The 72,089-nt window shown below is 35.9% G+C and overlaps 2 protein-coding genes and 3 long non-coding RNA genes across 5 annotated transcripts in view; 3 read left to right on the top strand and 2 right to left on the bottom strand.

Annotated features, from left to right (window-relative positions):
- The window catches only part of LOC137388330 (uncharacterized), a 5,228-nt gene extending 3,711 nt beyond the window's left edge, over window positions 1-1,517 (bottom strand). Inside the window, exons 1-2 of the mRNA XM_068074816.1 lie at window positions 1,445-1,517; window positions 838-968 (exon numbers count right to left, since the gene is read on the bottom strand). Coding sequence (XP_067930917.1) covers window positions 838-968; window positions 1,445-1,517 — 204 coding nt within the window. The remainder of the gene's footprint in view (window positions 1-837; window positions 969-1,444) is intronic.
- A 6,304-nt stretch (window positions 1,518-7,821) lies between these two features.
- Window positions 7,822-10,378, top strand: LOC137388329 (uncharacterized). Its single transcript, XM_068074814.1, has 6 exons — window positions 7,822-7,869; window positions 8,000-8,085; window positions 8,576-8,765; window positions 9,016-9,124; window positions 9,208-10,020; window positions 10,134-10,378. Exons 1-6 carry the CDS (start codon window positions 7,822-7,824, stop codon window positions 10,376-10,378), a joined length of 1,491 nt encoding a protein of 496 aa, XP_067930915.1.
- A 3,354-nt stretch (window positions 10,379-13,732) lies between these two features.
- Window positions 13,733-16,686, bottom strand: LOC137387284 (uncharacterized). Its single transcript, XR_010977889.1, has 3 exons — window positions 16,532-16,686; window positions 15,498-15,632; window positions 13,733-14,085 (listed from the first exon to the last, which is right to left on the bottom strand). It is a non-coding gene; the product is annotated as an uncharacterized lncRNA (long non-coding RNA).
- A 7,031-nt stretch (window positions 16,687-23,717) lies between these two features.
- LOC137388655 (uncharacterized) lies at window positions 23,718-24,841 on the top strand. The gene is made up of 2 exons (XR_010977984.1): window positions 23,718-23,854; window positions 24,152-24,841. It is a non-coding gene; the product is annotated as an uncharacterized lncRNA (long non-coding RNA).
- A 31,846-nt stretch (window positions 24,842-56,687) lies between these two features.
- Window positions 56,688-57,811, top strand: LOC137388668 (uncharacterized). The gene is made up of 2 exons (XR_010977989.1): window positions 56,688-56,824; window positions 57,122-57,811. It is a non-coding gene; the product is annotated as an uncharacterized lncRNA (long non-coding RNA).
- Window positions 57,812-72,089: the final 14,278 nt, after the last annotated feature.

Raw genomic sequence — 72,089 nt, 5'->3', positions numbered from 1 at the left:
TATATGCACATTATATATACATGCATATATATACATGTATATATATTCATATTTATAATTCATATACATAAAGTAGATGCCGCACAATTCGTTACAGAGTGCTCAATGATAAATCAGAGCTAAATATTAAAATATGTTTAAGTGGAACTTCACTCTATAAGTTAAGCATTTTATTACTAATAGTTTTATGTGGTACAATTAAGTATTACACTCTTTAGATAAAATGTCTAAAAGTCTTAGACAATATAATAATACACTTTTTAGGATACCTTGCTCTAGGTTAATGTATAAGCTCCCATTGTTTACGATATTCCCACAATTTTTAGTACAAGTTTATTTAAACGGCTGCAAAACAACTTCCTTTATAGGATAACTGCTCCGAATTTAAATAATGAAATAATAAAGCATTTTGGGGCAGAAAATAAATTTTTTAAATGTGTTTTTTAAGTGGGGGAGTTGTATTACGGATCAATTATTGTCGGGAAAAAGTTTACTAAGGGCAATTGTGCGGTTGTTACCCATCTAAACCATAGCAATCATTTTAGGATAGCTTTTAAACTTTACCAAATTCCCCTGCACAGCATCCATAGTTGAGTTTGAAGTTACCAAACTCTTTCTATGTTTGGTAAATCTTATGCAAACCTAATTTTTGCTCAACTATGATTCACTGATCTATATGGCTCACACACTCCATATATTACAGTTACTAAGGTTTACATATTTCTGGTTTATCTTCTGATAACTTCGATTAAAACTGAATATAAGTAAAGCAGGACAATTCAAAGAGAATATAAAATAAAAACAAATTGCTTTAAGCAATGATAAGGGGTGACTTACAGAGTATTGAAAAAGAGAGGAGAGTATGATAGAGAGCTGAAGAGAATCGCTGTGATCAAGATCAGTCATTCCGAAGCTGTCCAGCTTCTTTTGGGTAGATGATGCCATGGTGTAAGACATTGGTTTTGTACCTGTTAATTACAACGAAGGAAACAAGGTCATTTTTTACAAATTATCATATTTATTTAGCAATAACATTTAAAAACTTGAAAGTTTGACCTGAGCTTGCTAGCATAGCAGTCAACGTTATATCTATAACAATTTGCAAATTGTATCATGAATTCAAGTCTTTCCAGAGATATCAACTTGAAAAACCATTTGAAATTAATATCAAAACTGTTTAATTAAAATTAATTAGTATTTATAAATTTTTAATTACATGAATATAAAAGTTATAATGAAATTATTTTATTAGCTACAATTCCATTAATAATTATGTAAAATAAAGTAAGTACTAAGTAGTGTAATTTGGAGTTAATAGCTATACTAAAGAATTGCTGGAGTCGAGTGGGTTATCTTGTTTTTCCTAGTTTTGCATAGACTATAGACTTACTGTTTACTATTCTTGATTGTTCTATAATCAACTTAATCGATCTCAATGACTCACCTGAACCAGAGCTTGAATCAGAGGAGGTTGAGTAGAGCTTACTGGCGTGTGCTGATCTGAAATGCGATATCATGTTGCTGGTAGATCCTCTGGTCTGTTTCAACTCTTTGTCACACAACAAGCATGTCACAAGGGCGTCGTTAGAGTCTTTTTACATCCTCCTATCTTTGAAGAAGAACTCCCAAACCTTCGAGGCTGGTGGCATTACCAATTTAACGTAATATAACAGTAGATACGGTAAGCGTAGAAAAGTCCGTTGAATTCATTCGCCAATGCGCGCTGAGGTTACCATGCTCGTCAAAGAGGTGTTTTTGCAATTAACCAATAACAATCGAAGAATTTCCAAAGCAACAAAAATCCATCTGGATAACCATTTACCGATAGGCTTTTACGGATAGATACTGATCATATCAAGCTGGCCGCGAATAACTAGCTGTCACTAAAAGTGATTAGTTTCCTCGGATAGCGAGAATCCCTCGGTGTCGGTAAGAGCGGATAACCAAATACCGGCCCAACACTAATACACACACATACATGCTCACACACAGACACATACACAATGCACACATGTACATAAACGCAAATTCTACCATACACACATACACACGCACGCACGCACACACACAGATGCACACATACTCTACACACGCTACACATACGCACACACTAAATCTTGTGAGTCTGCAACAATTGGAAAACAAGTTTGCCAGTACTAACGGTAATTTTAATAATAGTCACACAGACACTCGCACAACACAATCATGAACATAAACACAGACTCTAACAGACCCGCGCACACATACACGAACACACACACAACAATGCACGCGCGCATACACAGAGGAATAGACATGCACTCGCACCCACAATCCCAGATATATCAACAGCTATGTAACAATAACAGCAATGTATTTGATCCGTTCGTCTATCACAAAATGTTCTACTGAAAGTTCACAGCAGCAGCTTGATAGCAGTCCTACATAGTAGCAGTTTGATAGTTTTAAATTTACTTTTAACTTTCAGGTTAAAAACTTGTTCTTGAAGATTATGGTAGCCACTTGACAGACTTGAGAATCTTGTGGTGATTGTACAAAGTTCCCCCATTGAATTTCGTGCATCTGCAACATTTAAAAATTTATTTTGCAGGCGGTGTCAGTAATTCTAACAATCTTCGCAAAGACCGACAGAGAGTCATAAACTTGCTCACAACAACGCAGACACATACATTTGAACACAGACGGACACACATGCACAAATGCGCGCAGTCGTGCGCCCACACACGCTTGCACACAAACTCCCACAAATACCCACCAAAACGTATGCGCACACGTGCATACACACACACACAGACACACACACGCATACACACACACACACGCAAACACACACATTAAATCGTTAAAATTGTACCTTTTACTTTCTTTACTAGTAAATTTACTTTTACTTTTTGACGGATTAAAACAGCTTAGTGTGATTGAACCAAGGTTCCCCCCATTGAGTCTCGCTATATCACCTATTCGAAAATTTTTTGCAGAGCATTGATGGTAATTCTAATAATATTCAAGCAGACACAGAAAGAAACAAATACATTCATATACTTGCTCATAACAGAACAGGCACATATATATATAAATGCACCCGGACATACACACAGACACGGACAGCGACACACACTCACACATGCACACAGTACACATATGCATGCACACCACACACAGTACACATACACCACACACATGCACATATGTAAAAACCCAGTACAAACCAAGCCCACACAGTACGCATACACCACATACCATACCTGCGCGCACACACACAAACAGACATACAGAAATGTACAGACACAAACACCATACAGTACACATACACAACACCCACCACACACAAATACACGTACAAAAATGTACAGACAAAAACGCACATACATGCAGAGACTCAGATAGACACACGCATACCTGCTTGTATTGTTGACACACACAAACAAACCCCATGCACACATACAGGCACACAAGACACACACAAGCACACACAGAAACACGCATGGAAAGACAATCGTGTATGCATTTTCCTGTGTGCTAACACGCGCAAGCAAGCACACAAAGACAAAATCAAAAACACCAGCACAAAGCGACACAAACAATCACACACAGTTACACAAACTCGCACACAGCAACAAACAATGACAAAAACCAACGCACCAAAGATACAAAAGTAAACAGAGAAACACGTCTGAACACACACTGAGCACATATACACAAAGAAACACGCTTGGCCTCACAAATTGCACCTTGCACCCATACATACATGAAGGTTGCTAGATCAATCTTTCAACAAGATTCATGATTAAGAAACCTATACTTTTAAAAAGGGTCTAACGCACAAATGCGTGCATGGACAGATACTTGTACACCAACCCAGATACACAAACGGATAGATATACAAACACACACAGATGTACAGACACAAATGTGCACAGAAATACACAAACTCACATACAGAGACACACACAGAAACACACTCAGGCGATTAATCAGACACACAATTGCATGCACACATAGTCGCACACACATACAGTCACGCAAACGCAGTCGTGTGCAAACACACGCTTGCACAGACACATGCTCACACAAACTCCCACCAACATGCAAGCATATACACACGCACACACACGCATGCATACACACACAAACCCCACACATTTAATAGTTTAAATCTACCTTTTATTTTAGGTAAAAAACTGCACAGTAACTGCACAGTAACCTCTTGAGGGATTAAAACAGCTTAGTGTGATTGAATAAAGTTCCTCACATTAAATCTCACGATATTGCCCAATTTGGAAAAATGTTTGCAGAGCATCGATGGTAATTCTAATAATAATCACGCATACACAGAGACAAACAAATACATCCATATACTTGCTCACAACAGAACAGGAACAGACATAAACGTACACAGACATACACACTCTACACATACAGTACACATACACCACACACACACACCCTCACGCACACACGCATGCACGTACACATGTGCACATCTACCCGTGCACATGAAAACACACACACACATCCACGCACATACACACGCGACTACGTAACAAGATACACGTATGTACTAGTAAATGCAATGGATTTGATTCGTCCTTCAATCGCCAAATGTTCTATTGAGAGTTCACAGTAGCAGCTTGATAGTGATATTAAATAGTGAAAGTTTAATAATTTTAAATGTACCTTCAACTTTCAGGGAAAAACCTGTCCTCGAAGATTATGGTAACCCCTTGGCCGACTTGAAAATATTGTTATGGAACAAAATTCATCCTGGCGTATCTGCAACATCTGGAACAAGGTTTCCAGAAAAATGATGGTAATTCTAATCATAGTCATGCAGACACAGACAGACACACATTCATAAACACACTAACAACTGCAAAAACACAGACACATAACACGGGGACAGATGCGCGTGCGCACACACACGCAAAAGTCCCCACCAACACGCATGAACCCAGATGCACTTATGTACCCAGATATGTACCAGTAGGTGCAATGGATTTGATTCGTCCATCAATCACAAAATGCTATATTGAAAGTACACAGTAGCAGCTTGATAGCGGTCTTAGATGGTAGCAGTTCGATAGTCTTAAAGGTTGACTTGCAACAAAATTCACATTACAGTTATTTGGTATCAAAAGATTCGCCATGTCTTACTCTGTTGTGTGGTAGATGCCAAATATGTGGAAATGTGATTAAAAGCTCTTAAAAGCTCAAAAACAAAAAGCCGCCGTAGATTGGAATCTCTTGATTTCGATGACGTATCCGCGCCGTTTGGTTATTGTCTTGTCACGTGATGTTCTCGCGTGAATTGAAAGGCCAATAATAAGCTCAATATCAAACTTATAGTAGCAATAGTTTATGACAAACACTTCGGGTTTTACCTAAGACCCCGTATCAAATATAGATGCTCGCTACTTTACAGTTTCGGCTTGGCCATTCCGTTCGACAATGCATGTCTGAGTTGCGATCATAAAAAATGTCAAATTCTGAAGAGTTAAAGATGTAGTTGCGTCAAAATTTAGGTTGATCTTAAAAGAAAGCATTTTTTTTTCTCTATCAGTTGATATGTTGTTTGTTGTGTTACGCAATCGCATTGCCAAGATATTTGAAGATTAAAACCGAAAAAATCTGATCGCCGTAAAAACGCTCAGGCCACAAAAACGTGCCCAGCCTCGCCAAAAATGATGTCACGCGTTTGGCAACCTGTCTCTATCTCTCGTATTCACATCGGCTATTTGCGATAAAAGTCTAGCCTTACGTGGCTCAATTGGCATATATCTTATTTTGTATTTGCTCATGTTGGCTAGAATAATATTTTAAATCCTGCTACAGATGCATTATTATGAATGTTTAAAAGGCCTCAAATAAAGAAAATTGAAAATTTGTTCTACTCGCTTTCTCCAAATGTTGTGTAAACATTTGGGTACCGACTACCAATTCTACCGGTCTACAGTAATTAGGTCAAGCGAACTAAGTTGATTACGGTCTCTGTGTCAGCGCAGTTCTCAATTGCTACTCGAACGTGAAACTACTAGCTGATCAAGCTACTACCGATGTACCGGTATTGCGAAAATACGAATAACTTTTGCTCATAAATTCCAACTTTCGTTGTGTTTGACAGAGACTAAAGTGAAAAGGCAAATCATTATTTAGTAAGTCAATAGTATTTTCATTTGTTTTGATTTGTTGCTCTATAAATTAAAACAACATTAGCCATACTATTTTAGTTCATAGTTGCAGAACGCTGTTGTAGTTAGTTCGACTGGTTTACTAGTCAATCTGTCATTTCAACTGACAAAAATACTTTAAGTATGAAATATTAATCGTGGTTATACTGTAGTTATTCAACTTCGTTCACTTTTACGTATCTTTAAACGTTGTCGTTTTAAGATAAGATAGACACACCTTCGTATTTATATGAATAACTTTTTCTCACAATTTCCAACTTTCGTTGTGTGTGACAAAAACTAAAATGAAAAGGCAAATCATTATTTGCTTAGTAAGTCAATTAGTATTTTCATTTGTTTTGATCTGTTGCTCTATAAATTAAAACAACATTAGCCATACCATTTTAGTTCATAATTGCAGAACGCTGTTGTAGTTCATTCGACTGGTTTACTAGTCGATCTGCCATTTCAATTGACGAAAATACTTCAAGTATAAAATATTAATCATGGTTATACAGCTGTAGTTATTCAACTTACTTCACTTTTTCGTATCTTTAAACTTTTTAGTTTTAAGATAAGGTAGACACACCACGTATTTGTACGAACATAAATCTCGGCCATATTATGGATATTAAGCATTTTCTTCAAAGTCACATTAGGTTACACACTTGAATATTGTGATATTTTTCTATTTGTTAAGAATAGTCTGCATAACCACTTCAATGTTTCGTTGTAGCAGTGAAATGTCTTCAAGTCGACATTGGGCTCTCTCCTGTGCCGCAGCTAATTGTGAAGAGACCAAACATCTATTTGCTTGGCCTCGGGGAAGGACATCAACAGATGTACAGCGAGCCAAATGGACAGCATTTGTGAAGAAACATGTAGCAAATTTTCGATATAAAACCATATCTAGAATTTGCTTCCGGCATTTTACTGAGGAATGCTTCAGCAACTACCACCAATACAGGTACCAACAAGGAGAAGATATCCGGCTCATGTTAAAGAAGCACTCGGATATAATTCCCACACGAAACCTGCACATTAAAGCTGATTCTGCTGCTACCCCAAGGAAGCAGAAGCCAATTACCCTTTTGCCTACAAGAGAGCGCAGAGCAGTGGTGCGAGGCTTACTTGCTGATGTGTAAGTGGTGTAAGATGTGATAATGCACAGTACTAGGAATCTTTGAATTTCACAAGTTATGTTATGAGCTTCCAATTTGAAAATATAAAACAACTCGTGTTTTACGGAAAAAAAATTCTTGTCTATATATTACAGTGTTCCTGCAGTGCCTAGGACAGCAACCTTTTTTTCTCATTCACGATCGAAAATACCAGTTCGTAATCCTCAGCCTGCCGAGTCCTTTGGACCTGGAAAGTCCTCTAAGGTTGACAAAGGGGTACAGCTACGGAAATGTCTTCACCGTCCTAAGTATCGGTCGATTTCAACCCAGACCGATGCTAAACAGTGAGTACAGTTAACTTGTTTCATATGGTTGGACGGGATTCTTTTTTACAATATATATTGAGTCTATAAACATTTATTCACAGGCCTGATCTTCCAGCCTCACCTCCATCTAAAAGAAAAATGCCAGTAGTCGATGAAGCAAGCTCCATTCCTTCTACATCTAAGCAGTTACAACGTTTTTCTCTAATTATGGAGAGTGATACTAGTGATGAGATGCAGGAACGAGAGGAAGATCTGGTAAGTTACAAATACTTTGATAAAATGTCATAGCAATTTTTCCTTTTCTCATGCTTCTTTTACGTTAAAGACTTAGATGAGTTTCCTAAAATGCCATAGCACTTTTCTTCATTTTCTATGCTTCTTTTAGGGTAAAGCCTTGGATGAAGAAGAATGGGTGCCAGATTCAGATAACAGTGAGACGGAAGACGAGGTTTCAGAAGAAAGCTTTGAGGGGTAAGAAATATAGTAACTGCTAGTTCGTATTTGATAATGCGTATTATTTCATCGATTATATGTACTCACTGTCTTTACAACAATATTTATTTTAGCCTGCTTGCAGTAAGTATGTGTGTGCTTCCTGAAGAAGCTAAACATAGGCTTGCCTTGTCATACGCTTGCTGCTTTCTCATGCCTGCCTAACAATGCTATTTTACATTCAAGTGTTTCACTTAATTGCCGCAAATCAAACTGTAGAACTCTGCTAGATATTTTGTAGTTGCTAGCTGCTGTTAAATTTTTTACTATTTATTAACTGTAAAAATGATTGATTTTTTAAATATTTCTAAATTTTAAATATTTACAATATTTCAATCTTACAATATAAATATTGTAAGGTTTCAATTTTTCTTCCTTATACACTAATGAAGGCTTAATCCAGTGCTTGATTTTATATTACTAAAGTATTGTCTGATCTTCACTAAAAATGTTTTGTTGGCGTTCACAGGGAGCGACCTTGGCAGAAACAGCCAAAATATATTGTGGAGCATAGCCAGCTTCAAAAACTCCTTGAAGTATGCCCTATGTGTGCGGGTCCCAGTGCTGTGGAATTGGTGGATAGACGTGGGGCGTATATTCGCTACATTACTCGTTGCTCCACCTGTAACCACACGAGAACTTGGTCAAACTCTGACAAGGTTTCCAGATTTCCAGTCATCAACATTCTTATTTGTGCCGCCATATGCTTCACAGCATCACTGCCAAAAAAAGTATTTGACTTTTTCTCTGCGATAAACATCGCAATGCCGACGTTAAATACTTACCACAGGCATCAAAAGGCATATCTACATGGGGTAAGCTTTATCTTAAATCTAGTTCAAAATTGTATCAACTTTATTGTATTCTATGATGTGAGGTTTACATGTTTTGGGATGCGATTTACAACAGGCTGTTAGAAGTGTGACAGCTGAAATGCTGGAAGAGGTTCATCAAGAGCACAGGGAAAAATCCATCGGAGTGAGTGGCGATGCCTGTTTTCACAGCATTGGACATTCAGGTACCGTATTTGTTGTGTAACTTTTTATGCTTTGCAAACTTGATCTGTGGACCGCATGTTTCAATATTGGGGTCTCCTTGTAGCTACATACAGTTTTTACACTTTGATGAATAACTCTTCCAGCAAGATTGTGGCATGTGAGCTCCTAAAATGTACAGAAACATCATCGTCACCTGCTATGGAACTTGAGGGGCTAAAAAGGTGTCGAGCTTACCTAGAGGAGAAAAATCTACACGTAGCCGAGTTGACGACTGACAGACACTCCTCTCTCATGAAGTACATGTCCACTCAGTGGAGCACCGTTTCTCACACTTTTGACTCATGGCACTTGACCAAAAATTTGAGGAAGCGATTAACAACTCTTGCCAACTCCAAGGTTGCTTACAGAATTCTTCTTGACTGGATACCCGCCGTTATAAATCACATGTACCATGTGATTTCACATACTCAAAGTGGCCAGCTCAGGAAAGAATGGTGGTGCTCCACTGTCAATCACATTTGTGATATACATGTTCACACCTATGAAACTTTTCCAGAGTGCCAACACGAACAAGCAGAAGACGTGTTTGATGAAGAAGGCAACAAGCTTGAGGTTGCCTATCTAGATCGCCAGCTTCATGCCGACCTTATCCAGCTGTTTTCGGATACCATCTTCAATTTTAGCTCAGCTATAAACCGAGCAAGCACCGTCTCTACTAGTGAACTGGAAAGTTTCCACAGCTCTTTAAACCGAAATGCTCCAAAGAGGGAAGGCTTCTCCTTTGCTGGAATGCTCAGCCGAGGACAGCTAACTCTCCTCCATCACAACGAAAACTGCCAAAGACCAGTCATGCTAGATAAGACCAGCAACCCTGTCAAGGTTGTCGCTAGGTCTAAAGCAACCAAGCTCCGTCCCAGTATGCGGTATATAAGATCCAGGCCTACATATGGTAAGTTGCCATTACATTACCACATGCTGCTCAAACTTCTGATGTTTAGGTTTGAAATTTTTTGTTTTTATTCACAACAGATTATCTCAACAAGCTATTCCATCAGCTGAGACTTTCTATTGTGGATGCCGAAGGTATACCGCATGATGTAGAACCTCCAAGTCTAGCGTCAACTGGTCCTAGCTACAGGTCCATTGATGAAGTAGAGGAAGCAGCCAGACAGAGGAAACGAGGAGTGTATGTCAAGCCACATTACCTTTCGTTGGCAGAGTTGGAGCTAGCCAAGCGGAGAGCTATTCGTGGCAAGAAGAAGGCAACTACGTAGAGCCCCATGTAGGTAGGTGCTTGGCTGTTTGTTATGTGATATGTTCATACTGCATAATTATTGGTGTGATTTAGTCTGTGCATTGCAGGCTGCAGCATGTGTTTGTAATAACATGGCTGGTTCAGGCCAAGGATCTGTATCCCATTTAATTCCTGTGATTTTTCGCTGTTCCTATTGCCACTCTGTTTGTTACATTTCTTTTATTTTGTTATTTGCTGAAGATATACCATGAGATGTACAATCTCTAAGTGGTCCTAGCTACAGATCCATTTATGAAGTAGAGGAAGCAGCCAGACAGGAGTTTGTCAAGCCTCGTTCCCTCCAATGTCTGTCTGTATCCCATTTACTTTCGGTGATCTTTCTCTATTCGTATTGTAACTGCTACATTTATTTTGTTGTTCGCCGTTTGCATTCATTTTCTTTTGTTTTGTAGGCTATATATATTATGCCTACAAAATTAGAATATATAAATATATTATAATATGTATAGTATATATAGTATATAAATTATGTATATTATAATTATATATTTATATATATTATTTATATCATATAATATTTATAAAAAGACCGACGTAGTGCCGAGCGCTGGGATTTGCCAAGGTAGATGCCAGCCGCGGTACTAAGTTGGACGCCTTCTGATGTGCCTTGTGTGTTTCGTTGAGCCTCAAATATAGTAGGATACCTCAGTCAACGGCTCAAGGCACTGATGGAGGAACCTTAGCAAGATGCAGACAATGACATCGTGCTAAGGCTGAGTAGCCGCATGTTCAAAAAGAACTATTCGAATGTGGTGAAACTAACTGCATCGTGTATTCATCATAATCTAGACATTGTTAGTGTGAATTTGTAGAAATTTTTCTGCTGATCATTTATATGATTAGTTGATAATAGACAAGCAATTGTTTTGTGAGTTGACCAAATTAGTGAACGTAAGACGTAATAAAAAATTTTGTTGAAGTCAATTCACCCGCATTAGAAACTAAAATTTAATTTGACCTGGCAAGGGGTTTCCCTTTTTTCCATTCGCGGGAAAGCAACCTTTCCACTCTGCGATTGATGGTGTGGCTCAAAATGGTTTGGTTATGCAGGCTTGTACGAGAGTGCATATAACAATGGCTTTGTTCATGGGGAGCCAGCAAGACAAGATTTCATGACCATGGTGATTCTAACTTTGTGCGATGAATAGAGCTTTCCACGAATCTCTCAGTAATAGCTAATCATACTGCTGATTATAATTCATAAGCCAGTCTGCCAGACAATACTTTGGCAGATGTGGCAAGACAATGAAGTGTTTAATTTTTTTTGTCATTTATCTTTTGTTGATGATTATAGCTGCAGGTTCGTTGATGAGGAAGAGGAAGCAGCCAGACAGGAGACGAGAAGTTTGTCAAGCCACATTTTTTCCATTGTCTGACTGTATTCCTGTGAATTTTCTCTGTTCGTTGTTCAACTCTATTTGCTACATTTATTTTGCTGTTCGCCGTTTGCATTCATTGTCTTTTACTTTTTTATTTTTGTATATATTATACATTGCCTACAAAGTTTAAGTGTATAAATATATTGATTTATATTAAATAGAAATTATATCTTTATAGTATATTTGTAAAATAAAGTATATAAAAATCACATCACTGCAGTAAATTTAAATTCTGTATGCGCCATATCTGCGTATTCATCCTCATCTTCAGTGCCAGGGTATGCAGCTCGCACCATCCCAACTAACAATTTTACGTTCCCAGAACGTTCCAGGGAGGTTCCGAAAAGTCCCAGAAACGTTACATCGTAACGTTGTCACAAGATTATTTGTAGACACATTTTCAACGTTCCAGCAACGTTGTGGGAAAAACATTGCTGGAACGTAACTCTCAAAACGTTCCATCAATGTTGTGGGAATTACTTTGCTGGAACATATTTCCCATAATGTCCCTACAACGTTGTGGGAAATACGTTGCTGGGACGTATTTCCCACAACGTCCCAGCAACGTTGTGGGAATTACGTTGCTGGAATGTTAGCAAATGATCCTGCATAACATTCCCACAATATTGGGAGAACATTGCGTAATATTCCACGAACATTTCTTACATAATATTGTCTCAAGGCTATTAGCTAACATCCCAGGAAGGTTACGCATAGAACATTGGTGGGACATTGATGCGTAGGGATTTCCATCTTTATTATACAATATTCCTAGCTACTGAGCATGGCTTTCAATGCCGCGGTAATCTCGTTGAGCTAAAACGAAATATAATTATAAGGGCATGCATGTTAATGGGCAATGGCTTCGCTCTACTAACGAATTGATTCACATACGCGTCGGCTTGTCAGACGACACGTAGCGTTAATCAATCGGTACATAGACTATCACCAAATATCTGACACAACATGTATATGTGGCGACTTGGTCAGTTGCGAAGAGTTCACTTTCTTGCGTTTTACATTGACCCGTATAGCGGATGGACAGAGCTAATGGACCCTAGTCATTTTTGCGATATGTCTAATGAAGTGCGAAAATAGAAATTTGTAGTGACTTTTTATTTCATTTACATAAATCATTCAAATTTATCATTATTTTCTTTTCATTGTTTTGTTTGTTTTTATATCTGTAATGAAAAATCTATAACATTTTTAATTTGTTTCATTTTAAATAATTTTTTGTTATGAAAGGGGGACAACTTCTAAAAAATGAATCATGCATTATTCTAGCTAGAACATTCTAGCTAGAACGTTAGAACGAGGAAAAGGTTTGCTAACGTTATTATAACGTTGTTACAAAACATTGTTATCGAATGTCCCAGCAATGTTACAGGATTGCTACTTTGAAATGTCTGGGTATAAGCATTCACATAATATTGTCTTCTAATATATTCGGAACAGTATGGCATTTCACCATTATGGAACATTCAGCAGATGATCTGGTGCAAAATTCCTGCGACATGGGGAGAATGTTACAGAACATTCCACAAGCATGCCTTTCATGATGTTGCCTCAAAGATATTAGCTAACATTCCAGGAACGTTTCCGTGCAGAACATTAGTGGGGTGTAACTGTGTAGACAATTTCTAACATTTTGATGTTTCACAGAATGTTCCTCTAATGAATTGCGTACAATGTTACTATAATGTACCGAGCATAACCGTCGACAATATTCTTTCCTTAAGCTATACAACATTCCACCAACATTACGTCTCCGAAGCAACCTAATTTTTCTATAATGTGCCATGCTTAACCTTCACACAACATCTCTTCTCAAGGCTGACGGACATTCAACAAATATTGCACCTTAGATATATACGAAGACTTTTACTAGATTATTCTTAAAATAATCTTTGTGAGCATCTCAATAGTTAGGGCATGGTTCCGAAGCTGTATATTTTGGTACAAACAGTTGCATGATATAATAACAAAAAATAATATGAAACACAATAAAAATATAGCTATAAAATGACTAAACTCTATATATATATTGTCATCATCAAAACATGGCAGAAAAATACCACAACCTTTACACCAGAATAAATTATATATCAATGATACACAGAGACAAACAAGCAAAGCTATGATCATATTTGTGAATAACGCTACAGTCCATCAAATGCTTTACCACATTAGACTAAAGTTTTTCCAGCTCGTCCGTCCTTGGATTGTGGTGGCGAAGGCTGTTCTTTCATCCAACAATTCAGATTACAGTACAATCCTTTAAGCCCTGAAATGTGAAGAAGCATTTATATTAGCAGATGAGAACTGCTAAAAAGTACAGAATACAAACAAAGCAAATATGAGTATAAACTAAATATGGCAACAACCTGTTAACAAAGTAATTATGAACATCGAGGTTGATCTGCCACATCACAGTGTCACTTGCTAGATACATGAAATAGTACCAGCAATACTTTTCTTTTCACTATTTGTGGGCACTCTATAATAAGGTAATATTGTCCACTCATTCAAGTTTTTGGAATCGCGATTCCTCATAATAGGCACAGGTGGATACAAGAGTGCACAACCACCATATTTTCAAAATCATCCTAATCAGCTTTTTATTTAATGGCTTCATAACTGAGCTTCCTATAAGGCTGCAACTTCATATTGGCATATTATGAAAAATGCACAAGCATATCATATTTAGGGTTGCGCTAATAGTAAGTTTCTTCAGAAGCAACGAATGTCCTAGTCGCATTGTTCTTATGCTGAATTATCATTTTAATAATTTGAAATTTAAAAAAGAGTTGTTGTAGAATAGCAATGCGGTAAATTAATTAGTAAATCTCATGTAGCAAAAAACACGAACTTGGACATATCCATTAAAAAATAATAACAAACTGTAAGCTAACAACTCCGCATTAGTCGAGTTATTTACTTGGAGGTTAACCTTTCTGATGAGACGCTATATGTGCAAACAGCTATATACGCAGGTAAATGAGAAGCACTGCTAATGCTATTGCAGATTGTTCCAAAGCTTTAAGAAACGCCGTGCCGATATTTAATGAAAAATTAAACGATAAGATTTTGTAAGTTTTAGTTGATCTAGAAGTATGCGAGCAGCCTGCCTTTTCAATTTCCTTTATAAGCTTGTTTGAATTAGCGCGTACACTCTTTTAAAAATACATAGTCAATCGGCTATTGTTGCCTCTTACATATTGTCAAATTCTTCAATCATACGTATCTTATATCACAATCAAATAGCTGAAAATCATGTCATAAAAAGAGAAAAAGAAATTACATCGCACTACTCGCTCTAAGTTGACATTTTGGTAAAAGGCAGCACGATTCTCAACCTAACATGCTTATCACAAGTTATACATAATCTAACACAATGCAAACTTTCAAGAGTTGCTTTCTTAATTATGTACATGTGCACACAACTCTTAGATTTCCATATTTTCTCTGCTTAAAATTCTGATGTGCTAGGTAGTTAGTGTTGAAATGTGCTTCCAATCTGCCAAAAAAATCTACGTTTTGTACTACAGCATTTCTAAATTTGAAACTAATTTTTCCAACTTTCAATAACAAAAATCACAGTTAAAGGGAGAGTAACTATAGATCTATCGTAAATTCAAGAGTACAAGTCGAGATCTGAAGTTTGGTTCGAAAATCCTGGTTTTGACATGTACATACCGTGACCTCTTCCATGGCCCAAATCTTTTATTCGCTAATAGTTCAATCGGGATCAGAGGCGGGCAATGCGTAGCTGAAGAAATGGCATTCAAAACACCATCAGTAAGGACGCCTTTTTTGGCGCCGTCGGGAATACTACAATTAACAAAAGCCTGAGAGTAGCATGTTATAGTGAAGATCACAGAGAACAAAAAACAAGCACTTAACCAACGTACTGGTTCACCTCAATACAAGAACAAAACCGCTACCTCGGATAATAGGTATTCAACAGAGTAGCAATGCCGCAAGACAGATTTCTGTCAGAAATCGTGATTCATGTACAAGAAAAAGGTGTGAATGCCCAATAGTGGATGTGTCAAATGGATTACTGAGGTGTGGCCTTGTAGGCAGATACTACAAAAACCAACATCAAATTCAAAACATATCACGTAATTCCAGAAGAGAATCCTAGTGATGACATTTCGAATTGTGAATAATGGGGACCTGGTGTTCCAATCAGCTCACATTGAGTAGGATTACTGGTATTTCACTATTTTATAAATAAATTCCTATATGTGATATCATGTAATTTTGATTTGCAACGGTTTTTTGAAGTTGAATTTTACTAGAAATCGTGCCATGAATTACGTTACCGTCATATTTTTGTGCAGATACCGCAGCAATACTATTTAAATTCATGAAAGAAACGAAGTCACTGTTGGGATTCAAACACAAATGCTCTATGGTAACATCTTCCAGCGCAGCGAGCTGGAAGCTTGTAGGTGTAGCATAAATACACACTGGTCAGTGCGCGAGGCGACATTGCAATAGAAGGACTGGTCTTATGTACTGAATACTATATGGTATGTTTATCGAATTTGATTAGGTTGTCACGACGTTAAGGGCTTAGCGCACAAATCAACAAACTTTCCATGTAGCTGACTTAAAGCATATTGATAACATATTAGTAAGCCTACAACATGTATAATAAAAACACAGACATGGAAAATTTGCAATGGTGATGGAAAAATGCAAGAAATATGTCTAGATCTCACCTGTCCCACATTTATTGATACCGATTCAATTGGTTATGGAGAATTTACTGTTGAGCCGAACCGGTGTATGGTTGGCAAATTGACCATAGTAGTGGTGATTGACTAGATAGCGATTAGACGATTAGTTGCAAGGATATTGGCCAGATCTTGTGAGATTCATTCTAAAAAATCGCAAACAAACCACATTAGAGATCTTGCAAACAACAAATCGATAAACTATCTATATGGTAAGAATCTAATGATTATGGACTTGGACTGAGATTGAACCGATAACCTTGTAGTTGCAAACCCTAAATCTGGCCACTAAAAACTGCTGGTTGGTCACTACTAATATTGCTCAACATTTTCCAACTGAATAACAAGTTTAGTAGCTCAGTGACTAACAAACATGTCTTTACTCATTTGATATATGCGTATAGATCTTCATCTTTATGAAATTTTGGAGACAAAAATAATGGCAAAGAAAGAATTCTTCAAATTAAGTTTAGGAAATGGCGTTCAAACTTGTATCAGAGTTTGTCACATCAGAGTTGTCTTCTCTATTTTATGGCAGTCAAAAACTATTAATGATTCACCATTACTCCGTTTGTACACAACACACAGTCACTCGCAATGAGATTTATTATCAACAATGCCTCTGAAGTAGGTAATGAAATCAAAAGATATATGCTACTACTCAGTAACATGCTTTACCCATTTTTCTACGCATATATGGCTTCAAAGCCATTTCAATTCTATTAGCAAAAGCTCGCTCAACCAGCAAAAGTGTTTTTATCAGTTATTAAGACATTCGATAACATCGCTGTGATACGTGAAAAAAATCATATTAAAAGTTGTACTTCTCTTAAAGCACAGAGGTACAGTTAAAGAACGAAAGCAATATGTAACCCTTTTAGTGCCATAGGCCTACTCTTTTTAATGAATTCCTGTTTACAGAAGCGTGACATTTTAAAGACAAATTATATCCATTCTATGACTCGCAAATGCTTTTCAAGCTGTTTTCCAACGTCAAACACATCCAAGAACGATAATCCACTGCAGTTTACCACCATGGAGTGCAATTATTTAGAAACACAGTCTTTAACACTCGGTTTTATTTACGGAGAAAAACTTGAATTTGTACCAATGCAAAAAACTTTACTCACCAGCAATAACGATCGCAAAGAGCGTCAATATCATTTATTACTATATTGTGAATTTTATTGCAAGTATTGCAGATGAGTTAAGCATCGTTAACTCATTAATTAAACTACAACAACAGGAAAAATAAATCAGTATGGCGGATATTTCCTCCTCCTAGTTTTGCCTTGTCCGATATTTTCAGGCATAATACGATGTAAATGCATACCTTCGAAATCTTTCGAAGGAGTACGATGCGGATTTTTAGCTTTCCTACGCATCGAACTTCATAAATTCCGAAAAGTTTTAACTAAATTCTACGTATATGCCCACAAACAATCTCGGTTGATATTTTGGTTCATTATACAGTAATACAAAAACGCGTTTAATCTCTTTGTAAAGATTTAATAGACGTAAACTGAAAAAACGTCGTAAAACCACGGTTATGGAAGACCAAGCGAGTCATACTTAACGCCGAATACCTGCTAGTTCCCATCAGAAAAGTCGTGCGCCCTAGGCATGCGGTATATACGGTAGAAATATCCCATCAGAAAAGTCTTCGGTCCGCTCTAACTTTTCTGATGGGATATTTCTACCGTATATACCGCATGCCTAGGGCGCACGACTTTTCTGATGGGAACTAGCTTTTACCTTGGAGATTCAGACAAGTTGGTGATTTTTTTCTGAAACTACCGATGTGGTTACCGCTGCCTATACTCATGATTTTGTGTTAAAACTGCTAAAAGAGTTCTGAATAAATATTGCCGAGTGATTTATTCACTACTAATGGACGTGATTTGACGCTATTTGGTAAGAAACCTCAAATTGTTGATCAGTTACAAAACTGCCTTACACAAAGCCACTGCACACTCGCAGACCTGCAAAAATGGTGCCCGAAGGGTTGAAATCAACTTGATCTCTGGATCTGGATCTGGATAAATTAGGTCCCAAGACCTCTTGAGCCGAGTAAAATGGATATTGATTGGATATTGATATTGAATAATGAATACCATATTTGCCTTGTGGTGACCGATTTAACTCATGCACTACTATAAGCCCCTCTGTGGGGCTTACAGACAATTTAAATCAGACGGAAGCCCCTCACTGGAGCTTTTTTATATTATGTGGTTTGGTTCTCTTTTTGTAGCTACAAGTGAATGGATTCAAATTTTCTTGGTTCAAATGCTTAGTATGGAGACTATTGTAGTGTGTGCTCATGTGAAACTGACAGTAAAGGATTCTTATAAGTATTATATATATAGCATTTGTATTCATTTCATGTGAAACGTTAGTTGCGGATGATTCCCAACATCTATAAGCACAAAAGCTCTGAAACGCGCGCGTAGAGAGCATACGAATTTCATCGCATCTGACGAAGACTTGCCTTGTTTGGTCTGACCCATTTTGTGAGCAGCTGTTTGAATGGCTTTTGTTGATACAAATTAATTATGTTCAACCTAAAATGAATTACATAGTAAATAAGTTGAAGACTCTTTTATGAGAAAGAGATTTTGAGGTGATTTTTTTGTGAGCAGTACATCATGTTTATGTTACATAACTATTTATTGTACTGACTGAAAAGAAAAACGAAGTTGCAAGTTGTCAGTCAAGACTCAATAAACATTTTTTATTTACAGCATGAAACTTTGTTGAGTCCAAAAATAATCCATCAGACAACAAGCAAAGCAACCTTTTCACTTCTAACATTCCTTGCAAAAAAACATAATTTTCAGTGATTTGTCTGCTAATATGTTACACAATTCTAAGAAAATTTACCTTTGCCAAAATTATTTAAGCATTGCCAAGGGGAAGTAACTTTATGCGGATCCATGGTCTATTCTAGCAGATACATGTAGACTAATTATTATGACATGACCATGTAGTAACTTTAATTTTTAATTTCTGTAATTTATCTAATTGTGATTTTTACAATTTGATATAAATGAGATAATCTCTCTTCGAGTTAAATTCAACAACAAGATTGCATAAAGGTTTGGAAATTTTTTTGAAGGTGCATCCCCCTTTTTCTTATTTTGTAAAGAGCAAATCTGACAATACAACAATCATTTCAACGGGTATGTGAACTAACTGTTTGATATAGCCGTGTAATTGCCTTCAAGCTGTATAAATCATCTATGTGAGAATTTTCTGCAAGTTGACAGGCTCGGTTACGATGGTTGTTTCTTGTGTCATTACTGACCAATGCCCCAGATGGGCGCAAACTATTTTGTAATTGCAAAAGGAAGATTTGTTTAGTAAATTGACAATGTCATATAAGCAAGCTAATAACAATAACTGAACACTTCATTGTTTTGTTAATTATTTGTAATATCTACTGTGACAAGCAACGACAAAAACTGAGCCAAAGGTTTCAAAAGAACAGTGAATATCACACTGTATTATTTAACACTGTTTACGAAAACCTACAATAGGTGTTCTCATCATTTCATGAACAAAAAATAAGATTGTTATATATGACCTATTGTTAAAGGTTGACTTGCAACGAAATCCACATTACAGTTATTCGATATCAAAAGATTCACCATGTCTTATTCTGTTGTGTTGTAGGTGCAAATTATATGGGAATGTGATTAAAAGCTTTTAAAAGCTAAAAAACCAACAGTTAATCGCAGCCACATGAGACCACCGTAGTTTGAATTCTCTTTCCAAAGCGGCTCAAATGGGACGTAGTTGTTACAGGATGGTTTCTGTTTACACTTTCATGCAACCTCATTCGTCGAAATATTTTCACAAATATATTTCATACATTCAATAAAACTAGGTCTATTGTTCTTACGCGTCTATTTTATCGTCATTGTAATGCAGTCACTTTTAGCTCTGATATATTATAACTTACCGTAAAAAGTCGTTAAACTTTCTATCCTTAGTTCGAAGGCGTACATATCATGGTCTGATAATCATGACGAGCCTGTTGGTCACATGTGATATTCGAAAATTGCTGCAAAAATTATTTGCGAAGTATTGGGTCACATGATCAGATTACGACTTGACGATTAGATCTAGCCAAAACAAAATTGAAAGTAGCGAGCATCTATATTTGATATGGGGTCTTCGGTAAAACCCGAAGTGTTTGTCATAAACTAGTGCTACGATAAGTTTTATATGGAGCTTTTTATTGGCCTTTCAATTCACATGAGAACATCACGTAACAAGACAATAACCAAACTGTCAGAACTACGTCAGAGAAATAAACAGATTCCAATTTACGGCGGCTTTTCGTTTTTGAGCTTTCAAGAGCTTGTAATCACAATTTATTGCAGCTTCAGTGGTAGTGTCTGCCTTTGAATTTTGAGCTAATATAATCGTGCATTGTGGTGCCATTTTGTGAAGCGACCAGCATTTGTAATCTCTAGTTACACACCCCATGAATACTTGTCATTGTGAAACAAAGGAACTCATCATGTTATTCAACTTCTATATTAGTATTTATGCATCCTGTCTTAAGAGTATTATACACCTTTTACATAACCACTCATCCCCTTTTATTTACCCATTTCTGATGTGATTAGGAAACAGCTTTCTGGACTCTTGCTAGCTAGCCGGGGCATGGCTCTCGTGGTGGGTATGGAGAGAGAGCCTGGGACACATAGCGAAAAAAAGGTAAGATAACTTCTGCAAAACGAGCGACATATGTTACATATGACGCTCAGACTGATACTAATGGAAGCGTGTCGTTAGATTCGTATCTCACGATGTATTAGATGTGGCGCGTTTAAAAGCCTATTGTCACGGTAACGTGACTTGATCTAGTAAGAAGCGCTATTTTTTTGATAGGCTGGGTGGTTACGAAATACCTCGTTTGATAATAAAACGATAGGAACCATAGGCCACTATTTTCTTGCGTTTTCACGTTAGCAGTTTCATTTCCTATACTGATAAAAATGAAGCGATTCAAAAGTTACTATCAAAGCTAGGCATAGTCACACTGAGACCAAAACAGTCTCAAGCTTTACAACATATTATCGCAGGTCTTGACCAATTTGTAGTTCTTCCTACTGGCTTCGGAAAGAGTATTTGCTTTCAGATGGCACCGTTTTGCAGTGGTAGATCCGAGTTGTTCATAATAACTGTCGCGAATAATAATACTCGTGAGTAAAATAAAACTGAGATTACTTTTTACTAGATAAACTTTTCTTTACTAGCAGCGTGCAATTCATTTTTGTTGTTCTATTGCTATTCGTTTGCTATGTTTGTATTGTTATTGTGAATTTTTTTATTCAATTGATTCAATTTTTTATTATAATTAAATCAAAACATAATGAATTGAACATATGAAATAATATAACTGTCGTTATTGATTTATTATGCAACCAACATTTCATACTTACTAACCAGCATTTGTTTGCTGCCAATTCAGATTAAAAATAATACATATTACTCGCGTAGATCATAAATAAGACCGTCACATGATACTCCTTCGGAAATAACGATTGTGATATTAGCGACTTCAGAAGTCGGCTTTTAGAGTTGTCTTCTCCGCGTGTTGCGATGTGTCCCAGGCTCTCTCTCCCAATCCCCACGAGAGCCATGCCCAGGCTACTTGCTAGCCTTACTGCCTAGGAAGCTTTGCAGCGCCCAATCGTCTGTGATCTACGGATGTGACGATTGCCTGACTGATTAGGCAAACATATATAAGCCTGTGTAGATCAGAAACAATTCGAACTCCATATTTTACTCACGCTCTACGTATCACTCTGCTCTTGTATCACTCTTTATATTTTTAGACTTGCGCAATGAGCATCGGCCATTGACTTGATTAGCCTTCATATATTTTATGTTTTTGCAATTGAAAGTTTGAATTTTTAATAAATATATTCTGTTTTAAAGTTTTTTAACTAAAACAAACCAGTCTAATTCTTGACATTAAATCTACACCTAAAATACAGTCCTTTATAAATTCGCAAATCAAAAACCAACTACTTGAACCACCAATCCAGCACTTATAGTTAATAATCCTTTAAACAGAGGGTCATTACAATTTTTATGTCATCAGTCAACTATTCAATTGACAAGTTCATTACTGAAGCAGCATGTTTGTGGTGGTTGTAGATAGTAGTTTGTGATTTTGCTGCCAGCAACTTTCTAACAGCAAATTGTTTCCAGCAAAACTGTTGAAAATCTGAGTGTATTGATTTTAACTATATACATTGTATAATAACCGCAAGTACATCACTAACTTCCATACTATACTCCACACAAGTTGCTTGTAAAACTGTGTATCTCATAACTGAATATTGTAAGATGGCAGATCTCTTCATGAGTGTTTCTATTGTATTCTCAAAAATCTGGTTAATCATTGATTGGCTTGGTTTGCTGAGCATTAGTATATTTGTCAGACTTATTATTGTTGGCATAGGCCTGAAATCCTCAATTGCTTTATTTGTTTTCTCTATAAAACATGTTATAATGGAACTCTATACATAACAACCCAAAGGTAGACAAATGTGTTTTATTTTATAATTTTAAAAGTATAGCACTATGATTCTTCGTCTTAACTTATTAGTATGCTGGACTTGGTAGATGGCATCGAAATCTGCAAGCAAACACATTAACAATCAAATATTTTACAGAATAGGAGAATGTGTTCTAAAAATGGTAACTACCCTTGTTGCTAAGCTCGCACCTATTTTTTGGATCAGCTTTAAAATGGCTTTTTTGCTAGAAAAACAGCAATACTGTTTCTAGTACTTTTTGATTCAACTTAACTAGCCCATGTTAATTACATTTACTGTGACTAGCATGCTCACTTATCACCACTTGCGACTCTACTACATGCCATTCAGCCACCTAAATGCTGAGTATTATTTAATGTCATACGGCAACCAGCTTTATGGATGCAAAGCTTTTATGTGAATTTAATAATATTTTTAAAATTAATTGCTATTAAATCTAAGTGGTAGGTACAATGGCTGGTTTGGAAAATTTTGGCACAGTATTCCGATGTCACTCATGAAAAGATCCTGAGACCTACCAAAATTTATTAAAAATAGCATTCTTTGCAATTGTGTTATGCAATTAAAACTTGATTTTAATGACACAGATGGCTCCTGCCTCTACTTCTCTCATCTAAACCAAGAAAGAGTCATGTAGAAGGTGACGATGACTTCCATGATGATTTGGAATCAAGCGAACAGCTGGAAATCGAACTGTCAAGGTCTGGCTCGAACATAGTGGAGTGCATCGGTAGGTAAATATGACCAATATATCCAGGTTTTCTACAAAACAAAATATCTGGCACACATTGCAGCCTTGCTGCATATGCTAAACTGCATGGCTGCTCATATTGTGGCGCATAATTTGGGTATATAAATGTCTTTTGGTATTAGCTACTTTCACTTATTGTTAGTGTATAAAGCAGATATACAGAAAGCAGAGTGTTTTGAAATAATACTGCAGCAGATCAGCGATATGTAGTTAAATTTATTTTATGGTTGATACATATGCTTTTTATAATAATATTAGCATATGATATTTATTTAGCAGGTTATGAGGTACAGAGCTTAAAACTCAACTGCAATGACTGCACCAGCTTTATAGCCTCCTGTCCAGGTTTACGCATCAGGGGATGATGCGATACTAATCAGTGTAAAAGATAGAGGTGGTCTGTTTACACCTCATCCTGTCATCACAAAGATATGTCTAGGCTCAGAACTGAGCATACGGCAGGGTGTCGACTTACAAGGAATCACTGCAGACATACACAAGCTGGTGGTCACTAAAACTCTTTCATCGGTTTTACAAAGCAATTTGCATCAGGGATTTCCATGCTCGTTCCACTGCACAGCGCAACGTTAGTTAAAATATCACCTCCAGATATTTCAGGATTATAATTCATCAGGAGGCTACAAAGGTAGCAGCTAACAAGGGAATCTCAGATCAAGGCTCAGCCGACTGGTCGTCTTTAGTCATGTGTAGCCTTTCACGGTATGTCTAGAAAAGTGTACCATTTGTCGTTTGTTTTCTACGAGTTTGCTGATGCTGTTTGCATAACACCCAAGACCCAACATTTATATTCATGGCAGACTGCAATCAGCGTACGATGTACCAGTGTGTATGCATTTGAAATCAGTTTGTACACCTAGCTATCTGACATGTTAGCCCATAGCATATGGCAACATTGATAATTTTGCAATATCTTTTGGAATACATGTGCATCAATATACACTTTGACTCGCACTTTTTATATGAAATATTCAACTTTATGTTTATAAATTTGCAGGGTAGGAAATACATAGTGTATAAGCGTTGTATCTAAAATTTGAAACAAATATTTTGTGTGCTTTAGTAGTTATATCGAATCACATGTAGCAACAAAAATGTCTCTTGATTCTTTCAGTGTAAACAATGATGACTCACTTGCCTGACCAGCTGCAAGTGAACAAAGCATTGCCCTTCTGTCACAAAGCATGCGGTTATTTATGTAGGACATCACGGCTTTGCATTGCCCAGTCTCCTATAGCTAATAGGCTCGTAAATGTCACCTTCAAGAAAGGGTAGTGAGCTTCAGCCAGCGCATTGGCATTTAAAATACACCAAAGGTCAAGCTGAGAATTAAACATGAGTAGCAGTACGCAGACCAACACACACAGGCACACATACATATTGAGCTATCCCTGCTACTTCACTCTGTATGGGGTATAAGTGGTAACATCACTTATGAGTTCAATATAGTGTCAGGGTCAGTCATGTAGTAGGACACTCCCCTGGTCATGAATATAATCTCCAACATATCTATGGCAAAACAGTCTTCAGCCATTTTGCAGCTGTTTAACTATGTGAATACAATTGTGAGAACTTTGCAAATTTTATGCAATTCAAGTTAGTTTATTTTTATCCTACAAAGTTCTGATCAGACATCAGCTGTAATCAGCAATTTGGATTTAAATGCTCTCTGTTGTGTCCTTATGAGGCTTACAGCGTACCCGTGGTTTTATAGGACTATTTTGACTATTAGGACTAAAAATGGCTTGAGACAGCTGGAACAAACATTAACTGAACCAAAATGAATCGAACAATATTGGAGCATGAGCGTTTAATTAATCTAGCAAAAGGGCTACCCAAATATTGCAGCAGTAATATTAGGTGCTCAAAATTAGCCAGTTCAACCTTCTTAGGAGGGTTTTTGACATACACTATTTTCCCATGATGGGCAGTGCTTCGGAGTTGCGCCCTTTCCGAATCATGGAAACGGCGTCTTCGCACTGAAATCACTGCGCACTGATCAGTGCGAAGTCTGTGCAAATTTGCAACAAGGAAACAGCAACTGCGCAGTGGCTGCACATATCTCCAATGCCATGAAAACGGATTCTTCGAGGGCCATGAAATAGTACAAAAGCTATCCTGCTAATCTTGTTTTTTTCTAATCTGATTTTCTTTCACCTATATTTAATTATGGTCTGCGCTCACAAGGATGAGGTGATTACTTTCCCAGACTTTGTTATCGATGCCAACACCTTTCGAGAAACAGGAGGCACGTCCTAAATAACGTTTAAATAATATATTGCTTAAAAAATTCTTATTAAAAATATATTACTTTGCAAAAATTGTGTTAAGTTTTGTAAAACATTGTGATTGTGTATTGTAAATAAAAGTATAATGATGACAGAAGCATAAAAAGACCTTTTTCTGATGTTCGGTATCCATGATCGATTCAATTTCTCCATCAGGCGATTCGATTTATACAATGTCTCTCCTCTGGCTAATTTGCTGAAAACCGCTGCGCAGCATGGTAACGTGTCAATCCCTTCGACTTCGGAGGGGGCTGCATCGCAGTACTGCGCACCATGGAAACATAGTTATAGTCCTTTTAACATTGCCCTAACAATAGACCGATCTTTAAACAGAGCAGCTCGTTTATTGTGAACGATATTTGCAATAAGGTTTCCTTTTATACATTTGGAAAATTTGCAGGTATTTTATAACCATGAAACAGCTAAAGATTTTTGCTTAGATTTTAAAATAACCTATCTAAAGTTTTTTTTTAATTCTGCAACTGAATAAAGCATTGTTGCAGAAAACAGTGATATCTTGTAGAGAAGTTGTTTTCATTGCATGAAGCAAGACTAAAGCTGAATAAGGATACTTCATTAATAATAATTTTGTTTGTGTTTTAAAGAGCATTGTTAAATATTAAAATGGTTTTCTATTCTGTGCTAAAGTTTTGCATGCAAACAATAAAATAGAAAGAACTTAAATGACAACATAGGTGAAACAAATGCAGGCCTCGATTGAGTAAAATGTTGGTGTATTGTACCTAAGTTCACTTGAAATGTAGAAAAGAGTAAATTGAATGTAATAAAATCCTGCAAAAGTGCTCTCAACTTCAATGAGGAATTAGTACGAGTGACTGCGCGTTACAATCAGAGAATATGAATAATTAAGCATTGTGCTATGTACACACTGTACTCTGCAATCGAGCGTTTCAATAAACACTTGCTGATGTGGATTTAACACCAGGCTTGACCTCATAGGTCAAATACTAGCCTAATTAATGACTCAATAAATAGCCAAGCAGTCTTGTCCCAGCTAACTTAGCAGCAATGATTCGGAAGGTTGGCACATTGAGACTGCTGAAATGGAAATAAAAACGACTGAATCGTGAAAATGTTTTTAATGTGATTGTCATCGATATTCTAATGCACATTAATAACACTAGTGCTGTTTCCATAATTGGCAAGAACAATGGATTCGATAATGTTTTGTAGATCGCAAAACTCGCTTAGCTTGCGGATTTATGCCGTTTCTATGACGCAGATAACTTGTGGATTGGCTCAGTTTGCAAATTATGAGCGTCATGGAAACGCAGCTATTGTCTGTTAATTCTCTAGCATGTTGAACTCTTCTCTAGTTGAGCTCTAAGAGATGAGGGAATTAATCACATCCTTCAAATAGCACTACAGTAGACGGTCTCACTGTCAAGGACTGTTACACAGGCTGAGGATGTCTGACTGCTAACACGAGCTCAGTCCGTTGACTATCTTTGCGTTGACTATCTATGCCATCTCACCGTGCGGCGCATGGGCCATCATCCTAACCATAATGTTTTGGAATGTTGCATATATGTTACAGCCATTCTGAAAATAGAAATACACACAAATTTTTATTAATCATTTTGATACTTATTGTGGCTACAACATATAATGGCACTGTTTTGAAGCTGTCTTCCATTATAGTTGCAGCTGTGTCAAAGGTTGGCTTGCAATAAAATTCACATTACAGTTATTTGGTATTAAAAGATTCACCTTGTCTTACTCTGTTATGTTGTAGGTGCAAAATATGTGAAAAGGGATTACAAGCTCTTAAAAGCTCAAAAACGAAAAGCCGCCATAGCTTAGAATCACTTTATTTCGATGACGTAACCACGAAGTTTGGTTATTGTCTTGTCACGAATGTTCTCACGCGAATTGAAAGGCCAATACAAAGCTCAATATAAAACTTATCGTAGTATTAGTTTATGACAAACACTTTGGGTTTTACCAAAGACCGCATATCAAATATAGATGCTCACTACTTTACAGTTTTGCTTCGGCCTGGTCTAATTGGCAAGTCATAATCTGATAATGTGACCCAACACTTCGCAAATAAATTTTGCAGCGCTTTTCGATCATCAAAGGTGACCAACAGGCTCGTCATGATTATCAGACAATGATATGTACTCCTTCGGGGTAAGGTTAAAATATTTAATGAACTTTTGCGATAAGTTATAAGATATCAGTGCTAAAAGTGACAGCATTACAATGACAATAAAACTGACGCGTAAGAACAATAGACATAGTTTGATTGAATGCGTGAAGTATATTTGTGAAAACATTTTGACAAATAAGATTGCATGAAAGTGTAAACAAAATCCATCTCTCACAACTACATCACGTTTGAGCCGTTTTGGAAAGGGAATCCAAACTACGGCGGTCTCGTGGGGCTGCGATTTTATGTTCGTTTTTGAGCTTTTAAGAGCTTGTAATCACTTTTCCACATCTTTTGCACCTACAACACAACAGAGTAAGACATAGTGAATATTTTCATATCAAATAACGGTAATGTGAATTTTGTTGCAAGTCAACATTTAACAACTAAACACCTGGCCAGACATTTAGTTGTGCTGCCAAAATAGATGACTATGGTATATTTAAACCCACCAGTCTCATGTGCATCGCATCTCCATCATTCGCTCATTGAGCAATGCTATGGCTGTCCCAAAGTAGGTATTATTCATGGAGTAAGCTCTATGACTGCATGAACAGTAATCAATCAAAAGTTTACTATTTTAGTCATGTTTACCAGTTTGCCTCTTCGCTATGACATCACTCAATAGGCTTACAGTGGAAATGTCTTACAGTGTGTTTACACTGCAGCAACTACTATCAATTTTAGTTGCACATGAAATTGGCTGCAATCACATAGCTGCAACTTCCTACAACTCCACCGATGATTGCACAGTAAAATTTTAGATTTACCAGACTTATTTGTTTTTTGAAACATGTAAACAGTTAGAATTTATATTTTCGAAGCTTGATGCAGTTGCACGAGTGCATTGGGCGGACTCATTGACAATCTTTGACATCAAACATCTTTGTAAGCTTTTGCCCTTACAGATGTTGTTACCCGCAGCTAAAGCTTGGAACATCAGCAGAATTTATAACAGAATCTTTGTGATTGCTTTTGTCATGTTATGGAGGATTTTGTTCACCCAACCTCAGACAAGCTGACTATTTTACAGCGCTTACTGCTTGCTGTTTGAATTTTTCACCTTTATTGCTCTTCTATATGAATAAACATGTTTCACCAATCATTGCAAATGCTAGTTGATTTTGATCATGTCTCATCGCTTTTCTTCTTCTCAGTGTATGACTTAGTATGAGGCTTCCTAGTTCATCTACTAGCAAAGTTATGGTAGGGATACTTAACAATCACTTTCAATACGTCTACTTCATTTAAAAGCTACAGAGTGACAAATCTAAACATCTGAGGTATGCATGAGTTGACATTAACTGACTTGCCCTTAATTCGATTATGGAGCAAACTTTGAAGGCATGGTATCAAATGAAACCATATACATGTACCTCTGAAAGGTGTTATGAGGTCACTTAAGTTAAAGTTAAACTAAGCCAAAATAAATTTGGGCCTACAAAAACAACACTTGAGCTAAGGTTAAAATGGTCCGCTGCTTCTGTAAAAAGTATTCACAAAATTAGCCATTATTCTTCTTTGAGGTGGGTTTTCAGATAATATGTCACATATTTCAAACATTCATCTTGTTCATTGCTAATAAGACTAATATGCTCATTGCTAATATGAATAATTTATCTCTGCAAAACATTCCAGTTCATTAGAACATTGTCAAGACATGCACAACGCTTCATTTATTACGAGGTGAATGCCCTGCGTTGCAAGGGTAATAGAACTGCTTATAAACACTACATTACCTACTACATTACAATTACAGTACATTATCTGCAACTGTTTATAAGTTGTTTTATTACCCCTGCAATGCCAGGCATTCAGCTAGTGAGGCTATGAGCCCTGAAGCTAGATGGTAATTATTATCATTGCTATAACAGGACTACACTTAGACACAGATTAATATATATATATATATATATATATAAATATATATATATATATATATACATATACATATATATATATATATATATATATATATATACATATATATATATATATATATATATATTGTAATGGCTTGGCCGGTAGCTGAGCCAGCCTTACTATCCTAACAAGCCGGTGCAGCCTGAACTCTGGGCCTTCCCCTCGTCGGCCTGCCTGACACACCTAGTGGTCTGATCAGGCCACGGCTGGTTTCCCCAATCTCAGGCTCACTTGGAACGCTAACACAGCCTGCTCTCTGAGACCCTATCTAGGCTAGTCTAGGTTCCGGGCTAGCTTACTGTAGGGCCTGATCTCTAATGCTATGGCATTTCTGATCAGGTCCTGTTGTAGCGTAGCCAACCCTTAGCCTTCCTTAGGTATCTCCCAAGCAGTCCTTACTTGAAGCTAGATCAGTTTTGGTAGAATGGTCCTGACTAAGCCACCCAGGCAGGCATAAACGTGATCAGTCGGTGTGAGTGAATTTAGCCTATTTATTATATATAATCATGAATACATGTTGCACAGCGTCGCCCACTTACATAATGATTACATAACACCTAATTACGTTGCGGCAAGCCTGTGAGGCAGGCCTAGATATGCAGTGTTACATAATAGGGTATAATAGAAAAGCACACATAAGGTTGTAATACAGAACATTGATATCTAAGGATAAGAGCATAGTTAATACATTTGTCTAGTCCTCCACAATATATATATATATATATATAAAAAATTGTTTCCTCACCCCCGAATACCCGTATGGGTGGTAAATTCTGCTCTAACTCGGGTCTCCTACCAGAGACCTGGGAGTTTGAGCACTCGCCTCAAGATCTTAGCTGTTCCCAATAGCGCACTTTTCTGCAACTCACCTGAGTTGATTGCTGTTGGTATTTGGGCAAGCCACATTTTATGCGCCGGTGTTATTGCGCCCAGTGCCCCAATGACTACTGGGATTACAGTTGTTCTTACATTCCAGCATTTTTCAATTTCTTCTCCAGAAAGGGAGATATTTATATATCTATGTATGTATCTATTTATATATCTATTTATGTATGTATATATATATACATATATATATATACATACATATATACATATATATATATATATATATATATATATATATATAAAGTTTATTAAAAACTACAGGTTAAAATCATTACTACTATTAGTTTCATGCAATCGTGTTGCAATCTTCAGGTAGAATGACTAAAATGTATAATGTACAAGCTATAAAATTACTTAATAAAGCTGAGGGCTTAATACTATTGTGTGATATATATATATTATAGTATACAGCAAATTATGTAGTCAAATTATGTTATTGAGCTAATTAGATGTTTTCTGGCATGCCGGCATGTGGATATTAGCTCACTTCTAGTGTTAAGGCTGGCTAACTTCGGTTCGAATATGATGAAGTACTTTTCCCATAGACATAACTGGCAAGATTTTGTTGATGTGTTGTAAGATCGCGCTCTTTTGATGATCTTCCAGGTTATATTATAGCGAATGTTCTTGTCTTTTAAGTCCCATATGTATTTACTCAATTCTGTTTGTAGCCTTTTAGTAGGATATTTAAAGGATGTATTGTGGTTGGCTAGTCTTGTTTTAAAAGTTGTTTCGGTTAGGCCTACATACGTTTGTTTCTCTTGCCCATCGCGTTCTTCAGACTCTACGGTTGCCTGATATACTATGCATTTTGAAAGGCATTCTCCATTTAGAGGGCAATTTTCCCGATTTTTGCAATTGCATTTTCTGTCGGTGTTGGTTGGTTGTGATAGTGCTTGTTTATTGTGCCCGCTAATTATGTGGTTGATATTAGAAGCACAGCTATAACTTAGTTTTACGGAGTTTTTGTTGAAGATTTTGTGTAATTTGTGTTCTGGTGGAAATTCTCTCTCCAGGATCTGGAAAAATTGTTTACCGATCATGGTGTTAACAGCTTTGTTGTTGTGTAATTTGTGTTCGGGTGGAAATTCACTCTCCATTTGTGGTTGCATCATCATCATGCTCTAATTGACTCAATTATTGAGCACTTTACTTTACAGTGTAAACCACATATACTATATATATATATATATAAAAAATATATATATATATATATATATAAAAATAATATATATATATATAGACTATATATAATATATTATATATATAGAATATATATAATATATATATATATATATATATATAGACTGTTGTTTATTCATTAGGCTCAGCTTACTTTTGTAGTCTATCAAGAATCACATGTAAGCCCATGTCTATTATTTTAGTGACATCTGTGATTGACTGGTTTAGAACATCAACTAGCCAGATATGCAAAAAAAACAGAAAATAAACGCTCCATTTGCAGATTATGGTTATGTACATAGTGTTGACACAAAATTTTGCATAAAACACGCAAATAAAATCACATGGAAAATGATAGCAAGTAGGCAAGCAAAAACCAAATGTGTCGACAAGCCTGAACAATGATGTTGTGTCTTCTAATATACAACCCTGATTCCTAAAGCTAAGAGCTGTCTGAAGTGGACTACTGAGCCGTAGCGATACTAACTGGTAGTCTAAACATTTTACTTGAACATTATCTTTATGGTAAATGGATTATGATATACCTTAAATGCACAAACCCTATTACCCAAACAAACAATAGAAAAACCATTTGTGGTTGCATTGTACTATAGCCATTTTTCTTAGTATCAAATCTACATATGATGTATTTTAACAATTCTAAAGCCAATTTAATCTATCTTATCCTTCAGTGTCCTATTTGGATCTGAACTGCAACATGATAAAAATGAATTTTTTTAAACTAATTTAATGTGAACTTGTTAAAGATTTTCATAAACATGACTTGACTTGGAGCTCTCTACATGCACATGTATTTTTCTATGTAATGCAAAAACACTGATTCAGTTCAAGCATGTACTCAGCTGCAATCTATTTCAATAACAGATTACCCAGTTTTTTCCAGTTAGAGTTTTCCCTCCTTGGAAGGTTGCATCTATGAGGTGTTAATCATGCCTCATAGCATTTCTCTAGAATTACTAGCAATTATCTGATACAACCTCCGGTAACTTCTCTTACTGCACCCTAAAACTTATGCTTAGTACCATGTGATTCTGCAAAAGAGTTGAAACCTGACAACAACAGAAGCTATGAAACATCCTGATAAAATACACCACAGTATAACAACTCCTTACCAGGTCTTTAGTATAACTACTAAATTGATGAAAACTGCCATATTTGGTAAAATCATCATTTATTAATATTCTAACATTATGACCGAACTAAATTATTTAGCGGAATGAAAGGTATATACTTTTGGTACTATGTTATGCAAATAAAATGTATGAATAAATCGAGTATTGAATAGTAATTTGAAAGTATTCAAACAATGTTGTTTTGGTATAATAAATCAAAACTCAAACCAAAAATGTTTAAAAATATTACACAGGCTCACAACAGCAGACTCATGTCTTTTGAAATAATTTCAACAAAATACATTTTTAATTAATTGGTTGAAAACATTTAACTCACAAAACAAAATGTAAACATGAAAAATTTGTTTAAAATGTACTAATACACATATTAAACTTACTTGTATTTCGTCTATATAATTTGTAAAAGCTTTTAATGATAAAAAAAACAAATATCTGGCAAGCCAATTGAATTATCGTTTTTGGAATTTCAGTACTTAATGCTACAATTTTTAAAACCTTGCCGTAGTATTATTAAACATATCAGTTGATGTTACACACATAGAATCAAAGTACTTGTTAATAAAATGTCGTTTGTCAATTTATATAAAGACTGTTTTTTGCATCATCATTACTTCTAAGAATTACAATTGTAGCTGAATGCTTTATGCCTATTTACCAAATGTATATGTAGAACAGTCTAAACAGATGCAACTACTGTGAACTAGTAAGTGCTGCAGCTTTATAACCTCGTTACATTTATATTACTGCTACACTTTCCTCTTTAGAAACTCTTTGTTTGCATTCAAACTTCTTTGCATTGGCCTGTTATCAAATTAGCTAATGTTTTACTTTTTCAGCGCTCTCTGAAGTTAGTACCAGTATCAGTTGGTATTATTTTTGAAATTTGCTCTTTTCAACTATATTTGCATTTATCTCAAATTTTTAACAAGTTACTAATGAGGTTTTAACTACATTACTAATGAGTTTATGGTCAAAACGCATACAGCGGTAGTCTGTCATTCTTGCTATAAACTTTGTAGTATTATTTTACATACCTAGTATTTAGGATCTTCAGTTAATAGCATCTATAAACTGTATGCAAAGTGAATACAGTGTCTTTCTTTTCGTGAATTTTAGCAAGTCAATAATCTTAACTTTCCATTTTATTGACTACTGCAGTTTAACTATGTTAGTTTCAAAAAACTGCAAGCATCAACTACTATAGCAATTTAATAAAAACGAGTTAATGTGAAACTAAAAGTTGTCCTTTTGTTAAAGCGTAGTGGTACAACTCCCAAATTATTAAAACATCACTTGAAGTTACTGTATCTTGCTGCAAAATGAGAAGGTAACTTATATGTAATTTTGTATGCAAAATATAAATATTGTGTGGCGTGCTCCAAGCAAATATGTCAACAGCATTGTTGCTTTTAGATGCAAGCTCATAATTTGTTTAAATAGGTTTCTTTCTAAATATTATTGCATATCTCCCAGCTGAAAATTTGGGATCTAGAAGCGACCACTAGCGGTGGAAACCGTCATGGTCAGGATACACTTGCCTGACCATAATGTTCCTGATTGCAACTCATAATTAATCACATTTGGCTAATGTCTAAAACTCTCTGTACCATTGTGCTCGATTTCTCAAAATAATGAATATCGATAGAGCTATTAATAATTCCCATACAAAAATGAGAAAAGTAAAATGATTGCAGACAGCTGTTATGATGAAAAAGACAAATGATTGCTATCAATTGGTTTTAGTCAAAACAATATTTGCATAGGAGGATGGCAAAATGGGTAAAACTAAAATTAATCTTTTTTTTAATAGTTTGTTGTTCGCCTATTTATTAAACTACCAACAAAAGCTCTAATAGAACCAGTTATACAACTATGTACATATGTTACACCATAATGTTATAGCAACATAGCAAGCCAATGTTATACGCATGTTTACACTCCAACATCCCAAAGTAATGTTTTTGTAACATTGCTGGGACATTTATTTGAAAGTAAAAACAATATAACACCATAATGTTTTAACTACATTGCAAGGCAACGTTATATAAATGTTTACGCTGGAACATTCAAAGGTAATATTTTGGGAATATTCCTGGGACATTCATTTGAATGTAAATATGATGTCACACCATAATATTCCAACTACATAGCAAGCCAATGTTATATGAATGTTAACACTCGAACATTCCAGAGTAACGTTCCTGTGACATTTCTGGGACATTCATTTGAAGTTAATGATGATGTCACACCATAATATTCTAGCTACATTGCTAGCCAATGTTATATGAATGTTTTCACTCGAACATTCCAGAGTAACGTTCCTGGGACGTTCCTAAGACATTCATTTGAAGTTAAATGTGCCGTCACACCATAATATTCTAGTTACAATGCCAGCCAACGTTATGTGAATGTTTTCAATTGAACATTCCAAAGTAACGTTCCTGGGACATTTCTAAGACATTCATTTGAAGTTAAATATGATGTAACACCATAATATTCTAACTACATTACAAGCCAATGTTATATGAACATTAACTCTCGAACATTCAAAAGTAACATTCTTGAAACATTGTTGGGACAATTATTTGAATGTAAATATGATGTCACCCCATAATATTCCAGTTACATTTCAAGCCAATGTTATATGAATGTTTTCACTTGAACATTCCAGAGTAACGTTGCTGGGACATTCCTGGGACATTCATTAATAATGTTCGCTAACGACGTTATGATAACGTTTCCAAAGTATATTCCTGTAACATTCTGCTGAACGTTATGATAATATTATTGCACAACATTCTATGCAACGTTCCTGTGACATTGTTGGAACATAATTCCACAATGATCATCAAATAACGTTTGTAGAACGTTATCACAATGTTTTTTTGGAACGTTATTTCAGCGTAACGTTACGGAACATCCCAGGAATGTTGTTGTTAGTTGGATATCCTGGTGAATGACAGGAGTTGCCCATTGTATTAGCAATTGCGAATGCAGTATAGAGTAGATATGCTGCTTTTACAATTATATTATATTCATGAATAAACTAACTTCTATTCATGAATAAAATATCAAATATATCCTGGGACATTCCTATGAAATTCATTTAAAGTTAAATATGATGTTACACCATAATATTCTAGTTACATTGCAAGCTAATGTTATATGAATGTTAACACTCGAACATTCCAAATTAACATTTTTGTAACACTGCTAGGACATTCATTTGAAAGTAAAATTGAGGTAACACCATAATATTCCAACTACATTGCTAACCAATGTTATAATAATGTTTGCACTCGAACATTCAAAAGTAACATTCCTGAAACATTGCTAGAAAATTCATTTGAAGTTAAATATGATGTCACACCATAATATTCTAGCTACATTGCTAGCCAATGTTATATGAATGTTTTCACTCGAACATTCAAAAGTAACATTTCTGTAACATTGCTAGGACAATCATTTGAAAGTAAAATTGATGTAACACCATAATGTTCTAACTACATTACAAGCCAATGTTATATGAACATTAACTCTCGAACATTCAAAAGTAACATTCCTGAAACATTGTTGGGACAATTATTTGAATGTAAATATGATGTCACCCCATAATATTCCAGCTACATTTCAAGCCAATGTTATATGAATGTTTTCACTCGAACATTCCAGAGTAACGTTGCTGGGACATTCCTGGAACATTCATTTGAAGGTAAATATGACGTCACACCATAATATTCTAGCTACATTGCCAGCCAACGTCATGTGAATGTTTTCACTTGAACATTTCAGAGTAACGTTCCTGGGACATTTCTAAGACATTCGTTTGAAGTTAATTATGATGTCACACCATAATATTCTAGTTACATTGCAAGCCAATGTTATGTGAATGTTAACACTCAAACTTTCAAAAGTAACATTCCTGAAAAATTGCTAGAAAATTCATTTGAAGTTAAATATGATGTCGCGCCATAATATTCTAGTTACATTGCAAGCCAATGTTATATGAATGTTAACCCTCGAACATTCAAAAGTAACATTTCTGTAACATTGCTAGGACATTCATTTGAAAGTAAAATTGATGTAACACCATAATGTTCTAACTACATTACAAGCCAATGTTATATAAACATCAACTCTCGAACATTCAAAAGTAACATTCCTGAAACATTGTTGGGACAATTATTTGAATGTAAATATGATGTCACCCCATAATATTCCAGTTACATTTCAAGCTAATGTTATATGAATGTTTTCACTCGAACATTCCAGAGTAACGTTGCTGGGACATTCCTGGGACATTCATTAATAATGTTCGCTAACGACGTTATGATAACGTTTCCAAAGTATATTCCTGTAACATTCTGCTGAACGTTATGATAATATTATTGCACAACATTCTATGCAACGTTCCTGCGAGATTGTTGGAACATAATTCTACAATGATCATCAAATAACGTTTGTAGAACGTTAAGACAATGTTTTTTTGGAACGTTATTTCAGCGTAACGTTACGGAACATCCCAGGAATGTCGTTGTTAGTTGGGATGTTATACACGCAGGCTGGTAGTGGTCGTCGCTCTCCCCTTCTAAGTCCTGTTGGATATGTCCAGAATACCATAGATCTATACGCGCATAATCTCCTCTGCCTACAAACCATGTTGTAGATGTCGCAGTCTTTCAGTCTTTCAGATGGTACCAGGCTCTCCGCATCTGGATACTTGGGCACTAACAAAATATCATACTTTTACAGTATCTTGATAACTTACTTGAAGTAAGCAGTAAAATTAGCAGCTACAAACCTCATAAGCTTACCATGGTAGTGGCAGTAGTTATAATAAGCCACTCTCAATGGACCTGGCTTTATTAGATCTTTTATTTCGTCAGCTTCGGTAACGCATTTGATACCAGTTTGCGGAATGGAATGCCACATGTCGTGATTTGTGCAGCATATGTTCATTTCTTTTTTACTCCACGCATGGCAATTCTCACACTTGCACCACTGCTGAACTGGTGGTGCCATGTAAACATCCTGTAATCAATAAAACAAACGTAATGATTACACGCATTCATTGATGTCGTTCTAAGGTGTATTTACGGTAAGGTTTCAATTTGGGAGTCAATTAGATTGCTAATCTAAAATCACGATATGAGTAAACGTTTAACAAAAATATAGGTATGTAAAATATATAAATACAAAACCAGCAATTCGAAGCATTGCTTTTGGTAGTTAATGATGAGCAATGATCAACCGATTTTACCCACTTCCTACGAGTGAAAATAATTTGTAATCATGACTCTAATTTACCAATGATTCAAAAAAAAATATTAAAGCTAGGTAAAACGGCAGATGAGCTATGAAACGATGATTGGAGATAGCAAAGAATTATCATTTTATTAATTAGTATATGTATTTATGACTATAAAAATTACATTTACTTAGGTATAGAAGACTCTAAGTTAATTTACCTCCATTCTGTCTTTCTCTACAGCAAAACGCTGCTGACGCCTGTCAGCTTTCACCATAGGCTGCCTGCTCCAATCTTTGACTAAAGGTTGCTCAGATAACTCTGAGTCGCAGTCGCTCGAACATGAAGCCATTTTAAAACTATAACTTGTATGTAGTAATTGGTGAAAAGCGCTGAACCAGTAACGGTGAGAATTCTCAATCGAATGAGAATCTTCGAGATCACAGACAACCCGTTTTACGAGTGATAACATTTATTACGGCCTATATAAAAATTTCGCGCTCGTGATTGGCTAACGAAGCGACCTCATATTTATCGCTCGTGGTTTCGTTTCAGAAAACAAACTTGTTACGTCACGAAATTGGCACCCGCTGGAACATGAGCTTTTTAAAAGAGGGCCTCATTCGAACGCATATATCTCTGGACAGGGTTGGTCTACAAAGACAAAAATGGCATCAAATTGTAGCTGATGTTTTAGCCTTTTATGGGTCCTAATTTCATTTTTTGACGCAACTACATCTTTAAGACCCTGGCGTTTCGAGCCTGACACTCCATCTGAAGAAGATCCTCAACAGAATCAAACCTCCCAGCAAGTAAGCACTGCCACTAGCCAGCTCTTATGTGCCAAGCTAGCTAGTAGTAAAAGTTTTAGCTTGAGAGTGATAGAACGAATATTATTATGTATGATTTTAATGATGATAATTATCGCCTCAATATTGCGAAAAAAATATTTACAGATTTTTCTCGAATGACAACATTAACAATTTTAATATTTAAATCTAGTGCTGCACTGATATACTGTTGGATAACATCGACCTGATGTATTAGCTTAGAATGAACTACGAACTACTATAGGATTAAATATATTAAAATTAGAAGTTAATGAATAGAAAACTTTAAAAGTCAAGCGGACGTTTACCAATCTATCAGAGATCACTATAATTCCTTGCACCAATTTCCTAATCAAAAATTAGCCTATAGTATAATAGTTTACAACCCCTTTTAAGCTGAGGGTAAGGAAAGTCTGCTTGCACCCCCTTACTTTGAAAGTGGGACCGAACATTTCGATCCGTGTTAGTACCTGATTAAAAAAAATTTGAAACTCCATTGCCGATACAATAAGGGAGACCTTGTGCCAATCAAATTATCATTAGTCAAATAGTCCGATAGAACAAACAATCAATAGCTCACCAATAACCATCAAACGACCGGAAGAATATAAACTGATGAAACAATTGGCGTGTCATAGCGATAATGAGCTTCATGTATGACGCATCTATAAATTGTCATGTCTAAACCAAAACAAACCAACACAAGAACAAAAACCAACAGCACCAATGGGATGAACAACTAACTGGGTCTATCACCCATTAAACACACCTTGCGACACTTTGTGGTTAGCCACAATCAGCACTGGCAGAGGCAACTTTCTCCCTGGTGGAGGAATTGACTGGCATGGTTGGACAGCAGTAGCCGCAGCAGTAGGTCTGCAACTACACAAATAACATACCGGTAAGTGAAGGAGCTCTGCAAATGTCTCATGTAATATATTGTAAATGACGGAATTAAATGGTTCGAAAAGATTAAACATGTATGACGAAAAGATCGGATTCACTACAAACTGACAACTGAGGAATATCTTAGCAAAAGCTCGTCTCAGGGATATGAATATTTGAATAAGTCAATAGTGAACTTGCATTGTTAATAACATATAAACATACGTATCATCGTACTCCCTGTACTCGGTCAATGCCTGGCGCAGCACAGTGCGGTGGTCCCTCTTAGTCATTGCAGCATCCTCCAACTTTCTCTTCCGAGGTGTCAGGACCACACGTCATCTTTCCTCACTCCGGAAACGAATGGATGGAACTGCCTTAGTTTGATCGAGCTTCAAACTAAATAAATGTAGGTGACAACCACTGTAAGATGTGTGAATGATAATAATATTAAGATGCTATTAACGATGATGCCAGAAAATGACAATAAGTATTTTATATAACATATCTATAAGTGAGTGGGGTTAAGAAATTCGGCGAAATTAATCGTGAAACTTATAACATTATTTTATCAATTGTAGATTAATATTTTACGTTTTACAGATAGATATGCAGTATGAATTATTTTTGTTATTATAATAAGAATAATATGCGTAATTAAAATGATAAAATACTAATAATATCATATTACAATTAAATGACATTAATATTGTAATATTAAATATGGATTAATACAGTAGTATTAGGAGAATACTAGAAAATATCCTGAGTTACTACTACTAATACAAGTAGTTCATAAAATAAATTACTCACATGCTTTGGTGACATGTGGAGTATGCAAACAGGTTAGAAAACATGTCGTCTTTGAAATGGCGGAAACTAAGGCAAGAGTGAGCAGGCGAATAAATAAAGTTTGTAACATCCAGCTTCACCCAGTTGCACCACGCCCGGTGAAGGTCTGATCTATTCTCTGCTCTTGGCCAAGAAAAAAGGTGCTTCTCAGCTTGGCAGTTGGCAGCTGCACAAACACGACGTGGCGCGTTAGACATTATGACGAATTGAAGTTTAATACGAGAAAGCGTGTCTGCTATTTGCGACAGATCAAACTTGAACTGAAACTAACATTATCTGATCACGCGACTTACAATTCTCGCCATATGGCGCGAACAATTTCTACAGCATTTTTCGACCATCATAGCGGACCAAAAGGCTCATCATTTTTATTAGAGGATGATATGCAATCGTTCAAGCTAAGTTTAAAAAATTAAACATATTTTTATGCTACGTTTTGAGATATCAGTGCTCAAAGTTGCAGCATTACGATGCCAATGAAATAGACGCGTAAGAACAATAGACATGGTTTTTATTGCAAGCGTGAAGTATATTTGTGAAAATATTTCGACGAATAAGGATGCATGAAAGTGTAAACATAAACTATCTCGCACAAATTTTAGCCGTTTTAGCACATATACGTCACATTTTAGCCGTTTTGGAAAACGAATCCAAACTAGGGCGGTCTCGTGAGGCTGCGATTTTTTGTTCGTTTTTGAGCTTTTACGAGCTTTTAATCACATTCCCACATATTTGGCACCTACAACACAATAGAGTAAGACATGGCGAATCTTTTGACACCAAATAACTGTAATGTGAATTTTGATGCAAGTCAACCTTTAACCCTTTCACTGCCATCCAGGAAAACATTTAGCTATCGGCCTATTGCCAGCAAATTTACCGAAAATTGTGGATATTGCTTCATGATATGTATACAATATTTTTCCAATTTCAAACTCTATCTAAAACATTTTTGTAACATATTTAATTTCGCCAACATTTCAACTAACACTGCTAAGCAAAAAAATCATTGTATATATACATGTACTTCGTGAGATGATAAAGCTATGTGAAGCGATCACTACGAAGCTAAGACGATCCACGACAATTTTTTTTTACTCTTACAAGACTATTAATTTCACCACTACCAGTCACTGTTGCTACTTTAATTATTGGTATAATCACGAAAACCTAAATCTAAATTTGGCTATGATATCATAAACATAAGCAATTACCTGTTTTCTAACTCGTGCGGTAATTTACAAAACTTAACAAAAATTGTTTGTTTTTAAGTTCGTAAATCTCAAAACAAAAGTTTAAATTGCTTTGTTATTTTAGGCTAAGTTTATAGAGATATCTTCGGACAACGTATTCAATATAAGGAAAGTCCTAAAGACCGTGGGTTATGTTGTCAACGAATAATGAAATGAAGTTACTACGCAATTGCTGGGGAAGTCTCAATGATGCGTCTACGGCACTGGACCATATAAAACGCATTTATGCGTTTACCGGACAAGTTCAAAACTTGTCCAGTAGGATTCATAAGGTCAAGAAGTTACCATAATCTTCAAGGACAAGTTAAAACCTTGTCTTTGAAGATTATGGTAACCTCTTGACTGACTTGAAAACCTTGTTGTGATTGAACAAAGTTTACCCAATTAAATCTGGCATATCTGCAACATTTGGAACAAGGTTTGAAGAAAAATGATGACAATTCTAGTGATAGTCACGCAGACACAGACAGAAACACATTAATAAACGTGATAATAGCAGCGGAGACCCACACCCATAAACACAGAGACACATTCAGATGAACACAACTTGCACAGACACACACACATATACATGCTCAAACAAACAAATGTATACACATACAGGCACACAAAAAAGACAGAAATACACTGCCAGACACCAACAAGCGTGCGTGCGGCAACACACTCACACAGCCAGACATCAACAATTGCACACAACTACAGCCAGACACTAACAAGTGCACACAACTACAGCCAGACATCAACAAGCACACACACATACAGCCAGGCACCAACATGCACACACACAGGCAGACACCAACAAGCACACACATAGTTTTTGCAGAGCTATCATGATAATTCAAATTATAGCCACACACACACACGCACGCTCACACACACACACACACCACGCACGCACACACACACACCAGCAACAACATGAACAGACCCAAACAAATGAAATCACACACAAATATATTTCAACAGGTCTGGAACAAAAACAACAACGTATTTGATTCATTCATATATCGCAAAACTGTTCATTCAAGTTTGCAGTAGCAGCTTGATATTGGTCCTACATGGTAGTAGTTTAATAGTCTTAAAAGTAGTTTCTAAAACCAAGTTCACTCCATTGAATCTCGCGTAACTGCAACATTTGGAACAATTTTTTCAGAGCTTTTATGACAATTCAAATTATGGCCACACAGACATACACACACACAACGAACACGTGTACATAAACACAGAATCTAACATACACACAACAAACGCATACAACAAGATATGCACACACAGTCACGCACAAGCGCACATATATACACCCGTTATTTTCAACAAGAATCAAAATATTGATACCTCAACTTTTAAAGAATGTCTAACGCACCAACACACGGAAAAACACGCACAGAGACACACACACAAACATAGACATGTCAGCAGATATGTAAGAATAACGGCAATGTGGTGGAACCAATCATCTATTGCAAACTGTTCTATCAAAGTTCACCGCAGCAGCATTATAACGGTCTTGCATAGTACCAGCTTAATAGTTTAAAATGTACCTTTAACTTTCAAGTTGAAAAATTGCCCTTGAAAGTTATGGTTACCTCTTGACAGACTTGAAAATCTCGTTGTGATTGAGCAAAGTTAACCCCAATGACTACAAGTTAACCCAAAATAAATCTCGCGTATTTGAAACTTTTGAAAAAATGTTTGCTAAGCGATAACGGTATTTCTAATAATAGTCACACAGATAGACACATTAATTTACTTGCTCACAACATAAACACAGACACACACACACACAGACACACACACATGTACACACACACACATGCACCACCGCACACACAAACTCGCAAACAGATGGACAGCGACACATACACTGACAGCGACACACAGTCGGCGACGCACAGACGCCGACACACAGACAGCGACACACACATATGGACACCAAAACAGCCACACCCACACCAACAAATACACACACATAGTGACACGCGTATACACGCATAGATGTACACACACATGCACACACACATACGCACGCACGCACACACACACACAAACATGGCAACATATATGTAACAATCACTGCAACATATTTGATTTGTTCATCTACATGATTGTATTACAATAGGACATTTTGCAGAGAGGAGACAACTTACAGTGAGGAGATAACTGAGAAAAATATTAGCGGTTTCCTTGCCATTGCTTTGGGAAAGAAAATTTTAGTGTCAATATTTGCAATGTAAGGATCCTGAGCATTCTAGGAGCTGCTCTTGCAAGACAACCAGGCATCGATACTGGTTAGCGATGGTCACTCTGACATGAGACCCTGATGTTTGGGTCACCTGTAGAAAATGTTCTTGGCTCTTTTTGCAAAGTGAGATTGCAAAAAAAGATCTTTAGGAAGATGCACTAAAGTGGCCTCTAATTTTATACCCACCTGTCAATTTAACAATAAGACATTTTAGCTTCAAACTGACCAGCTATGACACTTAAAATCACAAAGATTGCATCACATACCCTCCCTGGAAAACTCAGTACTCTAGCAGTGCACTCACAGTGACAACGTAGTACTGCAACATTACATACGCAGTGCCAACATAGTGCGACCACAGTGTGATACACTGGCCACACCATATTCTAACAGTGCATATGCTGGGAAATTAGTACTTTACCAGTGCATGCACAGAGGCAAAGTACTACTAAACAGTGTATGAACAGCGGCAACATCACAATTTTACAATGCATGCATATAAATAATATCGTAATCTCACAGTATTGTACAATTGTAACATAGTATTTCCACAGAACAATCCCTGTGGTTTTTGCTATTTTCACAGCATGTACATTATACTTCTAGAGTATATGCTCAGAGGTACCACAAGATTTTATTAGTACATATACAGTAGTAGGATAACATTCCCACAATTATGCATAGTGACAACAACAATATTACACCCCTGACACAATGGTAACACAGTACTTCTACAAACATGCATTTGAGTGACAGAGTGCTTTTGCTGCGCATACACAGGAACACATAATACTGTTGTATTGATAACACTCCATTCCTGCAGTGCACAGAAAGCAGTATGTTAATAGTATTGCTATGGTACCAGAGAGTATCAATGTAGTAGTTTACACAAACAGTACTGTCTCTTGACTTATATAAGCATGTATTTGCCAATTTTATTGAAGCAGTGCGATGTTTAGTGACATATATGTACTTAAAAATGTTCATTTCCTTTTTAAAATTAACAGCAAGTTATCACGTCATTTTGGTTTCTGGTCAGATTTTAAAGATATGCTAGTTTCTAATTGTATTCAAAACCAAATTACAGAAATTAAAATTGCATGACCAGCAGGAAATAGAAGAGGAATACAATAGTGCCAGGAGAGAACAATACCTGATGGAGCTGAAGGCATCCGGAGAGGCCTCTCAACATCTTTAAAGCTAGGTATAGGTGTAGATGCCAACTCAGCAGCATTGTTGTTCTGAATACTGGGTAGAATATATTTGGTTCTGTGCAGTACTTGGCGCGAATAGACTGATGTCCTCTTGGTTTTCACTTGAGGGGAGGCAATTCCGAGAGCAAAGAAATATATATTTAGCAATTTGTTTACGAGGGGTCTGCAAAGTGAAACATTACATGCCTGAATATTAGCAAAAGACATGGCTGGATATTAGCAACTGTCATGCCAAGATATTAGCAATTGACATGCCTGGATATAAGCAAGTGACATGCCTGGATGTTAGCAACTGGCATGCCTTGATATTAGCAACTGTCATGCCCAGATATTAGCAATTGACATGCCTGGATATAAGCAAGTGACATGCCTGGATGTTAGCAACTGAAATGCCTGGATATTAGCAACTGTCATGCCCAGATATTAGCAATTGACATGCCTGGATATAAGCAAGTGACATGTCTGGATGTTAGCAACTGGCATGCCTTGATATTAGCAACTGTCATGCCCAGATATTAGCAATTGACATGCCTGGATATTAACAACTGTCATGCCCAGATATTAGCAATTGGCATGCCTGGATATTAGCAAGTGACTGGACTGGGTATTAGCAACTGACACGCCTGGATATTAGCCTGTACAGCTACAGTGATTATCAGGTTAATGTGAGGACCAAGTAATTTTTTGTGTTATTATTTATGGCATGAACTCACTTTTATCACTATCTCAGACCATACATACTATACGTATTTGAGAAACAACCTTTATTGTCACTCCGTTTGCCATCAAAATTATTCTCAAAGAATATAATTTACTTAGTAAGCACCAATTTTATCTTTTCCTGTGATTGATAATCAGGGCTGTTCAACATATCTGGATGTTAGCAACAGACATGCCTGAATATTAGCAACTAAGACGCCTGGATATTAGCAGCAGACATGCTGGGATATTAGCAACTGACATGCTTGGATATTAGCACATGACATGCCTAGATATTAGCAACTGACATGCCTGGATAATTATTAGCAACAGACACGCCTGGATGATTATTAGCAACAGACATGCCAGGTTGTTAGCAACAGACAAGTCAGGATGTTAGCAAGAGACAGGCCTGGATAATAGCAATTGACATGCTGAGATATTAGTAAGTGACATGTTTAGATATCAGCAAGTATTATGGCTAAATATTAACAAGTGACATGCCTGGATACTAGCAACTGACATGCCTGGTATTAGCAAGTGACATGCTTGGATATTAGTGAGTGACTCGCATGGATATTAGTGAGTAACACACCTGGATATTACCATTCATTGCATGAACTTATTTTTTTTACTTTTTCAGACCGTACATACAATCAATATTTAAAAAGCAGCTTGTATGGCCTGTTCGCCATCAAAAACTTTCTCAAGAATTATAATATATTTACTGAGCACCCATTGTATCCTATCCTGTGATGATAATAAGGGCAGTACAGCTATTAAGATGCTAGTAATACTTCAAAGGGGCACCAATTTACTCGCGAATAACTACTTGTATTAATATGCTTCAAAACTGCATTAAATTCGGTCAATTTTTACCATGAGCATAAACAAAATTTTATTGGAATTTTTAATAATGTGCAGATACGCACAAACGAATACACTTTGGTATTTAATAATATTCGTGTGTAGAACAACTCTAGTGTTTTATTGATGTGTGTATGACAAGAATTAATCTAATATACACTAAATGAACTAATAATTAATAATAAATAATGTTTTGTTTCAAATGGTCCAATCATTATGGCCCACTATATAAGTAAGATTTTAACTAGCAAGGATCTTAAATATCAGCTTAAGTTTTAAATCTACTTTAGTTTGTAGTCTAACCCTTCACTCATCTACATAGAGTAGTCTCATCATTCTACCACTCTCAGACTATAGCAGCACCTTCAACTACTCTCAGATAGAAAATAATAAAAGAGATGCAGCATTCAGAAGATTATAACTATTTTTCTATCCTTGAACTCGATAAGCTGATGTGATACAGTAATACTATTCATAGCATAAACAGGATAAACTGTTATTCTGGCAAAAACTCAGTGACAACAATTATTACATAAAAATTATGGCTTGTCAAATGACACGGTATTCAAACTGTATTGATTCATAAGTTTTTAGTTGAAAAAAGTCAATAGAAATTCAGCATTTTTTACTTCAGTGAATCATGCTTTGAAATATATGCATCTTCTTACCTATGCTGTGTGTAATGGAACAAATATTGAGTTGGCTACAGACATGGCTATTATTATAATAAAGATTGAAACTAACTTATGTTACGAGTTTAAGTTACTTAAAATTGTTAGTTAGTTATTTTATTGCTAGTGCAACGCCAGGCATTAACCGAGTAGAAACTAAATAGCATCAAATATCAGCAAACTTTAAACTGTCAGTAACCAACTGCCATGACTTGTCAAGAATCATCTAACAAGTTTACATCTATCATAATGACAATCAATACTCACTTTAACCTGGGCTGAGGTACTGTCTTGTGGTGTTTGTTGGTGGATGGTGGGATAGGGGATATAGGCTTTCTTTGAGTGACAGCGGGTTGGAGGTTGAGTGGCAGCGGGTGGCGGGCTAGGCAGTGAGTTGATATGTGTAGTGTTGATGATTGATGAGAGATAGTGTTGGTGGTAGAGATGGCAATTGTGATGGTGGTGATGAGGTGATTGTGGTAAAGATGAAGTTGTGGTGAGGATGAGTTAGTGACTGTTGCAGTGTTTGTGGTTGCGGAAGTAATGGAGTTACAGATTATGGTATTGAAGATTATGGTGATTGTGACAGCAAAGGTGGAGGTTGTGAGAGTTGTTGTGGTGATAGCGGTAAATCGGAAGATCGTTGTGTTGATGATGACGGTGATAGTGATGGTGATTTCATCGAAGAGGATCGTTGTGATTGAGGTGATTGGGTGGTGGTGATGCTTGTGGTGTCAGTAGAAATAATGATTGCTAGTAGTGGGTTATATGAGTGGTAATGACAGAATCACATGGTAGCAATGATGTGGTGTTGTAGCAATGCCAGCAGTGCCTACAACGGTATAGATTTTTTGGCGTTAGAACATTTTGTATAGTTTTAATGCCGGCACCGCCACTCCTACAGCGGCACAGCGAATTAAAAGTTTTTCACTGTTCCTGTTGGGGCTGGAGAGTGGCAATTATGGGAGAAGGGGTGCTTGTAAGGAGGGTGTGGATGATGGAAATGGAAGGGATGATTTTGATGGTGAAGACGGATATGATGGTCATTGCTTTTGTACTGATCGTGGTGACGGTTGGGTGAAAGGGATTAAACGAAGACATAGAATTGGTCATCCACTCCTCTGCCACTGGCCTCGTTAGAGTTTTGGGCTCTGCTTCCCTCAAAGTAGCTACGTAGATGAACAACATCTACCATAAATTTAAGGGCAACAGGCAGCGGCCAGGTTATTGCTAACGCAGATGTTATAAAGGAAGAGCTGCCCTCTTTCTTCTAATAGGGTTCAGGAAGTTCTAAAATAAAATAATACAATTTCAATTTAAATGTACTAGATCAAGTTATATTTTAACAAAGTTAATTATCAAGTTCCATAACACTCTGACTCAATATTGAAAGCTATGAAAGTTTGATACAAGCAGAATGTCAATACTTGTGACACTAAGAAATTAAGAGAATCACTTGCAAATAGTTGAATGAATTTATCAAGTCTCATATTGAAAAATTTTGTAGACTTTATTTGAGTGTACTGGCTTAGCTACAGCAAATCATTATTATGAAAAACTACATCGCAGCCTATAATGACTTATTATTGTGTAGGTCCTGAAGCTACTCTTTCGAATAAATGTCATCACATTATATAACTTAATTTGTCTCCCTTTATTGAGGGATTTACTAAACTGATTGAAGCGACTGATACCAGTTTAAAATAGTCCATATCGACCTTACAGAGGCGGTAGTATGGACTAGTAATGAACTCACGAAAATTATTCATGAACGGCCTTCCAAACCCTTGTGCCCAAATCTCCCCAACTAATTTAACCATTTTTCTATGGAGTCGTTCAAGTATAACAACAATACAAAACACATATAAACCTATTTAAATATGTTACAAAGTCTTCGAAATTTGTAGACAATGTCCTAAAACTATCCCTTCTGATTGGATTACACACAAATGGCCTATTACACACAAATGGACCAATTAATTTGGCCTAAAATCGCCATAAATACTTGATATGCCTTTTTAATCAAAATTAGGACTGGCCAATAAAACGCGAATAAGGCCGCGCTACAGAGAGAAGAACCATTAAGTCGTGTGCATTTCGCGAGAAAAACGTGCACATTTCACCAGTCTGCGTTATTTTCCATTTGCCAAAGGTTTCTGTAATTAACATAAAAGTACAGAAAAGTATTCGTTTCTTTGTTGCCGATTTCAATGTAACTGACTTTTTGAGCACTTATAATGGGTACTTTGGTATTCCAACTGATGTCCAAAGCAGTGAAAGTAACGGAAATGATGATATTTTTCTGATGATTGTTATAAGATTATAACAATATTTAATTATAAGAATGGTTATTCGATTTTTTAAGAGAATAATAATATTTAATTATAAGAATAATCATTCGAATTTACAAGATTGAAGTATGTAGTGATCGATGTTAGGCAATATGTTACTGATATTATTTTTCTAAAGAACTTGTTGATGATACTACGACTGTGCCCAATACTGTGGTACTGCCAAGCCGTTTTTAATATCTGCAAAATTAATTAATAGGCCTACGTTTTCTTATAGATATACAGCTATTTCTATGACAATCAACTAAAATATGTTTAGATTTTTAAATTCAGCATATGTTTTTGCATAAAAGTACAAAAATCTAAATAAATATCACAACTTCTTGATATCGGTTGCTATGACGCAGGCCTTTATTCCCTGGTTGCAAGTTGGGGCTGCAAATGTTAGGCGACTAGTTATGAGCACCAGGGGGTTTGGGAGCGGTTTAGACCCCAACGAGGTGTGGGGCAGCGCCCCAAAGCTCTTGACCTTTTAAGCATCAACAACCCTCAAAGTATGCATAAATGTGATCAATTGTAAGCATCAGAATCCACATAAACATAATCTTTATAGTTCATAGTAGGCAAAACTTGTTCTTTATTCAACGAATGATATAAAACTCATGACACAACATATTTCTGTAAAGGACATTTACAGAACAAGAGCTATTCCTTTTTTATTGAAATACCTTGAGTCAACACAGCACAGAAATAAACAGTGAAGCACAATCATACGCAATTCTTACGCAAATCCACGACGGAATTCCGCACACAGGCATGTACACAGGCATATGCACACACACCAACACACCACACACATGTACGCGCACAAACAAAAACGTAAAGCAACAACACATACAGTAAAAAAGCAAATGAACACACCCGTGTACACACATACCGTACACATAAATAAAAAATGAAGCACATGCATACACAAATCCATGACAAATGCACACAGGCGCTCAGACACACGCGCGCATGCATACAGGCATGTACACGCACACAAGCAAATGTATCAAAAAATTTGTAACAACAGCAATGTATTTGATCGATTCATCTATCACAAGCTGTTCTATCAAAAGTTTGCAAATATCAGCTTGATAGCGGTCTTAAAAAGTAGTAGTTTGATATTTTTGAATGTACTTTCAACTTTTAGATCAAACACTTGTACTTCAAGATTTTAGTAATCATTTGACGGATTTGGATAGCTTGTTGCCATTGAACAAAGTTCGACCAATTGAATTTCGGGTATCATGTTCATGTGTCGGAGTCGCGCACCCTTACCGCCGTTAGGTATAGTGATTGTTTTGGCTACGAGATGTGAAACGCTTCTCGCGATAGTAAATAATTTACATACTAGCTCTGGTTTCTCAGGAAAATCATCCAAACATTGTGTGGTAAAGGCATTTGCCCACAACCCCTCGCCATGATTTTTTAAAGCAGAAGAGCAGATTTTGACTATTGTGCTTCAAATTTTAACTCGATCTCTACGGATATGCTCTGAAGATCATCTGTTCAACGAACGGCGCGTGTATAGTATATATGCAATATCCGCGATTGCAGTTTGTTTACAATAAGAAATAGGAATGGGACTTTTTGTTCCTTCATCATTTTTCTACTGTGTATCTACTGCAGCATTCAGTTGATTTTCATGATTATCGTCACTATTAACAGACTGGAAGTTCACTACAGTCGTAATCTTAAAAAGACTAACTTGACCGTGCTGCTCTTGCTATAAGAAAAGAAAACGATAACTTTTGCTTTGATTTTTCTATTGATCTATTATCTTATCTATGATTATTTTTTATGATTTATATAATATTCATAATGCATATTATACAAAATAATAATATAACTGCGTATAAAATAAATGATGTAACTAATATAATTTGTAGAAAATTCCAAATGATAACCGAGATTGATGATTGATTCTATTTATTAGCTATAGTTAAAAAATCTGAACAACGCTAAAGATGAGTCTGAATAGGGAAGCTAAGTAGGAGAACAACAAAACTGAGCTGAACTAGCAAGATAGCGAAATGTTGCGAAATAATAGATGCGTGTAATTATTTTATGCTAAAACTAATCTACACGTCAGAGGGACTGGTTCGGAATTCTAGGAGCGATGATTGTTAGGCCCAATTTGATTGTTCTATACTGCCAGGGATTAAACCAATTAAAACGCCGTGATTGTTATAGGAGAGCGCATTAGTTGGCTTAATAGACCAATGACACACAAGTCGATTTCATACGTCATATATTGATGATTACCAAAACACTTTTGTTTTTTGGTAGACCTGTGTTTGGCTGGCTATATCTCAGCTTCTGGTTGGTCAATCTCCTTGATTCTTTTTTTAGATCATCTTTCAACACCTCAAGATGAATAATAAAGCATAATAGTATTATGCTTTCTCTATTCTTTAAACACTTGTAATTCAAGATTTTAGTAATCACTTGACGGATTTGGATAGCTTGTTGCCATTGAACAAAGTTCGACCAATTGAATTTCGGGTATCTGCAAAAATTGAAAAATATGTTTGAAGAATGATAATGGTGGTTCTAATAACGGTCACACACACGAACATACGGACACACATAAACATAGACTTTAACCAACATACACCCACACTCTTCCCATGGAGAACCATTTTTTCATCGCAGCCACATGAGACCACCGTAGTTTGAATTCTCTTTCCAAAGCGGCTCAAATGGGACGTAGTTGTTACAGGATGGTTTCTGTTTACACTTTCATGCAACCTCATTCGTCGAAATATTTTCACAAATATATTTCATACATTCAATAAAACTAGGTCTATTGTTCTTACGCGTCTATTTTATCGTCATTGTAATGCAGTCACTTTTAGCTCTGATATATTATAACTTACCGTAAAAAGTCGTTAAACTTTCTATCCTTAGTTCGAAGGCGTACATATCATGGTCTGATAATCATGACGAGCCTGTTGGTCACATGTGATATTCGAAAATTGCTGCAAAAATTATTTGCGAAGTATTGGGTCACATGATCAGATTACGACTTGACGATTAGATCTAGCCAAAACAAAATTGAAAGTAGCGAGCATCTATATTTGATATGGGGTCTTCGGTAAAACCCGAAGTGTTTGTCATAAACTAGTGCTACGATAAGTTTTATATGGAGCTTTTTATTGGCCTTTCAATTCACATGAGAACATCACGTAACAAGACAATAACCAAACTGTCAGAACTACGTCAGAGAAATAAACAGATTCCAATTTACGGCGGCTTTTCGTTTTTGAGCTTTCAAGAGCTTGTAATCACAATTTATTGCAGCTTCAGTGGTAGTGTCTGCCTTTGAATTTTGAGCTAATATAATCGTGCATTGTGGTGCCATTTTGTGAAGCGACCAGCATTTGTAATCTCTAGTTACACACCCCATGAATACTTGTCATTGTGAAACAAAGGAACTCATCATGTTATTCAACTTCTATATTAGTATTTATGCATCCTGTCTTAAGAGTATTATACACCTTTTACATAACCACTCATCCCCTTTTATTTACCCATTTCTGATGTGATTAGGAAACAGCTTTCTGGACTCTTGCTAGCTAGCCGGGGCATGGCTCTCGTGGTGGGTATGGAGAGAGAGCCTGGGACACATAGCGAAAAAAAGGTAAGATAACTTCTGCAAAACGAGCGACATATGTTACATATGACGCTCAGACTGATACTAATGGAAGCGTGTCGTTAGATTCGTATCTCACGATGTATTAGATGTGGCGCGTTTAAAAGCCTATTGTCACGGTAACGTGACTTGATCTAGTAAGAAGCGCTATTTTTTTGATAGGCTGGGTGGTTACGAAATACCTCGTTTGATAATAAAACGATAGGAACCATAGGCCACTATTTTCTTGCGTTTTCACGTTAGCAGTTTCATTTCCTATACTGATAAAAATGAAGCGATTCAAAAGTTACTATCAAAGCTAGGCATAGTCACACTGAGACCAAAACAGTCTCAAGCTTTACAACATATTATCGCAGGTCTTGACCAATTTGTAGTTCTTCCTACTGGCTTCGGAAAGAGTATTTGCTTTCAGATGGCACCGTTTTGCAGTGGTAGATCCGAGTTGTTCATAATAACTGTCGCGAATAATAATACTCGTGAGTAAAATAAAACTGAGATTACTTTTTACTAGATAAACTTTTCTTTACTAGCAGCGTGCAATTCATTTTTGTTGTTCTATTGCTATTCGTTTGCTATGTTTGTATTGTTATTGTGAATTTTTTTATTCAATTGATTCAATTTTTTATTATAATTAAATCAAAACATAATGAATTGAACATATGAAATAATATAACTGTCGTTATTGATTTATTATGCAACCAACATTTCATACTTACTAACCAGCATTTGTTTGCTGCCAATTCAGATTAAAAATAATACATATTACTCGCGTAGATCATAAATAAGACCGTCACATGATACTCCTTCGGAAATAACGATTGTGATATTAGCGACTTCAGAAGTCGGCTTTTAGAGTTGTCTTCTCCGCGTGTTGCGATGTGTCCCAGGCTCTCTCTCCCAATCCCCACGAGAGCCATGCCCAGGCTACTTGCTAGCCTTACTGCCTAGGAAGCTTTGCAGCGCCCAATCGTCTGTGATCTACGGATGTGACGATTGCCTGACTGATTAGGCAAACATATATAAGCCTGTGTAGATCAGAAACAATTCGAACTCCATATTTTACTCACGCTCTACGTATCACTCTGCTCTTGTATCACTCTTTATATTTTTAGACTTGCGCAATGAGCATCGGCCATTGACTTGATTAGCCTTCATATATTTTATGTTTTTGCAATTGAAAGTTTGAATTTTTAATAAATATATTCTGTTTTAAAGTTTTTTAACTAAAACAAACCAGTCTAATTCTTGACATTAAATCTACACCTAAAATACAGTCCTTTATAAATTCGCAAATCAAAAACCAACTACTTGAACCACCAATCCAGCACTTATAGTTAATAATCCTTTAAACAGAGGGTCATTACAATTTTTATGTCATCAGTCAACTATTCAATTGACAAGTTCATTACTGAAGCAGCATGTTTGTGGTGGTTGTAGATAGTAGTTTGTGATTTTGCTGCCAGCAACTTTCTAACAGCAAATTGTTTCCAGCAAAACTGTTGAAAATCTGAGTGTATTGATTTTAACTATATACATTGTATAATAACCGCAAGTACATCACTAACTTCCATACTATACTCCACACAAGTTGCTTGTAAAACTGTGTATCTCATAACTGAATATTGTAAGATGGCAGATCTCTTCATGAGTGTTTCTATTGTATTCTCAAAAATCTGGTTAATCATTGATTGGCTTGGTTTGCTGAGCATTAGTATATTTGTCAGACTTATTATTGTTGGCATAGGCCTGAAATCCTCAATTGCTTTATTTGTTTTCTCTATAAAACATGTTATAATGGAACTCTATACATAACAACCCAAAGGTAGACAAATGTGTTTTATTTTATAATTTTAAAAGTATAGCACTATGATTCTTCGTCTTAACTTATTAGTATGCTGGACTTGGTAGATGGCATCGAAATCTGCAAGCAAACACATTAACAATCAAATATTTTACAGAATAGGAGAATGTGTTCTAAAAATGGTAACTACCCTTGTTGCTAAGCTCGCACCTATTTTTTGGATCAGCTTTAAAATGGCTTTTTTGCTAGAAAAACAGCAATACTGTTTCTAGTACTTTTTGATTCAACTTAACTAGCCCATGTTAATTACATTTACTGTGACTAGCATGCTCACTTATCACCACTTGCGACTCTACTACATGCCATTCAGCCACCTAAATGCTGAGTATTATTTAATGTCATACGGCAACCAGCTTTATGGATGCAAAGCTTTTATGTGAATTTAATAATATTTTTAAAATTAATTGCTATTAAATCTAAGTGGTAGGTACAATGGCTGGTTTGGAAAATTTTGGCACAGTATTCCGATGTCACTCATGAAAAGATCCTGAGACCTACCAAAATTTATTAAAAATAGCATTCTTTGCAATTGTGTTATGCAATTAAAACTTGATTTTAATGACACAGATGGCTCCTGCCTCTACTTCTCTCATCTAAACCAAGAAAGAGTCATGTAGAAGGTGACGATGACTTCCATGATGATTTGGAATCAAGCGAACAGCTGGAAATCGAACTGTCAAGGTCTGGCTCGAACATAGTGGAGTGCATCGGTAGGTAAATATGACCAATATATCCAGGTTTTCTACAAAACAAAATATCTGGCACACATTGCAGCCTTGCTGCATATGCTAAACTGCATGGCTGCTCATATTGTGGCGCATAATTTGGGTATATAAATGTCTTTTGGTATTAGCTACTTTCACTTATTGTTAGTGTATAAAGCAGATATACAGAAAGCAGAGTGTTTTGAAATAATACTGCAGCAGATCAGCGATATGTAGTTAAATTTATTTTATGGTTGATACATATGCTTTTTATAATAATATTAGCATATGATATTTATTTAGCAGGTTATGAGGTACAGAGCTTAAAACTCAACTGCAATGACTGCACCAGCTTTATAGCCTCCTGTCCAGGTTTACGCATCAGGGGATGATGCGATACTAATCAGTGTAAAAGATAGAGGTGGTCTGTTTACACCTCATCCTGTCATCACAAAGATATGTCTAGGCTCAGAACTGAGCATACGGCAGGGTGTCGACTTACAAGGAATCACTGCAGACATACACAAGCTGGTGGTCACTAAAACTCTTTCATCGGTTTTACAAAGCAATTTGCATCAGGGATTTCCATGCTCGTTCCACTGCACAGCGCAACGTTAGTTAAAATATCACCTCCAGATATTTCAGGATTATAATTCATCAGGAGGCTACAAAGGTAGCAGCTAACAAGGGAATCTCAGATCAAGGCTCAGCCGACTGGTCGTCTTTAGTCATGTGTAGCCTTTCACGGTATGTCTAGAAAAGTGTACCATTTGTCGTTTGTTTTCTACGAGTTTGCTGATGCTGTTTGCATAACACCCAAGACCCAACATTTATATTCATGGCAGACTGCAATCAGCGTACGATGTACCAGTGTGTATGCATTTGAAATCAGTTTGTACACCTAGCTATCTGACATGTTAGCCCATAGCATATGGCAACATTGATAATTTTGCAATATCTTTTGGAATACATGTGCATCAATATACACTTTGACTCGCACTTTTTATATGAAATATTCAACTTTATGTTTATAAATTTGCAGGGTAGGAAATACATAGTGTATAAGCGTTGTATCTAAAATTTGAAACAAATATTTTGTGTGCTTTAGTAGTTATATCGAATCACATGTAGCAACAAAAATGTCTCTTGATTCTTTCAGTGTAAACAATGATGACTCACTTGCCTGACCAGCTGCAAGTGAACAAAGCATTGCCCTTCTGTCACAAAGCATGCGGTTATTTATGTAGGACATCACGGCTTTGCATTGCCCAGTCTCCTATAGCTAATAGGCTCGTAAATGTCACCTTCAAGAAAGGGTAGTGAGCTTCAGCCAGCGCATTGGCATTTAAAATACACCAAAGGTCAAGCTGAGAATTAAACATGAGTAGCAGTACGCAGACCAACACACACAGGCACACATACATATTGAGCTATCCCTGCTACTTCACTCTGTATGGGGTATAAGTGGTAACATCACTTATGAGTTCAATATAGTGTCAGGGTCAGTCATGTAGTAGGACACTCCCCTGGTCATGAATATAATCTCCAACATATCTATGGCAAAACAGTCTTCAGCCATTTTGCAGCTGTTTAACTATGTGAATACAATTGTGAGAACTTTGCAAATTTTATGCAATTCAAGTTAGTTTATTTTTATCCTACAAAGTTCTGATCAGACATCAGCTGTAATCAGCAATTTGGATTTAAATGCTCTCTGTTGTGTCCTTATGAGGCTTACAGCGTACCCGTGGTTTTATAGGACTATTTTGACTATTAGGACTAAAAATGGCTTGAGACAGCTGGAACAAACATTAACTGAACCAAAATGAATCGAACAATATTGGAGCATGAGCGTTTAATTAATCTAGCAAAAGGGCTACCCAAATATTGCAGCAGTAATATTAGGTGCTCAAAATTAGCCAGTTCAACCTTCTTAGGAGGGTTTTTGACATACACTATTTTCCCATGATGGGCAGTGCTTCGGAGTTGCGCCCTTTCCGAATCATGGAAACGGCGTCTTCGCACTGAAATCACTGCGCACTGATCAGTGCGAAGTCTGTGCAAATTTGCAACAAGGAAACAGCAACTGCGCAGTGGCTGCACATATCTCCAATGCCATGAAAACGGATTCTTCGAGGGCCATGAAATAGTACAAAAGCTATCCTGCTAATCTTGTTTTTTTCTAATCTGATTTTCTTTCACCTATATTTAATTATGGTCTGCGCTCACAAGGATGAGGTGATTACTTTCCCAGACTTTGTTATCGATGCCAACACCTTTCGAGAAACAGGAGGCACGTCCTAAATAACGTTTAAATAATATATTGCTTAAAAAATTCTTATTAAAAATATATTACTTTGCAAAAATTGTGTTAAGTTTTGTAAAACATTGTGATTGTGTATTGTAAATAAAAGTATAATGATGACAGAAGCATAAAAAGACCTTTTTCTGATGTTCGGTATCCATGATCGATTCAATTTCTCCATCAGGCGATTCGATTTATACAATGTCTCTCCTCTGGCTAATTTGCTGAAAACCGCTGCGCAGCATGGTAACGTGTCAATCCCTTCGACTTCGGAGGGGGCTGCATCGCAGTACTGCGCACCATGGAAACATAGTTATAGTCCTTTTAACATTGCCCTAACAATAGACCGATCTTTAAACAGAGCAGCTCGTTTATTGTGAACGATATTTGCAATAAGGTTTCCTTTTATACATTTGGAAAATTTGCAGGTATTTTATAACCATGAAACAGCTAAAGATTTTTGCTTAGATTTTAAAATAACCTATCTAAAGTTTTTTTTTAATTCTGCAACTGAATAAAGCATTGTTGCAGAAAACAGTGATATCTTGTAGAGAAGTTGTTTTCATTGCATGAAGCAAGACTAAAGCTGAATAAGGATACTTCATTAATAATAATTTTGTTTGTGTTTTAAAGAGCATTGTTAAATATTAAAATGGTTTTCTATTCTGTGCTAAAGTTTTGCATGCAAACAATAAAATAGAAAGAACTTAAATGACAACATAGGTGAAACAAATGCAGGCCTCGATTGAGTAAAATGTTGGTGTATTGTACCTAAGTTCACTTGAAATGTAGAAAAGAGTAAATTGAATGTAATAAAATCCTGCAAAAGTGCTCTCAACTTCAATGAGGAATTAGTACGAGTGACTGCGCGTTACAATCAGAGAATATGAATAATTAAGCATTGTGCTATGTACACACTGTACTCTGCAATCGAGCGTTTCAATAAACACTTGCTGATGTGGATTTAACACCAGGCTTGACCTCATAGGTCAAATACTAGCCTAATTAATGACTCAATAAATAGCCAAGCAGTCTTGTCCCAGCTAACTTAGCAGCAATGATTCGGAAGGTTGGCACATTGAGACTGCTGAAATGGAAATAAAAACGACTGAATCGTGAAAATGTTTTTAATGTGATTGTCATCGATATTCTAATGCACATTAATAACACTAGTGCTGTTTCCATAATTGGCAAGAACAATGGATTCGATAATGTTTTGTAGATCGCAAAACTCGCTTAGCTTGCGGATTTATGCCGTTTCTATGACGCAGATAACTTGTGGATTGGCTCAGTTTGCAAATTATGAGCGTCATGGAAACGCAGCTATTGTCTGTTAATTCTCTAGCATGTTGAACTCTTCTCTAGTTGAGCTCTAAGAGATGAGGGAATTAATCACATCCTTCAAATAGCACTACAGTAGACGGTCTCACTGTCAAGGACTGTTACACAGGCTGAGGATGTCTGACTGCTAACACGAGCTCAGTCCGTTGACTATCTTTGCGTTGACTATCTATGCCATCTCACCGTGCGGCGCATGGGCCATCATCCTAACCATAATGTTTTGGAATGTTGCATATATGTTACAGCCATTCTGAAAATAGAAATACACACAAATTTTTATTAATCATTTTGATACTTATTGTGGCTACAACATATAATGGCACTGTTTTGAAGCTGTCTTCCATTATAGTTGCAGCTGTGTCAAAGGTTGGCTTGCAATAAAATTCACATTACAGTTATTTGGTATTAAAAGATTCACCTTGTCTTACTCTGTTATGTTGTAGGTGCAAAATATGTGAAAAGGGATTACAAGCTCTTAAAAGCTCAAAAACGAAAAGCCGCCATAGCTTAGAATCACTTTATTTCGATGACGTAACCACGAAGTTTGGTTATTGTCTTGTCACGAATGTTCTCACGCGAATTGAAAGGCCAATACAAAGCTCAATATAAAACTTATCGTAGTATTAGTTTATGACAAACACTTTGGGTTTTACCAAAGACCGCATATCAAATATAGATGCTCACTACTTTACAGTTTTGCTTCGGCCTGGTCTAATTGGCAAGTCATAATCTGATAATGTGACCCAACACTTCGCAAATAAATTTTGCAGCGCTTTTCGATCATCAAAGGTGACCAACAGGCTCGTCATGATTATCAGACAATGATATGTACTCCTTCGGGGTAAGGTTAAAATATTTAATGAACTTTTGCGATAAGTTATAAGATATCAGTGCTAAAAGTGACAGCATTACAATGACAATAAAACTGACGCGTAAGAACAATAGACATAGTTTGATTGAATGCGTGAAGTATATTTGTGAAAACATTTTGACAAATAAGATTGCATGAAAGTGTAAACAAAATCCATCTCTCACAACTACATCACGTTTGAGCCGTTTTGGAAAGGGAATCCAAACTACGGCGGTCTCGTGGGGCTGCGATTTTATGTTCGTTTTTGAGCTTTTAAGAGCTTGTAATCACTTTTCCACATCTTTTGCACCTACAACACAACAGAGTAAGACATAGTGAATATTTTCATATCAAATAACGGTAATGTGAATTTTGTTGCAAGTCAACATTTAACAACTAAACACCTGGCCAGACATTTAGTTGTGCTGCCAAAATAGATGACTATGGTATATTTAAACCCACCAGTCTCATGTGCATCGCATCTCCATCATTCGCTCATTGAGCAATGCTATGGCTGTCCCAAAGTAGGTATTATTCATGGAGTAAGCTCTATGACTGCATGAACAGTAATCAATCAAAAGTTTACTATTTTAGTCATGTTTACCAGTTTGCCTCTTCGCTATGACATCACTCAATAGGCTTACAGTGGAAATGTCTTACAGTGTGTTTACACTGCAGCAACTACTATCAATTTTAGTTGCACATGAAATTGGCTGCAATCACATAGCTGCAACTTCCTACAACTCCACCGATGATTGCACAGTAAAATTTTAGATTTACCAGACTTATTTGTTTTTTGAAACATGTAAACAGTTAGAATTTATATTTTCGAAGCTTGATGCAGTTGCACGAGTGCATTGGGCGGACTCATTGACAATCTTTGACATCAAACATCTTTGTAAGCTTTTGCCCTTACAGATGTTGTTACCCGCAGCTAAAGCTTGGAACATCAGCAGAATTTATAACAGAATCTTTGTGATTGCTTTTGTCATGTTATGGAGGATTTTGTTCACCCAACCTCAGACAAGCTGACTATTTTACAGCGCTTACTGCTTGCTGTTTGAATTTTTCACCTTTATTGCTCTTCTATATGAATAAACATGTTTCACCAATCATTGCAAATGCTAGTTGATTTTGATCATGTCTCATCGCTTTTCTTCTTCTCAGTGTATGACTTAGTATGAGGCTTCCTAGTTCATCTACTAGCAAAGTTATGGTAGGGATACTTAACAATCACTTTCAATACGTCTACTTCATTTAAAAGCTACAGAGTGACAAATCTAAACATCTGAGGTATGCATGAGTTGACATTAACTGACTTGCCCTTAATTCGATTATGGAGCAAACTTTGAAGGCATGGTATCAAATGAAACCATATACATGTACCTCTGAAAGGTGTTATGAGGTCACTTAAGTTAAAGTTAAACTAAGCCAAAATAAATTTGGGCCTACAAAAACAACACTTGAGCTAAGGTTAAAATGGTCCGCTGCTTCTGTAAAAAGTATTCACAAAATTAGCCATTATTCTTCTTTGAGGTGGGTTTTCAGATAATATGTCACATATTTCAAACATTCATCTTGTTCATTGCTAATAAGACTAATATGCTCATTGCTAATATGAATAATTTATCTCTGCAAAACATTCCAGTTCATTAGAACATTGTCAAGACATGCACAACGCTTCATTTATTACGAGGTGAATGCCCTGCGTTGCAAGGGTAATAGAACTGCTTATAAACACTACATTACCTACTACATTACAATTACAGTACATTATCTGCAACTGTTTATAAGTTGTTTTATTACCCCTGCAATGCCAGGCATTCAGCTAGTGAGGCTATGAGCCCTGAAGCTAGATGGTAATTATTATCATTGCTATAACAGGACTACACTTAGACACAGATTAATATATATATATATATATATATATAAATATATATATATATATATATACATATACATATATATATATATATATATATATATATATACATATATATATATATATATATATATATTGTAATGGCTTGGCCGGTAGCTGAGCCAGCCTTACTATCCTAACAAGCCGGTGCAGCCTGAACTCTGGGCCTTCCCCTCGTCGGCCTGCCTGACACACCTAGTGGTCTGATCAGGCCACGGCTGGTTTCCCCAATCTCAGGCTCACTTGGAACGCTAACACAGCCTGCTCTCTGAGACCCTATCTAGGCTAGTCTAGGTTCCGGGCTAGCTTACTGTAGGGCCTGATCTCTAATGCTATGGCATTTCTGATCAGGTCCTGTTGTAGCGTAGCCAACCCTTAGCCTTCCTTAGGTATCTCCCAAGCAGTCCTTACTTGAAGCTAGATCAGTTTTGGTAGAATGGTCCTGACTAAGCCACCCAGGCAGGCATAAACGTGATCAGTCGGTGTGAGTGAATTTAGCCTATTTATTATATATAATCATGAATACATGTTGCACAGCGTCGCCCACTTACATAATGATTACATAACACCTAATTACGTTGCGGCAAGCCTGTGAGGCAGGCCTAGATATGCAGTGTTACATAATAGGGTATAATAGAAAAGCACACATAAGGTTGTAATACAGAACATTGATATCTAAGGATAAGAGCATAGTTAATACATTTGTCTAGTCCTCCACAATATATATATATATATATATAAAAAATTGTTTCCTCACCCCCGAATACCCGTATGGGTGGTAAATTCTGCTCTAACTCGGGTCTCCTACCAGAGACCTGGGAGTTTGAGCACTCGCCTCAAGATCTTAGCTGTTCCCAATAGCGCACTTTTCTGCAACTCACCTGAGTTGATTGCTGTTGGTATTTGGGCAAGCCACATTTTATGCGCCGGTGTTATTGCGCCCAGTGCCCCAATGACTACTGGGATTACAGTTGTTCTTACATTCCAGCATTTTTCAATTTCTTCTCCAGAAAGGGAGATATTTATATATCTATGTATGTATCTATTTATATATCTATTTATGTATGTATATATATATACATATATATATATACATACATATATACATATATATATATATATATATATATATATATATATAAAGTTTATTAAAAACTACAGGTTAAAATCATTACTACTATTAGTTTCATGCAATCGTGTTGCAATCTTCAGGTAGAATGACTAAAATGTATAATGTACAAGCTATAAAATTACTTAATAAAGCTGAGGGCTTAATACTATTGTGTGATATATATATATTATAGTATACAGCAAATTATGTAGTCAAATTATGTTATTGAGCTAATTAGATGTTTTCTGGCATGCCGGCATGTGGATATTAGCTCACTTCTAGTGTTAAGGCTGGCTAACTTCGGTTCGAATATGATGAAGTACTTTTCCCATAGACATAACTGGCAAGATTTTGTTGATGTGTTGTAAGATCGCGCTCTTTTGATGATCTTCCAGGTTATATTATAGCGAATGTTCTTGTCTTTTAAGTCCCATATGTATTTACTCAATTCTGTTTGTAGCCTTTTAGTAGGATATTTAAAGGATGTATTGTGGTTGGCTAGTCTTGTTTTAAAAGTTGTTTCGGTTAGGCCTACATACGTTTGTTTCTCTTGCCCATCGCGTTCTTCAGACTCTACGGTTGCCTGATATACTATGCATTTTGAAAGGCATTCTCCATTTAGAGGGCAATTTTCCCGATTTTTGCAATTGCATTTTCTGTCGGTGTTGGTTGGTTGTGATAGTGCTTGTTTATTGTGCCCGCTAATTATGTGGTTGATATTAGAAGCACAGCTATAACTTAGTTTTACGGAGTTTTTGTTGAAGATTTTGTGTAATTTGTGTTCTGGTGGAAATTCTCTCTCCAGGATCTGGAAAAATTGTTTACCGATCATGGTGTTAACAGCTTTGTTGTTGTGTAATTTGTGTTCGGGTGGAAATTCACTCTCCATTTGTGGTTGCATCATCATCATGCTCTAATTGACTCAATTATTGAGCACTTTACTTTACAGTGTAAACCACATATACTATATATATATATATATAAAAAATATATATATATATATATATATAAAAATAATATATATATATATAGACTATATATAATATATTATATATATAGAATATATATAATATATATATATATATATATATATAGACTGTTGTTTATTCATTAGGCTCAGCTTACTTTTGTAGTCTATCAAGAATCACATGTAAGCCCATGTCTATTATTTTAGTGACATCTGTGATTGACTGGTTTAGAACATCAACTAGCCAGATATGCAAAAAAAACAGAAAATAAACGCTCCATTTGCAGATTATGGTTATGTACATAGTGTTGACACAAAATTTTGCATAAAACACGCAAATAAAATCACATGGAAAATGATAGCAAGTAGGCAAGCAAAAACCAAATGTGTCGACAAGCCTGAACAATGATGTTGTGTCTTCTAATATACAACCCTGATTCCTAAAGCTAAGAGCTGTCTGAAGTGGACTACTGAGCCGTAGCGATACTAACTGGTAGTCTAAACATTTTACTTGAACATTATCTTTATGGTAAATGGATTATGATATACCTTAAATGCACAAACCCTATTACCCAAACAAACAATAGAAAAACCATTTGTGGTTGCATTGTACTATAGCCATTTTTCTTAGTATCAAATCTACATATGATGTATTTTAACAATTCTAAAGCCAATTTAATCTATCTTATCCTTCAGTGTCCTATTTGGATCTGAACTGCAACATGATAAAAATGAATTTTTTTAAACTAATTTAATGTGAACTTGTTAAAGATTTTCATAAACATGACTTGACTTGGAGCTCTCTACATGCACATGTATTTTTCTATGTAATGCAAAAACACTGATTCAGTTCAAGCATGTACTCAGCTGCAATCTATTTCAATAACAGATTACCCAGTTTTTTCCAGTTAGAGTTTTCCCTCCTTGGAAGGTTGCATCTATGAGGTGTTAATCATGCCTCATAGCATTTCTCTAGAATTACTAGCAATTATCTGATACAACCTCCGGTAACTTCTCTTACTGCACCCTAAAACTTATGCTTAGTACCATGTGATTCTGCAAAAGAGTTGAAACCTGACAACAACAGAAGCTATGAAACATCCTGATAAAATACACCACAGTATAACAACTCCTTACCAGGTCTTTAGTATAACTACTAAATTGATGAAAACTGCCATATTTGGTAAAATCATCATTTATTAATATTCTAACATTATGACCGAACTAAATTATTTAGCGGAATGAAAGGTATATACTTTTGGTACTATGTTATGCAAATAAAATGTATGAATAAATCGAGTATTGAATAGTAATTTGAAAGTATTCAAACAATGTTGTTTTGGTATAATAAATCAAAACTCAAACCAAAAATGTTTAAAAATATTACACAGGCTCACAACAGCAGACTCATGTCTTTTGAAATAATTTCAACAAAATACATTTTTAATTAATTGGTTGAAAACATTTAACTCACAAAACAAAATGTAAACATGAAAAATTTGTTTAAAATGTACTAATACACATATTAAACTTACTTGTATTTCGTCTATATAATTTGTAAAAGCTTTTAATGATAAAAAAAACAAATATCTGGCAAGCCAATTGAATTATCGTTTTTGGAATTTCAGTACTTAATGCTACAATTTTTAAAACCTTGCCGTAGTATTATTAAACATATCAGTTGATGTTACACACATAGAATCAAAGTACTTGTTAATAAAATGTCGTTTGTCAATTTATATAAAGACTGTTTTTTGCATCATCATTACTTCTAAGAATTACAATTGTAGCTGAATGCTTTATGCCTATTTACCAAATGTATATGTAGAACAGTCTAAACAGATGCAACTACTGTGAACTAGTAAGTGCTGCAGCTTTATAACCTCGTTACATTTATATTACTGCTACACTTTCCTCTTTAGAAACTCTTTGTTTGCATTCAAACTTCTTTGCATTGGCCTGTTATCAAATTAGCTAATGTTTTACTTTTTCAGCGCTCTCTGAAGTTAGTACCAGTATCAGTTGGTATTATTTTTGAAATTTGCTCTTTTCAACTATATTTGCATTTATCTCAAATTTTTAACAAGTTACTAATGAGGTTTTAACTACATTACTAATGAGTTTATGGTCAAAACGCATACAGCGGTAGTCTGTCATTCTTGCTATAAACTTTGTAGTATTATTTTACATACCTAGTATTTAGGATCTTCAGTTAATAGCATCTATAAACTGTATGCAAAGTGAATACAGTGTCTTTCTTTTCGTGAATTTTAGCAAGTCAATAATCTTAACTTTCCATTTTATTGACTACTGCAGTTTAACTATGTTAGTTTCAAAAAACTGCAAGCATCAACTACTATAGCAATTTAATAAAAACGAGTTAATGTGAAACTAAAAGTTGTCCTTTTGTTAAAGCGTAGTGGTACAACTCCCAAATTATTAAAACATCACTTGAAGTTACTGTATCTTGCTGCAAAATGAGAAGGTAACTTATATGTAATTTTGTATGCAAAATATAAATATTGTGTGGCGTGCTCCAAGCAAATATGTCAACAGCATTGTTGCTTTTAGATGCAAGCTCATAATTTGTTTAAATAGGTTTCTTTCTAAATATTATTGCATATCTCCCAGCTGAAAATTTGGGATCTAGAAGCGACCACTAGCGGTGGAAACCGTCATGGTCAGGATACACTTGCCTGACCATAATGTTCCTGATTGCAACTCATAATTAATCACATTTGGCTAATGTCTAAAACTCTCTGTACCATTGTGCTCGATTTCTCAAAATAATGAATATCGATAGAGCTATTAATAATTCCCATACAAAAATGAGAAAAGTAAAATGATTGCAGACAGCTGTTATGATGAAAAAGACAAATGATTGCTATCAATTGGTTTTAGTCAAAACAATATTTGCATAGGAGGATGGCAAAATGGGTAAAACTAAAATTAATCTTTTTTTTAATAGTTTGTTGTTCGCCTATTTATTAAACTACCAACAAAAGCTCTAATAGAACCAGTTATACAACTATGTACATATGTTACACCATAATGTTATAGCAACATAGCAAGCCAATGTTATACGCATGTTTACACTCCAACATCCCAAAGTAATGTTTTTGTAACATTGCTGGGACATTTATTTGAAAGTAAAAACAATATAACACCATAATGTTTTAACTACATTGCAAGGCAACGTTATATAAATGTTTACGCTGGAACATTCAAAGGTAATATTTTGGGAATATTCCTGGGACATTCATTTGAATGTAAATATGATGTCACACCATAATATTCCAACTACATAGCAAGCCAATGTTATATGAATGTTAACACTCGAACATTCCAGAGTAACGTTCCTGTGACATTTCTGGGACATTCATTTGAAGTTAATGATGATGTCACACCATAATATTCTAGCTACATTGCTAGCCAATGTTATATGAATGTTTTCACTCGAACATTCCAGAGTAACGTTCCTGGGACGTTCCTAAGACATTCATTTGAAGTTAAATGTGCCGTCACACCATAATATTCTAGTTACAATGCCAGCCAACGTTATGTGAATGTTTTCAATTGAACATTCCAAAGTAACGTTCCTGGGACATTTCTAAGACATTCATTTGAAGTTAAATATGATGTAACACCATAATATTCTAACTACATTACAAGCCAATGTTATATGAACATTAACTCTCGAACATTCAAAAGTAACATTCTTGAAACATTGTTGGGACAATTATTTGAATGTAAATATGATGTCACCCCATAATATTCCAGTTACATTTCAAGCCAATGTTATATGAATGTTTTCACTTGAACATTCCAGAGTAACGTTGCTGGGACATTCCTGGGACATTCATTAATAATGTTCGCTAACGACGTTATGATAACGTTTCCAAAGTATATTCCTGTAACATTCTGCTGAACGTTATGATAATATTATTGCACAACATTCTATGCAACGTTCCTGTGACATTGTTGGAACATAATTCCACAATGATCATCAAATAACGTTTGTAGAACGTTATCACAATGTTTTTTTGGAACGTTATTTCAGCGTAACGTTACGGAACATCCCAGGAATGTTGTTGTTAGTTGGATATCCTGGTGAATGACAGGAGTTGCCCATTGTATTAGCAATTGCGAATGCAGTATAGAGTAGATATGCTGCTTTTACAATTATATTATATTCATGAATAAACTAACTTCTATTCATGAATAAAATATCAAATATATCCTGGGACATTCCTATGAAATTCATTTAAAGTTAAATATGATGTTACACCATAATATTCTAGTTACATTGCAAGCTAATGTTATATGAATGTTAACACTCGAACATTCCAAATTAACATTTTTGTAACACTGCTAGGACATTCATTTGAAAGTAAAATTGAGGTAACACCATAATATTCCAACTACATTGCTAACCAATGTTATAATAATGTTTGCACTCGAACATTCAAAAGTAACATTCCTGAAACATTGCTAGAAAATTCATTTGAAGTTAAATATGATGTCACACCATAATATTCTAGCTACATTGCTAGCCAATGTTATATGAATGTTTTCACTCGAACATTCAAAAGTAACATTTCTGTAACATTGCTAGGACAATCATTTGAAAGTAAAATTGATGTAACACCATAATGTTCTAACTACATTACAAGCCAATGTTATATGAACATTAACTCTCGAACATTCAAAAGTAACATTCCTGAAACATTGTTGGGACAATTATTTGAATGTAAATATGATGTCACCCCATAATATTCCAGCTACATTTCAAGCCAATGTTATATGAATGTTTTCACTCGAACATTCCAGAGTAACGTTGCTGGGACATTCCTGGAACATTCATTTGAAGGTAAATATGACGTCACACCATAATATTCTAGCTACATTGCCAGCCAACGTCATGTGAATGTTTTCACTTGAACATTTCAGAGTAACGTTCCTGGGACATTTCTAAGACATTCGTTTGAAGTTAATTATGATGTCACACCATAATATTCTAGTTACATTGCAAGCCAATGTTATGTGAATGTTAACACTCAAACTTTCAAAAGTAACATTCCTGAAAAATTGCTAGAAAATTCATTTGAAGTTAAATATGATGTCGCGCCATAATATTCTAGTTACATTGCAAGCCAATGTTATATGAATGTTAACCCTCGAACATTCAAAAGTAACATTTCTGTAACATTGCTAGGACATTCATTTGAAAGTAAAATTGATGTAACACCATAATGTTCTAACTACATTACAAGCCAATGTTATATAAACATCAACTCTCGAACATTCAAAAGTAACATTCCTGAAACATTGTTGGGACAATTATTTGAATGTAAATATGATGTCACCCCATAATATTCCAGTTACATTTCAAGCTAATGTTATATGAATGTTTTCACTCGAACATTCCAGAGTAACGTTGCTGGGACATTCCTGGGACATTCATTAATAATGTTCGCTAACGACGTTATGATAACGTTTCCAAAGTATATTCCTGTAACATTCTGCTGAACGTTATGATAATATTATTGCACAACATTCTATGCAACGTTCCTGCGAGATTGTTGGAACATAATTCTACAATGATCATCAAATAACGTTTGTAGAACGTTAAGACAATGTTTTTTTGGAACGTTATTTCAGCGTAACGTTACGGAACATCCCAGGAATGTCGTTGTTAGTTGGGATGTTATACACGCAGGCTGGTAGTGGTCGTCGCTCTCCCCTTCTAAGTCCTGTTGGATATGTCCAGAATACCATAGATCTATACGCGCATAATCTCCTCTGCCTACAAACCATGTTGTAGATGTCGCAGTCTTTCAGTCTTTCAGATGGTACCAGGCTCTCCGCATCTGGATACTTGGGCACTAACAAAATATCATACTTTTACAGTATCTTGATAACTTACTTGAAGTAAGCAGTAAAATTAGCAGCTACAAACCTCATAAGCTTACCATGGTAGTGGCAGTAGTTATAATAAGCCACTCTCAATGGACCTGGCTTTATTAGATCTTTTATTTCGTCAGCTTCGGTAACGCATTTGATACCAGTTTGCGGAATGGAATGCCACATGTCGTGATTTGTGCAGCATATGTTCATTTCTTTTTTACTCCACGCATGGCAATTCTCACACTTGCACCACTGCTGAACTGGTGGTGCCATGTAAACATCCTGTAATCAATAAAACAAACGTAATGATTACACGCATTCATTGATGTCGTTCTAAGGTGTATTTACGGTAAGGTTTCAATTTGGGAGTCAATTAGATTGCTAATCTAAAATCACGATATGAGTAAACGTTTAACAAAAATATAGGTATGTAAAATATATAAATACAAAACCAGCAATTCGAAGCATTGCTTTTGGTAGTTAATGATGAGCAATGATCAACCGATTTTACCCACTTCCTACGAGTGAAAATAATTTGTAATCATGACTCTAATTTACCAATGATTCAAAAAAAAATATTAAAGCTAGGTAAAACGGCAGATGAGCTATGAAACGATGATTGGAGATAGCAAAGAATTATCATTTTATTAATTAGTATATGTATTTATGACTATAAAAATTACATTTACTTAGGTATAGAAGACTCTAAGTTAATTTACCTCCATTCTGTCTTTCTCTACAGCAAAACGCTGCTGACGCCTGTCAGCTTTCACCATAGGCTGCCTGCTCCAATCTTTGACTAAAGGTTGCTCAGATAACTCTGAGTCGCAGTCGCTCGAACATGAAGCCATTTTAAAACTATAACTTGT

This window comes from Watersipora subatra, chromosome 2 (genome assembly GCF_963576615.1).
Source record: "Watersipora subatra chromosome 2, tzWatSuba1.1, whole genome shotgun sequence".
Lineage (NCBI taxonomy): Eukaryota > Metazoa > Bryozoa > Gymnolaemata > Cheilostomatida > Watersiporidae > Watersipora > Watersipora subatra.
Note: the sequence above shows the minus strand (reverse complement) of the source record. Positions and strands in the feature narration are given on the sequence as shown.

Coding starts and splice junctions, on each gene's coding strand:
- LOC137388329 (XM_068074814.1), top strand. CDS start 7,822: ATGGAGAGTGATACTAGTGATGAGATGCAGGAACGAGAGGAAGATCTG. Junction 8,086..8,575: donor TCAGAAGAAAGCTTTGAGGG/GTAAGAAATATA, acceptor TGGCGTTCACAG/GGAGCGACCTTGGCAGAAAC. Junction 10,021..10,133: donor AGCAACCAAGCTCCGTCCCA/GTATGCGGTATA, acceptor TATTCACAACAG/ATTATCTCAACAAGCTATTC.